Genomic DNA, 72,089 nt, shown 5'->3' on the forward strand with positions numbered 1-72,089 from the left:
ACGTTTCTAAGAATCTGTCGATTTCTTCCAGGTTATCCATTTAATTGCCATATAGTTGTGCATAATAGTCTCTTATAATCCTTTGTAGTTCTGCATTGTCTGTTGTAACCTCTTCTTTTTTCATTTCTATATTTTTTATTCTTTCTTTTTTCTTGATGAGACTAGCTAAAGGTTTGGCAATTTTGTTTATCTTCTTAAAGAACCAGCTTTTAGTTTTATTAATATTGTTAAATTTAATATTGTTTCATTCATTTCTTTTTCATTTATTTCTGCTCCGATCTTTATGATTTCTTTCTTTCTACTAATTTTGGGGTTTTTCTGTTCTTTTTCCAGTTGTTTTAGATGTAAAGTTATATTGTCTCTTCAATGTTTTCCTTGTTTCTTGAGGTAGGATTTTATTGCTATAATCTTCCCTCTTAGGACTGCTTTTGTTGCACCCCATAGGATTTGAATTGTGTTTTCATTGTTATTTGTTTCTAGAAATTTTTGATTTCCTATTTGATTTCTTCAGTAACCTATTTGTTATTTAGAAACGTTTTGTTTAATCTCCATGTATTTATGTTTCTTGCAGTTTTTTTTTCTTACAATTGATATCTAGTTTCATAGCAATGTGATCAGAGAAGATGCTTGATATGATTTCAACTTTCTTAAATTTACTGAGGTTTGATTTGTGACCCAAGATGTGATCTATCCTGGAGAATATTCCATGTGCACCTGAGAGGAAGGTGTATTCTTCTGCATTTGGGCAGAATGTCCTGAAGATATCAATGAGGTCCATCTCATCTAATGTATCATTTAAGACTTGTGGTTCCTTATTAATTTTCTGTTTTAATGATCTTTCCTTTTGTGAGTGGGGTATTAAAGTCTCCTACTATCATTGTGTTACTGTCGGTTTCTCCTTTTATGTCTGTTACTGCTTGTCTTATGTATTGAGGTGCTCCTATGTTGGGTGCATAGATGTTTACAATTGTTATGTCCTCCTCTTGTATTGATCCCTTGATAATTATGTAGTGTCCTTCCTTATCTCTTGTAATCTTCTTTATTTTAAGGTCTATTTTGTCTGATATGAGGATTGATACTCCAGCTTTCTTTCTTTCTTTTTTTAATAAATTTATTTATTTTAGTTGGGGGCTAATTACTTTACAATATTGTAATAGTTTTTGCCATACATTGACATGAATCAGCCATGGGTTTACATGTGTTCCCCTTCCTGGACCCCCCACCCACCTCCCTCCCCATCCCATCCCTCTGGGTCATCCCATTGCCCCGGCCCTGAGCCCTTGTCTCAGGCATCGAACATGGAATGGTGTTCTGTTTCACATATGATAATATACATGTTTCAATGCTATTCTCCCAGAACGTCCCACCCTCACCTTCACCCTCAGAGTCCATAAAATTGTTCTATGCATCTGTGTCTCTTATTCTGTCTCGCATATAGGGTTATCGTTACCATCTTTCAAATTCCATATATATGCATTAGTATACTGTATTGTTGTTTTTCTTTCTGGCTTACTTCACTCTGTATAATGGGCTCCAGTTTCATCCATCTCAGTAGAACCGATTCAAATGTATTTTTTTTAATGGCTGAGTAATATTCCATTGTGTATATGTACCACAGCTTCCTTATCCATTCGTCTGCTGATGGACATCTAGGTTGCTTCCATGTCCTGGCTATTGTAAACAGTGCTGCGATGAACATTGGGGTACACGCGTCTCTTTCAATTCTGGTTTCCTCGGTGTATATGCCCAGCAGTGGGATTGCTGGGTCATATGGCAGTTCTATTCCCAGTTTTTTAAGGAATCTCCACACTGTTCTCCATAGTGGCTGTACTAGTTTGCATTCCCACCAACAGTGTAAGAGGGTTCCCTTTTCTCCACACCCTCTCCAGCATTTATTGCTTGTAGACTTTTGGATAGCAGCCATGGGAGACTTTAATACTCCACTCACGCATATGGATAGATCAACTAAACAGAAAATTAACAAGGAAACACAAACTTTAAATGATACAATAGACAAATTAGATTTAATTGATATTTACAGGACATTCCACCCCAAAACAATCAATTTTATCTTTTTCTCAAGTGCACATGGAACTTTCTCCAGGATAGATCACATCCTGGGCCATAAATCTAGCCTTGGTAAATTCAAAAAAATTGAAATCATCCCAATCATCTTCTCTGACCACAATGCAGTAAGATTAGACCTCAATTACAGGAAAAAAACTATTAAAAATGCCAACATATGGAGGCTAAACAACACACTTCTGAATAACCAACAAATCACAGAAGAAATCAAAAAAGAAATAAAATTATGCATAGAAACGAATGAAAATGGAAACACAACAACCCAAAACCTATGGGACACTGTAAAAGCAATACTAAGGGGAAGGTTCATAGCAATACAGGCGTACCTCAAGAAACAAGAAAAAAATCAAATAAATCAACTAACTCTACACCTAAAGCAACTAGAGAAGGAAGAAATGAAGGACCCCAGGGTCAGTAGAAGGAAAGAAATCTTAAAAATTAGGGCAGAAATAAATGCAAAAGAAACAAAAGAGACCATAGCAAAAATCAACAAAACTAAAAGCTGGTTTTTCAAGAAGATAAACAAAATTGACAAGCCATTAGCCAGACTCATCAAGAAACAAAGGGAGAAGAATCAGATCAACAAAATTAGAAATGAAAATGGAGAGATCACAACAGACTCCACAGAAATACAAAGGATAATAAGAGACTACTACCAACAGCTATATGCCAATAAAATGGACAACTTGGAAGAAATGGACAAATTTTTAGAAAAGTATAACTTTCCAAAACTGAACCAGGAAGAAATAGAAGATCTTAACAGACCCATCACAAGCACGGAAATCGAAACTGTAATCAGAAATCTTCCAGCAAACAAAAGTCCAGCTTTCTTTTGCTTCCCATTTTCATGGAATATTTTTTTCCATTCTCTCATATGTGTCTTTAGGTCTGAAGTGGGTTTCTTGTAGACAGCATATATGTGGGTCTTGTTTTGTATCCATTCACTCAGTCTATGTCTTTTGGTTGGACTATTTAATCCATTTACATTTAAAGTAATTATTGATATGCATGTTCATGTTGCCATTTTCTTAATTGTTTGGGTTTAACTTTGTAGATCTTTTTTCTTCTCTTGTATTTCTTGACTGTTTAACAAGAAATTCTGTTAAGTCTGTTTAACGTTTAGTCTGTTTAACTTAGGCTGTTAAACAGTAATTGTGTTGTTTGTCACTGTATGTTTATTCTTTAGTTCTTCTAGGTCTTTGTTAATTGATTCTTGAATTTTCTTCATTTTGTTTTCAAGGCTTTAGATCATCTTTACTATCATTTTTCTGAATTCTTTCTCAGATAGTTTGCCTATTTCCTCTTCATTTGTTTTGACTTCTGTGTTTCTAGTTTGTTCCTTCGTTTGTGTAGTGTATCTCTGCCTTTTTTTTTTTTTTTAACTTATTGTGTTTGAGGTCTCCTTTTCCCAAGCTTCAAGGCTGAGTTCTTTCTTCCTTTTGGTTTCTGCCCTCATAAGGTTGGTCCAGTGGTTTGTGTAAGGTTCAAATAGTGTGAGATTTGTGTTGAGTTTTTGTTAGTTTGTTTGTCCTCTGATGGGCAAGGCTGAGTGAAGTGGTAATCCTGTCTGCTGATGATTGGGTTTGTATTTTTGTTTTTTTGGTTGTTTAGATGAGGCGTCCTGCACAGGGTGCTACTGGTGGTTGTGTGATGCCAGGTCTTGAATTCCAGTGGTTTCCGTTCTGTGAGTTCTCACTATTTGAAACCCCCTAGGGTTAGTTCTCTGGTAATCTAAGGTCTTGGAGTCAGTGCTCCCATTCCAAAGGTTCAGGGCTTGATCTCTGCTCAGGAATTAAGACCCACAAGTGTTTTTTTTATGGCATTAATTGAGATTAAAACAAATATCCGAAAAAGAGAAACCAAAGATGAACCCCAGACAAAGAGCAGTTATAAAATCAGGCAAATAACAATTAAAATAATGGAATATACATATATACAGACACACCCATGAGCGAAATAAAAACAGTCCAACATTACTAAAGTACATTAGTTTGACCCAGCAAACAAAGGAAATCAAAAATTATATTTACCAGTTAGGAACAAAACTAACTAAAGCACAAACTGGACAGCAAAACTAAAGCAAATTGCCAAGCGGAGAATAAAGCAGTGAAAACAAAAATAACAAATATGTTGAGAGGAAAGGAAAGAAAGAAAAGAAAGAAAGAATAGATATGCAAAGTTAAATAGAGGTAGATGAAGAAGATTTATATCCATTAAAGATTAACTGCAAGGGGAAAAGAACAGCAGGAAAGGCAAACAAAGGAATAAATGTAGAAAAATATGATAGGTTAAAAAATTAAAATTATTAAAAAGAGGGAAAAAAATGGAAGAAAGCAAAAAAGGAAAACTCCACAGAACTGCAAAGTCCCAACATAGAGGCAGAGGTTTATAACAGCTATAAAAAGTGTGACTGAATATACACATATACAGAAACACCCATAAGCAAAATCAAAACAGTCCAACAAAAGTAAAGTACAATAGCTTGACCAGCAAACAAAGCTAACCAAAAATGACGTCTACCAGAACAAAACTAACTCATGCACAAACTGGAAAACAAAACTAAAGCAAGGTGCTAATTGGGGAATAAAGCAAAGAAAATAAAACTAACAAATATGTTGAGAGAAAAGGAAAGAAAGAAAAGAAAGAAAGAATAGATATGCAAAGTTAAATAGAGGTAGATAAAGATTATTTTTTTAAATTTATTTATTTATTTTAATTGGAGGCTAATTACTTTACAATATTGTGGTGGTTTTTGTCATACATTCACATGAATCAGCCATGGGTATACATGTGTTCCCCATCCTGAACCCCCCTCCCACCTCCCTCCCCATCTCATCCCTCAGGGTCATCCCAGTGCACCAGCCCTGAGGACCCTGTCTCACGCATGGAACCTGGACTGGTGATCTATTTCACATATGATAATATACATGTTTCAGTGCTATTCTCTCAAATCATCCCACCCTTGCCTTCTCCCACAGAGTCCAAGAGTCTGTTCTTTACATCTGTGTCTCTTTTGCTGTCTCGCATATAGGGTCATTGTTACCATCTTTCTAAATTCCACATATATGCGTTAATATACTGTATTGGTGTTTTGCTTTCTGACTTACTTCGCTCTGTATAATAGGCTCCAGTTTCATCCACCTCATTAGAACTGATTCAAATGCATTATTTTTATAGTTGAATAATATTCGATTGTGTATATGTACCACAGCTTTCTCATTTATATATGTTAAAGCTTAACTGCAAGAGGAAAAGAACAGTAGGAAAAACAAACAAAGGAATAAATGTAGAAAAATAGTAATAGGTTTAAAAAATTAAAAATTGAAATTAAAAAAAATAAATAAATAAAGGAAAACTCCCCAGAACTGCAAAAGCCCAATGTAGAGGCAGAGGTTTATAACAATAAAAAATGTCACTGAGGAAAAAAAAAAAGAGAGAGAGAGAGAAAAAGCTCAAAACCTTAATTAGATTGCATAGCACCAATACAGTCAACAACTATAATAGAGGAGGAGGGGAGGGGAAAAAAAGAAAAAAATCCAAAAGTATCTACAGAACAAGTCAAAGCATAAGAATAATAAATGTTTTTCTTGAGTCACTGCTGTCAGAGTCCTTTCCCTTGCTGGGAGCCACAGTCCACCTCACCTCCTTAGGATGCCCTCTAACACTGTGCTGAGTTCTGGACCTGCTGTAGGTGTAGCTCAGATTCTAATCTGGTCCTACTCTGATGTGTTCTCACCTCCAATGTCCACAGCTATCAGAACTCATGCATTTGCTTTTGTGGGAGATCTCAATGACCTTTTATATAAAAGGTCATTCCATAGACACAAAGTCTGCCTAGTTGATCATGTGGATTTAATCTGCAACTGTTCAGCTGGTGGGAGGGTTTTGAGTCTTCCTCCTTAGTCACACTGTCCCTAGGTTTCAATTGTGGTTTTATTTCCACCTCTGCATGTGGGTCGTCCACTGGGGTTTGCTCCTGAGGCTGCCTTGGAGGACTTGTTCTTCCCCTGTGAGGGCCATGTTTGGAGGTGGTGCAGCTGCTTGGGTCACAGGGGTTCTGGCAGCACCAGGTACTTAGAGGAGTTAGCAGCTAGAGCAGCAGGAAATATAGTGCTCTAGAAGGGTATGGCAACTAGTATTGGCCAATACACTCCAGTATTCTTGCTTGGAGAACCGCCCCACCAACCCGCCCCCCACCAACAGAGAAGCCTGGCAGGCCACAGTCTACAGGGTCACAAAGAGTAGGATACTACTGAAGTGACCCTGTGTACATAGGTGCAAGACTTTTTATTTGTCTGTTGCAGGTTTGCCCCAGTGAAAGTTGAGCAAAGGTTTCGTAGCTGCTTGGCTTGCGGGGGCCCTGGAAATGCCAAGTGTGCAGGGACACGGACTCCCTCCGACTGCAGGTGTTATGGCCCTATCAGAGTCTTATTTTGAGCTTCTTGTAGTTGGCATTCAGAGGGTCTCTTTGGCCAGTCTTTCTCCGTAGCTCCACCCTTTCAGGCACTTAGAGGTCTCCCCTGCGTGAGGTTCTTCTCTGTTGTTTGGCGCATCGGACACTTAAAGGAGCACCCTGGGTGGAGTCCTACTCTTTAGTTCAGTGTGTCAGGTGTTTGATTGTCCAGCCTCTCTACTATTCAGCTGCCAATGCTGGTGTGTGGGGTGGGAGAGAGGCTATGGTGATGGCTCCACCCCCTACGCATGACTCAGCAGTATCGCCTTGCTTTCATGGCTGCCCAGCTTTCCTCCAAAGGCATTTCCCACCACAATCTCCTCCCTCATATCCCTTCGATCTCTCTCTCTGCAGTCAACAGCAGCCCTTATCTGGGGATTATTCCACAGTCCCTAAACTCCAACTCCCAGCCACTGCACTGTCTGGGGTATGTATGGCTACTGCAAGGACTGTCTGATTCTCATTCCGTCTAGGAACGCCATAGATCAGCTGTTTTGCTCTCAACCTTAAATGTTTCTCCTCTGACTCAATTGCCCCAATGTGGGGATCATCAGACCCCTGCTTCAGTTCCCCCACCTGCAGAGGGCAGGTCCAGTCCTACTCACCCTCCTGTTTTACCCCGTAGTTCTTTCATCCTACTGAGTTTTGCATGGGTTTATATATTCTTTTCCGCTGGCCAGGTACTCTTGTTTGCTCTCTGCTGGTGTTCTACATGCACTTTTGTGTCTGAAGGTGTGTTCCTGATGTATCCGTCGAAAGAAATATACTCTATGTCCACCTACTCCTCTGCCACCTTGTTCTCTGTCTTTTTATTTCTTATGGTTTCTTTTGCTGTCCAAAGCTCGTAAGTTTGGTTAGCTCCCATTTGTTTATTTTCATTTTTATTTCTACTGCTTTGGAAGAAGAGATTGATCTAAGAAAATGTTGGCACATTTTATGTCAGAATATATTTTTTCTGTGTTCTCTTCTAGGAATTTTGTGGTGTCGTTTCTTATGTTTAAGTCTTGAAGTCATTTTGAGTTTATTTTTGTATATTGTTGAGAGAATTTGTTCTAACGTCATTAGACTGATTTGCATGCAGTTGCCCAACTTTCCCAATACCACTTACTGAAGAAACTGTCTTTTTCTCAGTGTATATTCTTGCTTCTTTTGTCAAAAATTAATTGACCATTAATTGTGAGTTTCTGGTTTCTCTATTTTTTTCCATTGCTTAATGTCTCTTTTTGTGCCAAAATCATTACTGGAGCTTTGTAATGTTATCTGAAGTCTGGGATGGTTATGCCTCCTCTTTTGTTCTTTTTCCTCCACAATTGCCTTGGGAATTCTGGTCTTTTATGTTACCTTTTGAATTTTAGGATTATTTGTTGTAGTTCTGTGTAGAAGGTCATGGATAATTTGATAGGGATGGCATTAAATCTGCAGATTGCTTTGGGAAGCATGGCCATTTTAACAATACAAATTCTTCCAACCCAGGAACATGGGATATCTTTCCAGGTTTTAAAATCCTCTTTAATTTCCTTTATTAATGTTTTATACTTCTCAATTGGAGGAGGAAATGGAAACCCACTCCAGTATTCTTGCCTGGAGAGTCCCATGGACAGAAGAACCTGCTGGGTTGTAGTCCATGGGTTTGCACAGAGTTGGACACGACTAAAGCAATTTAGCACACAGACTTCTCACCACGTAAGACTTTCACCTCTTTGGTGAGGTATTTCAAGTATTTTATTTTTTGGATTGTGGCTTTAAATGGTATTTTAAAAGCTACATTCCCTTTCTGATATTTTCTGGTTGGTAGAAAGAAATACAACCAACTTCTGTATCCCACTACATTTCTGAATTTGTTTATCAGTTCTAGTAGATTTTGTGTGGATTCTTTAGGGTTTTCTATATATAGTATTACATCATGTATATATCATTACAATCTTACCTCTTCCCGTCCAATTTGGATAATTTTTACTTATATTTCTTGTCTGATTGCTATGGCTAGTACTTCTAATATTATGTTGAAGAGAAGTGATGAGAGTGGGCATCTTTTTCTTGTTTCAGATTTTGGCTGAGTTGGCTTTCAACTTTTCACCATTGAATATTATATTGGCTGTAGGTTTGTCACTAACAGCTTTCTCTATTTTGAGATATGTTCCATGCACACGCACTGTGGTAAGATTATTTTTTTTACCTTGAATGGATGTTGAACTTTGAGAAAAGCCTTTTCTGTTTCTATTGAGAGAATCGTGTAGTTTTTATCTTTTGTTTATGTGGTGTAGCACGTTGATTTATTTGCATATGTTGAACTCACCTTGTGAACTTTGAATGAATCCCACTTAGTCATTGTGTATGATCTTTTTTATGTGCTGTTGGATTCAGTGTGCTAATATTTTGTTGAGAATGTTTGCATCTATATTTCTAAAGATATTGACGTGTAATTCTCTTTTTGGTGACATCTTTGTCTGGTTTTGGCATCAGGGTAATGGTGGCTTCAACAACAGACTGGTTCCAAATTGGGAAAGGGGTATGTCAAGGCTGTATGTTGTTACCCTGCCTATTTAATTTATATGCAGAGTACATCATGTGAAATACCAGGCTGGATGTAACACAAGCAGGAATCAACATTGCCAGGAGAAATATCAACAACCACAGATATGCAGATGACACCACCCTTACGGCAGAAAGTGAAGAAGAACTTTAGAGCCTCTTGATGAAAGTGAAAGAAAAGAGTGAAAAAAAACTGGCTTAAAACCCAACATTCAAAACACTAAGATCATGGCATCTGGTCCCGTCACTTCGTGGCAAATAGATGGGGAAACAATAGAGACAGTGACCAGATTTATTTTTGGAAGGGCCCAAAATCACTGCAAATGGTGACTGCAGCCATGAAACTAAAAGACGCTTGTTCCTTGGAAGAAAAGCTATGACCAACTTAGTGTGTTAAAAAGCAGAGACATTACTTTGCCAACAAAGGTCCATCTAGTCAAAGCTATAGTTTTTCCAGTAGTCATATGGATGTGAGCCTTGGACTATAAAGAAAACTGAGCACCAAAGAATTAATGCTTTTGAACTGTGGTGTTGGAGAAGATTCTTGAAAGTCCCTTGGACTGCAAGGAGATCAAACCAGTCAATCCTAAAAGAAATCAACCCTGAATATTCATGGGAAGGATTGATGCTGAAGCTGAAGCTCCAATACTTTGGCCACCTAATGTGAAGAACTACTCATTGGAAATGACCGTGTTGCTGGGAAAGATTGAAGGCAGGAGGAGAAGGGGACGACAGAGGATAAGATGATTGGATGGCATCACTGACTCAATGGATGTGAGTTTGAGCAAGCTCCAGGAGTTGGTGATGGACAGGGAAGCCTAGTGTGCTGGAGTCTATGGAGTCGCAAAGAGTCAGACACGACTAAACGACTGAACTGAATTGAATGGTGGCCTTATACAATGTCCATGGGAGTTTTTACTCCTCTTCAATCTTTTAAGAGTTTGAGAAGAAGTTTGGGATGGACATGTAAGCATTGCTATATTTTAAATTGATAACCAACAAGGACTTACTTTATAGCACGTGGAAATCTGTTCAATGTTATGTGGCAGCCTTGAGGAAAGGGGAGTTTAGGGGAGAATGGATAAATAGATGGGGAAACAGTGGAAACAGTGTCAGACTTTATTCATTTGGGCTCCAAAATCACTGCTGATGGTGATTGCAGCCATGAAATTAAAAGACGCTTACTCCTTGGAAGGAAGGTTATGGCCAACCTAGATAGCATATTTAAAAGCAGAGACATTACTTTGCCAACAAAAGTCCATCTAGTCAAGGCTATGGTTTTTCCAGTGGTCATGTATGGATGTGAGAGTTGGACTGTGAAGAAAGCTGAGCGCTGCAGAATTGATGCTTTTGAACTGTGGTGTTGGAGAAGACTCTTGAGAGCCCCTTGGACTGCAAGGAGATCCAATCAATCCATCCTAAAGGAGATCAGTCCTGGGTGTTCATTGGAAAGACTGATGTTGAAGCTGAAACTCCTATACTTTGGCCACCTCATGCGAAGAGTTGACTCATTGGAAAGGACCCTGATGCTGGGTAGGATTGGGGTCAGGAGGAGAAGGGGACGACAGAGAATGAGATGGTTGGATGGCATCACTGACTCGATGGATATGGGTTTGGGTAGACTCCAGGAGTTGGTGATGGACAGGGAGGCCTGGTGTGCTGTGATTCATGGGGTCGCAAAGAGTTGGACACGGCTGAGCGACTGAACTGAACTGAACTGGATATATAAGTATGTATGGCTGAATCCTTTGGCTGTTCATCTGAAACTATTACAACATTGTTAATTGGCTATATCACAATATAGAGTAAAAAGTTAAGAGAATAAACAATAATTTTAAAAAGGAGTTTGAGAAGGATCTGCATACGCCCTTTGTATGTTTGGTAGACTTTGCATGTGAAGCCATCTGACTCTGGACTTTTATTTGTAGAAAGTTTTTTTTAAATTATACGTTCTTTCTCTGATCAAACGTTTCTTTTTTACTCACTTCGGTGGGCTTCATATTTCTAGAAATTTGTCAGTTTGTCCTATGTTGTTAAATTTTTTGGCATATAATTGTTCATTTATTGTTGTTGTGGTTGTTATTTAGTTGTGTCTGACTCTTTGCGACCCCATGGGCTGTAGCCCCCCAGGCTCCTCTGTCCATGAAATTTCCCAGGCAAGAATACTGGAGTGAATTTCCATTTCCTCCTCTAGGAGATCTTTCCAACCCAGGTCTCCTGCATTGGCTGTCAGATTCTTTACCACTGAGCGACTTGGGAAGCATTCCTTTTTTTTTTTAATTGCTCTTTGGTATTAGTAGTTATATCTCCTTTTTCATTTCTTATTTTGTTTGTGTTCTCTCTTTTCTTTGTGGTTAACCTGGCCAGATGTTTGTCAAGCTTGTCTATACTTTCAAGAAAGCAGCTTTTGTTTTTAAAGCTCTTGTTTCTTAAATTTCTATTGTATTTATTTCCTTTCTGATGTTTATTATTTTCTTTCATATGCTGACTTTAGGTTTTGTTTGTTCTTTTTTCTTATTCTTTTAAGTTGTAGGTTAGATTGTTTATTTGAGATTTTTCTTATTTTTTGAGGAAAGCTTGTATTACTAGGAAATTTCCTCTAATAACTGCTTTTGCTGCATTCCATAGATTTTGTATGATTCTGTTTTCATTATCATTTGTCTCAACTTAATTTTTTCTTTCCTCCTTGATTTAGTTGTTGACTTATTGTTTTTTAGTAACATGTTGTTTAGTCTCCATGTAATCACTCTTTTTCTCATATCTTTTCATGTGGCTAATTTCAAGTTTCATAATGTTCTGATCAGAAAATATGCTTGGAACAATTTCTATATTCTTAATTTTTATTTCTGCTTCCTGTGTGCCCTAGTATGTGGTCAATCCTAGAGGATCTTCCATGTGCACTTGAAAAGAATATGTATTCCACTTTTTTTTTCTTAATCTAATGCCCTGAAAATATCAAGTGTAACTGTTCTATTGCATAATTTAGTACTTCTGTTGCCTTATCGATTCCCTATCTGGAAGATACATCCATTGATGTGAATGGGGTGTTAAAGTGTTCTACTATTACTGTGTTCCTAAAAATTTCTCCCTTTATATCTGTTAGAATTTGCTTTCTGTATTTAAGCGCTCCTTCATTAGGGGCATATATTTTGATGAGTGCAAAATCCTTTTCTTGTGTTGATCCTTTTAACTATTATCTAATGTCTTTCTTTACTTTTCTTTATGGCCTTTGTTTTAAAATCTTCTATGTCCAATATGAGTCTTACAACCCCCACTGTGTCACTTTCATTTGCATTTAATCTCTTTTTCTATCCCCTCAATATGTATGTCCTTTGCCCTAAAGTGGGTCTCTTGTAAGTAGCATATCATAGGTTCTTCTTGTTTTCTCATCCACTCTTTCACTCTTTGTCTTTTGATTGGAGTATTTAATCCGTTGACATTTAAGGCAGTTATTGATGGATATGTATTTACTGAGATTTTAAACCTTGTTTTCTTATTGGTGTTATATTTCTTCTTTGTCCCTTTCCTTTTATGATTTAAGATTTTCTTCCATAACATTTTCTTTTTGTTTCTTTGTATATCCATCGTGTATTTTTCATTTGTTCCTACCTTGTTTTCCAAGTCTGCTAACACCCACCCCTATTTTACCTACTTGTTTTAGACAAGTAGTTATATATGCTCAAGCACGTTCTGGTGGGGGGGGGGGGGTCTACATTTTCTTACTCTCCTTTCCCACATTTTATGATTTTGATGTGCTCTTTTACTTCAGGTTCATCCTTTGTTGTTCATTATGATTGTTATCACTTCTGATTTTTTTTTAAAAATCTATGTACTGGCTTATTTGAGTGATTTATTTGTCAATTGTGTTTTTCCCTTTCCTATAGACTCTTATTAATTTTCTATCTACAGAATACCTTTCAATATTTACTTTAGGATAGATCTAGTTTTGTTGTATTCTTTTAGTTTTTGCTTATCTGAAAAAATTTTCTCTCTTTTTATAATCTAAAAATCTTGCTGGGCAGAGTATCCTAGGTTGCAAATTTTTCCCTTTCAGGATTCTGAATATATCTTTCCAGTCCATTCTGGCCTACAGTGTTTTTGTAGAGAAATCAGCTTATACCCTTATATAGGTTCTTTGGTAACAAACACTTGCTTTTCTCTTGCCACCTTTAGAATCTTCTCTTTAACTTTTGCCACTTTTTACAATATGATTTTTGTGCACTCTGTTTGGTTTTACCTTGTTTGGGACCCTCTGTACTTCTTATTCCTGGATATCTGTTTCCTGCCTTAGATTTGGTAAGTTTTCATAATGTCTTCAAATACATATTTGATCTCCTTTTCTCTTTGTTTCCCTTTTGAAGTCCCTATTATGTGTAGACTGGCACACTTTATATTATGCCAACTCTTTTTTTCATTTTGTTTTCTGTCTGATATCCTGATTGGGTGATTTCCATTATCTATCTTCCAGGCTATTCATTCATTCTTCTACATTATTCAATCTGCTATTAACTTTAGCTCAGCTTTCATCTCTGCAAATAATTTCTCTGATTGTTTTATTTCCTTTTATTGTATAGTTTCCTTGTATGTACTATATTGTATAGTTTCTAATTACTTTTTATAGTACTTTACATTTCTGTCAATGGTCTTTCTTACTTCTTTCCATATTTTTATTATTTCCTTTTTAATTTTATATCAGTTAAACTGAAGAAGTCTGCTTCCTGGTTTGTTCTTTTAGGGAAATGCTCTTGGTCTTTTAACTGGGAGTGATTCCTCTGCTTCATCATTTTACTTATATTTCTCTTGCTCTGTGAGTTTATGAGAAATAGTTATCTACTATGATCTTAGAGGGCTATTTGTATGTGAAGGGCATCCCTGTGCTTGTGTGGGATTAATGTATTATATATTAATTTATTTTATATTACATATATTTTATAATATTATATATATATAATTACATATGTATTTAGTATATATGTTATATATATATGATTATATATAATATAGAATTATATATGATTAGATATAATTTTATGGTATATAACATATAATTATATATATATAATTATATTATAAAAATATATTTTATATTTTATATAAAATTATATATATATAATTATATATATAATTTTATATATTTTATATAATTTTAATATAAAATTATTATATTTATGTATAATATAATTTTATACAATAACTATACACAGTATATAATTATATTATGTAATATATTAAAATTATATAATTATATAATATATAATTTTATATTATAATAAAATATTTTATATTAACACAATAATAGTATCGAGGGCTGTTTTTTGTTTGATCGCCTGCTGTCTCTTTCCTCAGCATGTACTGATTGCTGTCCCCTTGGTAGGGGGCGTGCAGATGCAGTGGTTGGTCCTTGGTCTTAAGGCTCTTCCCAGTGGGTGACTCAACCGCAATTCCAGGGCACACGATGGGAGCAGAGACAGCTCACAAGCACTCCTTAAGTTTGGACAAGTGTTGACTAAGGCCCATGACCAGTCCCAGAGTCCAAAAGTGAGTTGGTGGAGAATCATGACCACTCTTAGCGTCTGGAAAGAAGTCAGCAGCACGTGACTCTATCATTTCTGGGGCACAGGAGGCAGTATACAGGGCCTGTGACCACTTCTGGGGTCCAGGAGGGTATTGGTGAATGGCCAATGTTTTAATTGGAAATTTCCTCTGGAATATGTTGCCACCAGTTCATCCTTAAGCATTCAACACTGATGCTTATTATCTTCTGATCAGCTTTGTTCTCTATCAATTATACAACCACAGAGCTCTCCCAGTTGAAAAAACTAAGATGGTCGTTGGGTCAGCCCTCTCTTACTCATCTTCTAGGTCCAATTCATCAAGCCTTCCATTCTTCTCTTGAATAATTTCAGATTCATTACTTCATCTCCATTTCCATTGATGATATCCTTGTGGTGACCCTCATCTTCAAAACACCTACAAACTATTGTTCAAGAGTTCATAGATTCTAGTCCATCCCACTTATTTAAATGTTAACTATGTATAAAGCTTCATTCCTCACCTCAATTTCTGTTCTTACCCTTATTTTTTCCTTTTCTTCCTCTGATGCCTTAGCGTGCCTCTTTGAACTAATTTCCTCCACATCCTTAACATCTTACTCCACTCAGCCACACTGACATAATCTTAGCTCAGAATCTGTGCATTTACTCTTCCCTTCCACCCAAAATGCACTGTCCCCTAATCTTCTCATAGATCACTCTTACAACCTTCAGATTTGTCCTCCATCGCTCTCCTGACAGGCATTTACTGCCTGACTCTGATGCTTTTACTGTTTCCATATCCGCTCACTAGAATGTAAATGTTATAAAGAAGAAATTTGCTTCCTTTTGTAATCTTCCTTTACAGAATTATCTCCAAAAACTACAATAGATTAGGAACTCAATAAATATTTGTTGAATAAATTATTTATCATTTTTGTTATTTTGTTCCTTTTATATAGTAATACGATTTAATGTTCTCATGTTCTCTACTTTGCTGGGATCATCTTTTCTTTCCTCATTGTAGCATAAATGTGAGTACCTGCTGAAATTCCTTTATGAAGTTCAGATATATCAATATATGGGAAGAGGGAACAATTCCTGAACTTCCTTTCTGCTGTTTTCCTCTCTTGCACCGGTTGCTGGGTTCTCCCTCCACTACCTCTGGCTGTCAGAAAGCCATGACCTTCACTCCTTCTTGGGATTTCAATCCTGTTTTCTTAGAGAATGTGGTCTAGCCTCTCAGATTTCCTTTGAATGAGAAAAATGAACTCTAATAGAGTCCTCGGTGACGGCTCGGCGCAGAAGCGAGGCGGACGCGACGGCTCGTCGCAGAAGCGTGGCCGAGAGGAGCTAGGCCGGGCTGGGGGCCAGGGGCCGGGGGCGGCGGCCGAGAGGGGCTAGGCCGGGCCGGGGGCCGGGGGCGGCGGCCGACAGGTCATAGGCCGGGCCAGGTGCCGGGGGCCAGGGCGGCGGCAGACAGGGGCTACTCCGGGCCGGGGGCCGGGGGCCGGGGGCGGCGGCCGAGAGGGGCTAGGCCGAGCCGGGGGCCGGGGGCGGCGGCCGAGAGGGGCTAGGCCGGGCCGGGGGCCGGGGGCGGCGGCCGAGAGGGGCTAGGCCGGGCCGGGGGCCGGGGGCCGGGGGCCGGGGGCGGGGCCCGATAGGGCCTAGGTCGGGCCGGGGCCCGGGGGCCGGGGGCGGCGGCCGACAGGGACTAGGCCGGGCCGGGGGCCGGGGGCCGGGGGCGGCGGCCGAGAAGGGCTAGGCCGAGCCGGGGGCCGGAGGCGGCGGCCGAGAGGGGCTAGGCCGGGCCGGGGGCCGGGGGCGGCGGCCGAGAGGGGCTAGGCCGGGCCGGGGGCCGGGGGCGGCGGCCAAAAGAGGCTAGGCCGGGCCGGGGGCCGGGGGCGGCGGCCGAGAGGGGCTAGGCCGGGCCGGGGGCCGGGGGCGGCGGCCAAAAGAGGCTAGGCCGGGCTGGGGGCCGGGGACGGCGGCTGACAGGGCTAGGCCAGGCGGGGGGCTGGGGCCGGCGGTGGTGGTGGCGGCGAGAGGAATTACCCAAGGCCCAAGCAAGGTAAGAGAAACCCAATTAAGACGGTAAGTGTTGCTAGAGGGCATCAGAGGGCAGACACACTAAAACTAAAATTACAGGAAACTAGCTAATCTGATCACATGGACCACAGCCTTGTCTATCTCAATGAAACTAAGCCATGCCGTGTGGGGCCACCCAAGACGGATGGGTCATGGTGGAGAGGTCTGACAGGAAGTGGTCCACTGGAGAAGGGCATGGCAAACCACTTCAGTATTCTTGCCTTGAGAACCCCATGAACAGTATGAAATGGCAAAAGGATAGGACACTGAAAGATGAACTCCCCAGGTCAGTAGGTGCCCAATATGCTAATGGAGATCAGTGGAGAAATAACTCCAGAAAGAATGATGGGATGGAGCCAAAGCAAAAACGATACCCAACTGTGGATGTGACTGGTGATAGACGCAGAATCCGATGCCGTAAAGAGCAATATTGCATAGGAACCTGGAATGTTAGGTCCATGAATCAAGGCAAACTGGAAGTGGTCAAACAGGAGATGGCAAGAGTGAATGTTGACATTCTAGGAATCAGCGAACTAAGATGGACTGGAATGGGTGAATTTAACTCACATGACCATTATATCTACTACTGTGGGCAAGAATCCCTTAGAAGAAATGGAGTAGCCATCATGGTCAACAAAAGAGTCCAAAATGCAGTACTTGGATGCAATCTCAAAAACGACAGAATGATCTCTGTTCGTTTCCAAGGCAAACCATTCAATATCACGGTAATCCAAGTCTATGCCCCGACCAGTAACGCTGAAGAAGCTGAAGTTGAACGGTTCTATGAAGACCTACAAGACCTCCTAGAACTAACACCCAAAAAAGATGTCCTTTTCATTATAGGGGAGTGGAATGCAAAAGTAGGAAGTCAAGAAACACCTGGCGTAACAGGCAAGTTTGGCCTTTGAGTACAGAATGAAGCAGGGCAAAAGCTAATAGAGTTTTGCCACGAGAACGCACTGGTAATAGCAAACACCCTCTTCCAACAACACAAGACAAGACTCTACACGTGGACATCACCAGATGGTCAACACCGAAATCAGATTGATTATATTCTTTGCAGCCAAAGATGGAGAAGCTCTATACAGTCAGCAAAAACAAGACCAGGAGCAGACTGTGGCTCAGATCATGAACTGCTTATTGCCAAATTCAGACTTAAATTGAAGAAAGTAGGGAAAACCACTAGGCCATTCAGGTATGACCTAGATCAAATCCCTTATGAGTACACAGTGGAAGTGACAAATAGATTTAAGGGACTAGACCTGATAGACAGAGTGCCTGACGAACTATGGACAGAGGTTCGTGACATTGTACAGGAGACAGGGATCAAGAAAATCCCCATGGAAAAGAAATGCAAGAAAGCAAAATGGCTGTCTGAGGAGGCCTTACAGATAGCTGGGAAGAGAAGAGTAACAAAAAGCAAAGGAGAAAAGGAAAGATATTCCCATCTGAATGCAGAGTTCCAGAGAATAGCAAGGAGAGATAAGAAAGCCTTCCTCAGCGATCAGTGCAAAGAAATAGAGGAAAACAACAGATTGGGAAAGACTAGAGATCTCTTCAAGAAAATTAGAGATACCAAAGGAACATTTCATGCAAAGATGGGCTCGATAAAGACAAGAAATGGTATGGACCTAACAGAAGCAGAAGATATTAAGAAGAGATGGCAAGAATACACAGAAGAACTGTACAAAAAAGATCTTCATGACCCAGATAATCACGATGGTGTGATCACTCACCTAGAGCCAGACATCCTGGAATGTGAAGTCAAGTGGGCCTTGAAAAGCATCACTACGAACAAAGCTAGTGGAGGTGATGGAATTCCAGTTGAGCTATTTCAAATCCTCAAAGGTGATGCTGTGAAAGTGCTGCACTCGATATGCCAGCAAATTTGGAAAACTCAGCAGTGGCCACAGGACTGGAAAAGGTCAGTTTTCGTTCCAATCCCAAAGAAAGGCAATGCCAAAGAATGCTCAAACTACCGCACAATTGCACTCATCTCACATGCTAGTAAAGTAATGCTCAAAATTCTCCAAGCCAGGCTTCAGCAATACGTGAACGGTGAACTTCCAGATGTTCAAGCTGGTTTTAGAAAAGGCAGAGGAACCAGAGATCAAATTGCCAATATCCGCTGGATCATCGAAAAAGCAAAAGAGTTCCAGAAAAACATCTATTTCTGCTTTATTGACTATGCCAAAGCCTTTGACTGTGTGGATCACAATAAACTGGGGAAAATTCTGAAAGAGATGGGAATACCAGACCATCTGACCTGTCTCTTGAGAAACCTGTATGCAGGTCAAGAAGCAACAGTTAGAACTGGACATGGAACAACAGACTGGTTCCAAATAGGAAAAGGAGTACGTCAAGGCTGTATATTGTCACCCTGCTTATTTAACTTATATGCAGAGTACATCATGAGAAACGCTGGGCTGGAAGAAACACAAGCTGGAATCAAGATTGCCGGGAGAAATATCAATAACCTCAGATATGCGGATGACACCACCCTTATGGCAGAGAGTGAAGAAGAACTAAAGAGCCTCTTGATGAAGGTGAAGGAGGAGAGTGAAAAAGTTGGCTTAAAGCTCAACGTTCAGAAAACTAAGATCATGGCATCTGGTCCCATCACTCCATGGGAAATAGATGGGGAAACAGTGTCAGACTTTATTTTTTGGGGCTCCAGAATCACTGCTGATGGTGACTGCAGCCATGAAATTAAGAGACGCTTACTCCTTGGAAGGAAGGTTATGGCCAACCTAGATAGCATATTTAAAAGCAGAGACATTACTTTGCCAACAAAAGTCCGTCTAGTCAAGGCTATGGTTTTTCCAGTGGTCATGTATGGATGTGAGAGTTGGACTGTGAAGAAAGCTGAGCGCCTCAGAATTGATGCTTTTGAGCTGTGGTGTTGGAGAAGACTCTTGAGAGTCCCTTGGACTGCAAGGAGACCCAGTCAATCCATCCTAAAAGAGATCAGTCCTGGGTGTTCATTGGAAGGTCTGATGTTGAAGCTGAAACTCCAATACTTTGGCCACCTCATGCGAAGGGTTGACTCGTTAGAAAAGACCCTGATGCTGGGTAGGATTGGGAGTGGGAGGAGAAGGGGTCGACAGAGGATGAGATGGTTGCATGGCATCACCAACTCGATGAACATGGGTTTGGGTAGACTCCGGGAGTTGGTGATGGACAGAGAGGCCTGGCGTGCTGCAATTCACAGGGTCGCAAAGAGTCGGACACGACTGAGCAACTGAACTGAACTGGACTGAATAGAGTCCTCTCCACCAAATACGGTGTTGAGGCTTGCTGCCATCCTCATATATATATATAAAATTTTTTATTGTGTGATTCCATTTATATGAAATGTCTACAATAGGCAACTCCATAGGGACAGAAAGCTGGCTAGTGGAAGCCTGGGGCTGGGGAGTGCCTCCCTGTATATTGTTAACGTCTGACATTTCCTCTTCCTGCTACAATAAGTGATTAAAACCTGGTAACTCATACTAATGATTAACATGAATTACTTATTAATTTCCCAATATACACTCAGTCTTCACAACAACTCAGTGAAGCAGGTACTGTTATTAAACTTCCATTAGCAGATAAAGAAAATTAGGCTTAGAATTTTAACTAATTTGTCATATGAAATAAATATGTGCAAGAGTCAGACCTGACCACAAAGCCCACCACCCTATCCCACTTCCACCATCATACTAAATCTCTTTTGGATCAAGTTTATCAAGTAAATATTAAATCCTCTTTTGATCAAGTAGGAGAGTATATTAATGAATAAATAAATGAAAAATGCATCTATTTTTCATGTTATAAATTGTGTTTTATGATGTACTTGCAAGTTACATGTGTGAGAGTATCCTGAGGATAGCACCCATTGGGCCCAAACAGACTGGGTGACCTTTACCAAAGATTTAGCAGAAGATGCTTCTAAACTGCATAGGAGGCATAAATCCATAATTTAACCCATAATCTTTAAGGAAACTTCAAGATCAAGTGATGATTCTAAGACATTCCAATAAAGTGGAAATTTTTGAATCACAAATGACTAACTATAGTCTATATAAGTAAAAATGAACTAACTTGGTCTTTATTTTATGACGTTCTGAAAAAGAATCATTTTAGGATGAACTCAAGAGACAACAATCGAAAATATCAACATTGTGTACTCTCTTGGCTATAATTTAATTTTTCCTTTAAGTTTGCACTTTGAAGCAGTGATTTTTCTCAAGAGTCAGAGAAAATTAAAATGGTAGATAACCAGTACTTTTTGTTCCTGGAACAAACTACCCAATGCTAGAAATTCTGGCTTCAGCATGTGCCATGAAAACAGATATTAGCCAGCTGAAACAATATCTCCAAGTGCATCTAAATAAAAATTTAATCTTCATTTAAAAATCAGAAATCAAAATGGAGTTCATGATTCCCAATAAGAGTCAAGAAATTATGTCAAGAAATTGTAACTAGTGAATCTATAAACCTGCCCTTTGCCAGAGGTATCCATAGAACACTGAGAATGAAAAAGTAAATAAGATTCTAGATACCATCACCTATTCTCTGATTTCTGTACATTGAACTAAAAATAGTAAACATGCTCATTATTTATCTGGTTAATTAGTTGTGATTTTTCACATGCCAAATCTTGATTTGGAAGAATGATCATATGCCCCACTACTGGGAGGTGCTGGGGATAGGAGGGGAGTTGATGGAAGGGTTGTGTACATCATAAGAAGTGTTGGGGTGGGGGAGGGGCAAGTCTATCCACTCCCCCTAAATCTCTACCAAGGAAAATGAATAAAACTGTTAAGCAGACAGAACAACTGGCTGAGGAGCCTGGAAAACTAGGTATAAGCATTCATTCTCAGAGTCACAGAAAAAAGCATTAGGTTTAACATCATAGAAATTAGTTTCAGGAAAAATGGAATTTGAATTATAATTGAGACATAATGCCTGGATACTTCGTTTTTTCACTAGAGCTCACTGCCATCAGATGAGCCAGGATGTACAAGAGCGTGTTTCCCAAAGTGTGGCACACAAATCTCCAGCATTAGAGTTATGAGTTGTTAAAAGAATACTGGTCTCACATCAGAGTCAATGAATAAACAATCTGCATTTTGTAATAATACACCAGTGATTCTTATTTATATTACAATCTGAAAATTGGAAGGGGGATTGAATAATGTTTTAAGTAACTAATATTTTTAAGAGAAATGAAAAGTGCAGGTTTGTGATTAGTATTGAGCACAATACAAGAATGAAGAAAAAGTCAGCTTAGCTTTTAGAAAACAGAAAGCGAATCAAGGGAAAATAAATGTAATATTTAATATTTAGATGTAATATTTAGAGAGCTTAAACCAAGTTTTTCTTTTCTAATTTCCCTTTCTTTGTTCTTAGAACAAAAATGAGAGGCATTACACTAATAGATGTCCACTAGTTGGTAGACAATTAATATGTCTTTAAACGACATTTGTTTTCTTTTTTTCACTTTACTGCACCAATGCTTCTTCTACACCCAAACTGACTTTCCTTATCTATCCTGTCTTTTCATGTTGGGACATATATAAAGTTGACACTAACCTACAGCTAATCTTAGGCAAAACCATGAAATAACAAAAGTTATTCTAAATAGGTAATTGAGAAGTTGTGCTAGTCATCCATGGTTGACATAAAAAAAAAAATTGCCACAAACTGGGTGGCTTAAGACAAGAAAGTTTTATTCTCTCACTATTTTGGAAGCTAGGAGTTAAAAATCAAAGTATTGACAGGGCAGTGCCCTCTCCAGAGACTCTGGAGAATAATCCATTACATGCCTTTCTCCCAGCTTCTGATAGTTAACAGCAGTCCTTGGTATTTCTTTTTTTTTTTTTTAATAAATTTATTTATTTTAGTTGGGGGCTAATTACTTTACAATATTGTAATAGTTTTTGCCATACATTGACATGAATCAGCCATCGGTTTACATGTGTTCCCCTTCCTGGACCCCCCACCCACCTCCCTCCCCATCCCATCCCTCTGGGTCATCCCATTGCCCCGGCCCTGAGCATTTGTCTCATGCATCGAACATGGAATGGTGTTCTGTTTCACATATGATAATATACATGTTTCAATGCTATTTCTTGGCTTAGAGACGCATCACTCCAATCTCTGCCTCCATCTTCTCGAGACGTTCTCCCCTGGATATCTCTGTCTTCTCATGGCATTCCCCTCACTGAGTCTGTGTCTAAATTTTTCTTTTTATAAGAGCCTACTCCAATTCAGTATGACCTCTTCTTAACTTGATTACCTCTGAAAAGATCCTATTTCCAAATCAAGTCACATTCACAGGTTCCAGTGATTGTGACATGGACATCTCCTTTCAAGGCCACCATTTAACACACTGCAGAGGAGATGGAATTTAAAAGCAGAGTAGATTTTACTCTGTCTGAAATTATTTGGGTGTATTCTTGTCTGGAATGGAATAAAATTACTCTTCAAGGCCATTCCTAAGCATTTCTAGTCTATAATTTTATAATCATGTTAGAGTTTGTGTTTCTAAAACCATGGCTGGAAATGAGGAGACCCAAGATGGCAAGGAGTAGGTGGATGTGCAGTACATCTCTCTCCACGGATACATCAGGAATACATTGCCAGACACAGAAGATCTTGCAGAACACCAGCTGAGAGCATGCAAGATTACGTGACCACTGGAAAAGAAAATATCGGTCAGTCAGTTCAATCACACAGTCGTGTCCAGCTCTCTGTGACCCCTTGGATTGCAGCATGCCAGGCTTCACTATCCATCACCAACTCCCAGAGCTTGCCCAAGCTCGTGTCAATCGAGTCAGTGATGTCATCCTATCATCTCATCCTCTGTTGTCCCCTTTTCCTCCTGCTTAGATAGTGGGAACTCTGGCAGCACCAAGTGTGCAGGGACATCAACAGCCCCAGCTGCAGGAGCTATGGTCCTATTAGAGTCTTTTTCTAGTGTCTGGCAGTTGGTGATCAGAGGGCCTATAAAGAATGTATAGAACCATGCAAAACTCTGTAGGACAAAGGAAGGAGGACAAAAAGAGGAGACTGAGTAGGACTGGATTTGGTCCTGGGGGGTGGGGAAACTGAAGCACCGGTCAGATCCCCATAGTGGGGCAACTGTTTGGGACAGAAGTGAACATTTGAGGCTGTTGGAGAGTGAAGCAGCTGATCTGTGACAGTCTGAATGGAATGAGAATCACACAGACAATCCTTGCCACAGCTATATGTACCCCAGACAGAGACACAAGTCCCTCTAGAGAGTGCAGCAGCTGGGGACTTAAGCATAGAGATCGGAGAGCAATCAAGGGTAAGCTCTGCTGTTGAATGTGGAGATATGTCCCACAGGGACCTGAGGGAGGAGATCTCAGTGGGAAATGTGTGTGAAAGAAAGCCAGGCAAACATAGCCGTAGGGCGATACTGCTGAGTCACACACAGGGAGTGGAGGAATCACACCACTCTCTCTCCCCACATGTCAGCCAGTCAACTGAAAGACCCCGGAGAAGGTGGCCCTTTAAAGCACCTGACACACTGAACCACAGAGAAGGATCCCAGCCAGGGTGGCCCTTTCAGTGCCTGATGCACCAAACAACAGAAGGACTCCAACCCAGGGGCCCTATAAATGCCAAAATGGGCCAAGCAACAGATAAAGAACAGCCAAAGAGGCCCTCTGATTGCCAACTGCCAGAGACTAGAAAAAGACTCTAACAGGACCATAACTGCTGTGGCTAAGGCAGTTGATATCCCTGCACATGTAATTCTGCCAGAGTTCCCACTATCTAAGCAGCAGCACCACCTTCGTGCTCAATCCTCACTGGGGCAAAGCTTCCAGAAGCTAGAAGAAAACCCTAGTAGCGCCATTCTGCCTTTGGCGAGAGCCGCTGGTATCCCTGAGTATCTGGTATTGCCAGGGTCCACGTGATCCAAGCTCCTGTGCCAGCTCCATGCTCTATCCCCACCGGGACAGAGCAACCAGAGGCTAGAAAAAACCCTAAGAGCACCACACTTTCTGCTATCCTAGCCACCAGCTCCCCTGAGTACCTGATGCTGCCAGGGCCCCTGTGATCCAAGCAGCTGCACCACCTCTACACCTGGTCCTCCCTGGAGCAGACCCAAGTCCTCCAGGGCAGCCTCAGGAGCAAACACCTGTGGATGACTCACATGCTGAGGTGGAGATAAAACCACAATTGAAACCCAGGGACAGAGTGGCTAAGGAAGAGAACCCAAAACCTTCCCACCAGTGGTACAAGTTGCAGATTAAATACACACAATCAACTAGGCAGACTTTGCGTTTGTGGAACATATGAAAGGACAATGAGAGTTCCCACAAAAGAAAACACACTTGCACTTCAGATGTGGACACTGAGGCAAGAACATGCAGTAGTAGGACCAGATTAGAGTCTGAGCTGCTCCCAGAGCAGAAGGTCCAAAGACCAGCCCAGTATTTGGAGGGCATCCTAGAGAGGTGAGGTGGACTGTGACTCACAGTGAGGAAAAGGATGCTGACAGCTGAGATCCAAGCAAAACATTTATTATTCTTATATTTTAACTTGTTTGACAGTTGCTTCTGGATTTCATTTCTTTTTTCTTTTTTTCTCCTCTATTGCTACAGCTGTTGATTTTATTAGTACTGTTAAATCTATTTATGCTTTTGATATTTTTAATCACACTTTTTTTCACTGAAATACTTCTGACTCTGTTGTTTTCACAGTTTTGAGGGTTTTTTCCTTTTTAATTTTTGAATTTTATTTAAAATTTATTATTATTTTTCTACATATATTCTTTACCTTGCTTTTCTTATTCTTTCCCTGTTGCAGTTATGCTTTAATGTATATAAATCTTCTTCATCTACCTCTATTTAACTTTGCTTTTCTATTCTTTCTTTTCTTCTTTTTCTCTCTTTTACTCACCATGTTTATTAGTCTGTTTTGCTTTTTTTTTTTTTTATTTCCCAGTTGGCACATTGCTTTGATTTCATTTTCCAGTTTATGCTTTAATTAGTTTTGTTTTTAAGTGGTTGATATCATTTTTGCTTTCCTTTGCTCGCTGGGTCAATCTCTTCTACTTTCTTTTATTTTTTTGATTTTTTTGGTTTTGTTTGTGTGTGTGTATGTGTGTGCATATACTCCATTTTTTTGTTGTTAATATTTGTTGATTTCGTATTCGTCATTTGTCTGAGGTTTGCCTTTTGTTTTGTGTTTTAGTGTGTTTGTTTTAATACCCTTTAGTGCCATAACAAACCACCTGCAGAATCTCAGTTCCCTGGTCAGAGATTGGGCCCTAAGCCTTTGTAGTGGAAGCACTAAGACTCTTGACTGCCAGGAAATCCTTAACCCCAAGGAGAATTAGCTAGTGAGAACTTCCACAAAGGCCTCCATCTGTATACGAAACCCAGCCTCATCCACCTGCCAGCAACACCCAGTGCAGGATGCCTCACCCAAAAAACAAATAAGACAATAACACAAATTGAATCATCAGCAAACAGGATTATCACCTCAAACGTTCCTGCCCATCAGAGGAAAAAAACAAAAAAACCTTACCTCCTCCCACCAGAGCACATGCACAAGTCACATGCAACAGAAACCTACACAAATCAGTGGCCTGACTTTCCCCACCAAGGGCAGAATTGGAAAGAAGAAGGAATTCGACCTCAAAGACTGAGAAGAGGAGACTCCAAGCACAATTTTATTCTTTTTAATGTAAAGGCAGAGAAGTATTGTGCAAGTGAAGGAATAAACTAGAAACACATAAGATCAAATAAACGAAGAGTAAATAGGTGAAATACCTGAAAAAGAATTCAGAGTAATTATAGTAAAGATGTCCCAAAAAGTTGAAAAAAAAAAAAGGAGAAAATGCAAGAAGTTAAGAACACAATTAACAAGAACATAGAAGAAATAAAGAATAAACAAACAGAGATAAATAACACAATTGCTGAAATTAAAAACACACTAGAAGGAACCAATAGTAGATTGACTGAAGCAGAAAAACATACAAGTGAGCTGGAAAATAGAATGTTGGAAAGAACTGCTGAAAAGCAGAATAAAAGGGAAAGAATGAAAAGAATTGAGGATAACCTCAGAGACCTCTGGGGCAATATTATATGCACCACAATTGAGTTATAGGGGTCCCAGAGGAAGAAGACAAAACGAAAGGCACTGAGAAAAAATTGGAAGAGATTATAGTTGAAAACTTCCCCAGTGTGGGAAAGGAAATAATCAAGTCCAAAAAGTGCAGAGTCCCCTACCGGATGAACCCAAGGAGAAACACCTTGAGACATTCTAGCTGAGATTACTAATCAAGCTAACAGAGATTAAACACAAAGAAAGAATATTAAAAGCAGCAAGAACATATAAGGGAAAATTCATGTGATTAACAGCTGATCTTTCAGTAGAAACTCTGCAGGTCAGATGGGAATGGCAGGATATAGTTAAAGTACTGAAAGGAAAAATCTACAACCAAGATCACTCTACCTGGCAAGGATCACATTTAAAATTGATGGAGAATTCAAAAGCTTTATAGACAAGCAAGTAAAGAGATTTAACACCACCAAACCAGCTATCAGTCAGTCAGTTCAGTCACTCAGTCATGTCTGACTCTTCGAGTGCAGACATGGACTGCAGCATGCCATTGCCCCATGGACTGCAGCAAGGAGTGCAGCACACCAGGCTTTCCTGTCCATCACGAATTCCCCAAGGTCACTCAAATTCACGTCCATCAAGTCAGTGATGCCATCCAACAATCTCATCCTCTGTTGTCCCCTTAAACCAGCTTTACAACAAATCTTAAAGGAATTTATATAGGCAGTAAACACAAGAAAGGAAAGATCTACAAAACAAACCCAAACAATTAAGAAAATGCCAATACAAACATATATATCAATAATTACTTTAAATGTAAATAGATTAATTGCTCCAATCAAAAAGCACAGACTGTCTGAATGGATACAAAAATAAGACCCATATATATGTTGTCTACAAGAAACCAGCTTCAGGCCTAGAGACACAGACAGACTGAAAGTAAAGGGATAAAAATATATTTTCCATGCAAATGGAAATGAAAAGAAAGCTGGAGTGGCCATCCTGATATCAGACAAAATAGACTTTAAAATAAAGAATATCACAAGAAATAAAGAAGAATACTACATAATTATCAAGGGATCAATCCAAGAAAAAGACGTAACAACTGTAAATATTTATGCACCCAACATAGGAGCACCTCAATACATAAAGCAAATACTAACAGACATCAAAGGGGAAATTGACATCAACATAATAATAGTAAGGAACTTTAACACCACACTTATACCAATGGACAGATCATCAAAACAGAAAATTAATAAAGAAACATAAATGAAACATTAAACCAAGTGGAACTAATTGATGTCTTTAGGACTTTCTACCCAAAAGCAGAAGGATACACTTTCTTCTCAAGTGCACATGGAACATTCTCCAGGACCACATCTTGGGTCATAAATCAAACCTCTGTAAATTAAAAAAAAAAGAAATTGAAACTGTATCAAGATCTTTTCTGACCACAATGCTATGAGACTATATACCATTATAGAAAAAAAAAAAAAACTGTTAAAAACACGAACACATGGAGATTAAACAATACATTTCTAAATAATGAACGGGTTACTGAAGAAATAAAAAATCTCTAAAAATCCTAGAGAACACAACAACTAACAACCTATGGGATGCAGCTAAAGCTGTTTTAAGAGGGAAGTTTACAGCAAGTATACATTCACACCTGTGGCTGATTCATGTTGATGTATGGCAAAAAACACAACAATCTTGTAAAGTAATTAGCCTCCAATTAAATAAATAAATTAGCTTAAAAAATACATCCCTCCTCAATAAACAAGAAAAACATTGACTAGACAACCTAACTTTACATTTAAAACAACTGGAGAAAGAACAAAAAAACTCCAAAGTTAATAGAAGGAAAGAATTCACAAAGCTCAGAGCTGTATTTATGCTTTTAGTTTTATTTCCTTTATTAAATGAAAAAGAAATGAAGAAAACAATAGCAAAGACTATTAAAACTAAAAGCTGGTCCTTTGAGAGGAAAAACAAAACTGGAAAACCATTAGTCAGACTCATCAGGAAAGAAAGGGAGAAGGAGCAAATCAACAAAATTAAAAATGAAGAAGGAGATGCTACATCAGACAATAATTCCCTGATAGCTCAGTTGGTAAAGAATCCGCCTGCAATGCAGAAGACCCCAGTTTGATTCCTGGGTCGAGAAGATCCCCTGGAGAAGGAATAGGCTACCCACTCCAGTATTCTTGGGCTTCCCTTGTGGCTCAGCTGGTAAAGAATCCGCCTGCAATGGGGGAGAACTAGGTTCCATCCCTGGGTTGGGAAGATCCACTGGAGAAGGGAACAACTATCCACTACAGTATTCTGGCCTGGAAAATTCCATGGGGTCACAAAGGGTCAGACACGACTGAGTGACTTTCACAACAGACAATGCAGAAATGCAAAGGATCATAAGAGACTATTGTAAGCCACTAAATGCAAATAAAATGGACAACCTGGAAGAAATGGACAGATCCTTAGAAAAGTTCAATCTTCCAAGACTGAACCAGGAAGAAATAGAAATTATGAACAAGCCAATTACAAGCACTGATATCAAAACTACAATAAAAAGTCTCCCAGAAAGCAAAAGTCCAGGGCCAGATGGCTCACAGGTGAATTCTATTAAACATTTAGATAAGACGTAATCCCTATCCTTCTAAAACTCTTCCCAAAAAACTGCAGAGGAAGGAAAACTTTCAAACTCATTCTATGAGGCCCCATCACCCTGATACCAAAATTAGACAATGACAACACACAAAAAAGAAAATTACAGGGTCAATATAACTGATGAACATGGATGCAAAAATCCTCAACAAAATTTTAGCAAGCAGAATGCAACAACACATTAAAAAATCATATACCATAATCAAGTTGTGTTTATCCCAGGGATGTAAAGATTCTTCAATATATGCAAATCAATCAATGTGATACATCATATTAACAAACTGAAAGATTAAAAAACATATGTAATCTCAATAGATGCAAAAATAAAACCTTTTGGAAAAATTCAACACCCATTTATGATAAAAACTCTTAAAAAATGAACATAGAAGGAATTTACCTCATCATAATCAAGGTCATATATGATAAACCCACAGCAATCATTATTCTCAATGGTGAAAAACAGAAAGCATTCCCCTTAAGATCAGGAACAAGACAAGGATGTCCACTCTCACCACTTTTATTCAACATAGCCTTGGAAGTCCTAGCTATGGCAATAGGAGAAGAAAAAGAAATAAAAGGAATTCAGATTGGAAAATAAGAAGTAAGACTCTCACTTGTCGTAGATGACATGATACTGTACATAGAAAACCCTAAAGATACCATCAGAAAATTACTACAGCTAATCAGTGAATTTAGCAAACTCGCAAGATATGTAATCAATACACAGAAATCAGATTTATGCCTATACACTAACAATGAAATATCAGAAAGAGATACTAAGAAATCAATCCCATTTACCATTGCAACAAAAGAATAAAATACCTAGGAATAAACCTACCTAAGGAGACAAAAGAACTCTATACAAAATAATATAAGACACTGATAAAAAAAAAAATCAACGATGACATAAACAGATGGACAGATATTCCATGTTCCTGAGTTGAAAGAATCAATATTGTAAAAATGACTATACTACCAAGTGTAATCTACAGATTCAATGCAATCCCTTTCAAATTACCAATGATGTTTTTCACAGAACTAGAACGAAAAAATCTCACAATTCATATTGAAACACAAAAGACCCTGAATAGCCAAAGCAATCTTGAGAAAAAAGAATGGAACTGGAGAAATCAACCTTCCTGACTTCATACTATACTATAAATCTATAGTCATCAAGAAAATATGGTACAGGCACAAAAACAGAATATAGGCCAACGGAGCAAGATAAAGAGCCCAGAGATAAACTGACACGTCTATGGGTACCTTATTTTTGACAAAGGAGGCAAGAATATACAATAGGGCAAATAGTCTCTTCAATAAGTGGTGCTGGAAAAACTGGACAGCTGCATGTAAAAGAATGAAATTAGAACCCTTCCTAGCACCATACACAAAGATAAACTCAAAACAGATTAATGCACTAAATGTAAGACCAGAAACTATAAAACTCTTAGAGGAACACAAGCAGAACACTCTGTGGCATAAATCACAGCAAGATCCTCTATGACCCATCTCCTAGAGTAATGGGAATAAAAAGAAAGATAAAAATAAGTGGGACCAAATTAAACTTAAAAGAAAGAAAACTATAAACAAGGTGAAAAGACAACCCTCAGAATGGGAGACTATAATAGCAAATGAAAGAACTGACAAAGGATAAATTTCCAAAATATATTAAGCAGCTCATACAAATCAGTACCAGAAAAACAAACAACCCTCCAAAAAGTGGGAAAAAAACCTAAATAGATATTTCTTCAAAGAAGACATACAGATGGCTAACAAACACATGGAAATGTGCTCAACAGTGCTCATTGTTAGAGAAATTCAAATCAAAACTACAATGAGACATCAACTCACACTGGTCAAAATGGCCATCATCAAAAAAGCTACAAATAATAAACGCTGGAGAGGGTTTGGAGAAAAGGGAACCCTCTTGCACTGTTGGTTGGAATGTAAATTGACATAGCCACTATGGAAAACAGTGTGGAGATTCCTTAAACTAAGAATAAAACTACCATATGACACAGCAATCCCACTACTAGGCATATACCCTGAGGAAACTAAAATTGAAAAAGGCACATGTATCACAATGTTCATTGCAGTGCTATTTACAATATCTAGGACATGGAAGCAACCTAGATGTCCACCGACAGATGCATGAATAAAGAAGATGTGTACATATATACAATGGAATACTACTCAGCCATAAAAAGGAACACGTTTGAGTCAGTCCTAATGAGATGGATGAACCTAGAACCTATTATACAGAGTGAGGAAAGTCAGAAAAAGAAAAGCAAATATTATATACTAATGCATTTCTATGGAATGTAGAAATGATGAATCAATTTGCAGAGCAGCAATGCAGACACAGACATAGAGAACAGACTTATGGACTTGACTAGGGTAGGGGGTGGAAAGAGGGAGTGTGATATATGCAGAGAGTAACATGGAAACATAAACTATATATGTAAATTAGATAGCCAGTGGGTATTTGCTGTAAAATTCAGGGAACTCAAACTGGGGCTTGGTAACAACCTAGAGTGTGTGATGCGGAGGCCGGTGGAAGTCATGCTCAAGCGGGAGGGGACATAGGTAAACCTATGGCTGATTCATGCTGATGTTTACTAGAAACCAAAACAATGCTGTAAAGCAATTATCCTTCAATTGAAAATAAACAAATTTTTAAAATCATGGCTGAAAAGAAGGGAAAAAATGCTAAGCAAATCTATCACGGCTAAGATAAAAACAAGGTACTCTATTTCAAAAATGTAAATTCACAAAAATATTTTATTTGAAAGACAACAATATATCTTTGTACTTAATCTTGCACAATGATTTAATATTTAGTGTTTTATTAAAGGATATGAATATCGAAGATGAGTCAGTTTATATCTTGAATTTATATTTATTTAACAATCTTCTAAAGTCATTGTGTTATACAGGTCAGATTTAGGTAGAAAATTTTAAAAATATAATGTGCTAAACAAGGTCATAAGGTGGATATTTTGTCCTTTCTGTGCCTGTGTCAAATCTTTCTCTTACTCCTCGTCTCTAAGTTTGAAAAATCCCTATGCTTTCTGAAGGATTTCATTCTAGTGGAAATTTAAGGAAAAGAAGAAGGGAATTGTAGTGAAATTTTTCAATTCTCACTATTATTGTCTTTGAATCTTGAAGTGACTTTGGTGTTCTAGAGTTCATATTTTAAGCCCATGTAACCTGTACAGTCAAAGCTATGTTTTTTCCAGTAGTCATGTATGGATGAGAGAGTTGGACCATAAAGAAGGCTGAGCACTGAAGAACTGATGCTTTTAAACCGTGGTGTTGGAGAAGACTCTTGAGAGTCACTTCTACTGCACGGAGATCCAACCAGTCCATCCTGAAGGAAAGTAGTCCTGAATATTCATTGGAAGGACCGATGCTGAAGCTGAAACTCCAGTACTTTGGCTACCTGATGCGAAGAACTGACTCATTAAAAAAGACCCTGATGCTGGGAAAGATGGAAGGCAGGAGAAGAAGGGGACGACAGAGGATGAGGCGGTTGGGTGGCATCACCAATTCAACGGACATGAATTTGAGGAAGCTCTGGGAGATGAAGGACAGGGAAGTCTGGCATGCTGTAGTCCATGAGGTCGCAGAGAGTTGGATACGACTGAGTGACTGAACAACAACAACAAACCTGAGAGGTAAGCTCTAGTTCCTTAATGCTCTCATTGATTGAAAACTGACTGAAAGACTCATCAGTGAAGAGATTTAAATGAGGAACACAATTGAAGAAGAGAAGAGGAATCCAAAGTGCAAGAAACTGAGATTGTTAATTCAAGGCATTTCCAAGTTCATCTTTGGAACTTGCTCTCTACCTTTTGGGTCATTTGGAAATATGTCTGCTGGTGAGGTTCTCAAAGGATCACCTCAAAAAATTATTGAATTTTAAGGTTAAAATTAGGAAAAACTAAAAGGAGAAAAAGCACAGGCATGTATATGCCCACACACTGTTATATCCTGTATGACAGATACTGACAAGGTTTTGAAGGTCAACTCCATGAAGTAACCATATGGACGAGAAATCAAGTCATCTCATGAAAATCTATAATTCATCCAACAAAAGAAAATGTACTGTGTGGCCAATTTAACAGGATTTCAAATAGAATAAAATGTATAATGTAGGTTTCTCTTATTTCCTAGTTGTTCAAATCAGTGGTCTTTAAAGCAGGGTATGCAAGAGTATCTATTAGGGTGAAAAAAAGAATATCTATCTATGCTTATTTTAATCTTAAAAGAAGAAAAAAATCAAGCTTTATTTATATTTAAAATAGAGTAGTATCTCTATCATAAATTAAAAGTATATATTGAGATACATATGCATAATACTTTTATTTAAATAAATACATGATCAGAATAATTTGGAAGTTTTGATTTAATGAAAGAATTTAATTGCTTTTTTAAAAATTATTTATTTTTAATTGGAGCATAATTGCTTTACAGTACTGTATTGGTTTCTGATATACATCAGCATGAATCAGCCATAGGTGTACACAGGTGTCCCCTGCTTCTTGAACTGCCCCCTCACCTCCCACCCATCCCACCCCTCTAGGTTGCCACAGAGTACCAGATTTTAGTTTCCTGCATCCTGTAGCAAATTCACACTGGCTATTTTAATATGGTAATATTAAACTGACTGAAATGTTTCAATGCTACTCTTAATTTGGCCCACCCCTTCTCCAACTGTGTCCACAATTCTGTTCTTTATGTCTGTAACTCCATTGCCGCCCTGTACATAGGTAAAAATATTTGGAAGAATAATTTTATAATTGATTAGAATAATTTGTAAGCTTTCATCTAATAAATAATTTAATTGCTTTTTCTTTCTTGTGAAAGTATAGATCTTTAAGTTTACAGTTTCCAGATAGCTGAATTTTATATGGATGTAAATTTTATCATATATATCATATTCATTTAAATATGAGTATACATTATATAAAAGATCTTGGGATACTTCTTTTGGGTCATTACAGACTAATTCTGTTTCACATGCTCAGAAGCATTTAATTCAAGGTTATGATATTTTGTAAAAAACTTCCACTAAATTACATCTCTAATGCAATATCTTCCAACAAAATTATACTCCAAATGTCTAGTAGTTTAGAAAGTATAGAGAAAGAAAAAGATCAAATTTAGTGATTTCTTCAGTCTTCATTAAAAGTTTGTATTTACTATATCACATATAGAACACCCTGCAATTGAGATATTGCAGTTCAAAACACAAGTTTTTAGATTCTACATGTGACCTGAATTCTTCCCCTCCTTGACATTTCTAACTCACTAGAGAAGAAAGTGAATAACTTAGAGACTAGTTCTAAGAATTGACCAAGACTTTTGTGGGCAGGAACTGTCTTTCACTAGTTTTATAGCTCACTCAAATAGCTATCCTCAGTCGCGTTATCAAGACAAATTGATGTGTTATGGTCACAACACTAGGAGTACTACAAACATTTTATTTTGGACAATAGTTCAAAGTAGAGAAGTTGGAAAAAAAAATCTGTGCTTTCTGTTTGCCACCACAACGTTCCATTTGGGATTAGTGTTCCACCAGTTACAACAGAAAAAGGTCCTATCAATTATCACAGGGATGATATACTAGAACATTTTCATCTGATTACTGCAATAATGCTAGTCTCTCACATATATATAAAACTTCCAAATAGCCTGAAATCAATCACATGACTGTGGCAATGCTCATTGAGTGTGTCATATATGTGATTATCATATATTACATGTCTCAATTCACACATACACATACACACACACACACACACACAGAGGTCTCATAGTATTGTCCTAATGTAACTTAACAGAGTACTACATAGAGTTGTTTATCCAATAGGCATAGCTGACTGACCAACACAACATAATGCTAAGATTTCCTCGAGTCATACCTATCCAGGGGATAACCTGTTTTCTCCTCCTTTGACATTGTTTTATTTTCTTCCCTTCTAATTTTTTACTGTCCACAGTAGCTTCTCCTAGGCCACATAATGTTGAAAACCAATTAATCCAAATATTCACAGTATTTTTTGACTTGACATGCTTTTACATGCTAAAGCTCACAGAATAGAAATTATCATTGATCCAAAACAATCAAATATTTGTTCAAGCCTTTAGTCAATTTGAAATAGTTTGCTAAGTCAACTAAAAAAGCACTTTTCTTTGAAGAAAGTCAGCAAACATTTTCACCTTTACTTAGATTATCTGTTATTGGCATTTTTAAAAGAATAGGGCTTAGAGGGAGCTTTCCATTAAAAGAGAAATAGATGAAGTAAAATCTCTTTCAGATCTTTCTCTAGTAAAAGCTAATTCTTCTCTTGACCTCTGCTATGATGTATAATTAAAAATGGAAAGATATTGTTGATAGCATGTATTATATCAATAGCATTGTAGGGTACCATTTATTTTACTTTAAGGAGAATTTATTTCATCTTGGGCCAACTTGGAAAGCCTTTCAGAGGCCATCAGCTTTCTTCATATTAGATAAAAGCAAGGACACTGCATATACACATTGATCTGGAATTAATCAAATACTGGATTGGGTAAGAGAGAATTTCCTTCCTTGTTACAAAGTAACTTTCACAACATATTAATACAAAGCCCTTTACAAATTGAGAATGTCAGTGGAAATTTTTCACACTTTTTTGAGGTATAAACCAGAAATGTAAAGAAAATTTTTATCAGAACACAAAAGGAATAAAATTAAAATGAAAGTTAATGTCAACTTTAAATGTCAGTGTATTCTTAAGTGTAAATAGTGAAAATTGAATTTAAACCATAACAGCTCCTTGAGTATCTTTACTTAATTAGTTGTAACTCATAAGTAGTAGGTTAACATATGCTGTTATACTTTATTTGTAATTCATAAGTATAGGTTAATATATACTGTTTACTTATAGACTGCTTAATGTATGACTTCCAAGGAATACATTCATGGCATTTTTTAAAATTTAAATGGCCAGGTAAATATTTTGCACTCTGTGGAATACCCAGTCTCTTCTGAACTCTGCCAGGTAATGTGAGACCATCCATAGATGACACAAAATTGTGTATATCCCAATAAATTTTTATTTGAGCCATCAGGTGATGGGCCAGATTTGGCCCACAGGGTGTTGTTTGCCAACTCTTAATCTTTGCCAAACGAAATTGTCTTGTAAGTTTCTAAGAGAGAGATGGTTTGTATAGTCAATAAATAGAAATTTTCCTTAAAATCGGATGAATTCTTTCTCTGAATTTACCAACAACATGTCTTAATATATTATTTCCAAAATATGTCCCTCTAAGGCCTAGATTCCTTACATGGAGAAGGAGAGATAATATTTCTGGAGAAGAAAATGAGCATGAATGGTTATGCTGTGACTTAAAACAACCTAATTCTGATTTTTTTTCTACTTTATATACTTTCACTATGTAAAAACTTATTTAAAAAATAGTCTACACTGAAATATTGGAAAACCACTGCTCTAAATTACTTGCCTAAGAAACATCTAACACTGGAGATTATATGTATGTCTTAAGTTCAGAGACACAGAGGCCTCAAGTGTAAAATGAAGAAGACCTTTGTCTAATGTCTTAGTAGAGAATTCTAGAGAGTCAAGAAATGACACTGCTATGAGACAGATACTAGCCGTGTCAAGACAAAAACTGGTTTTTGAGAAGTAGTCTATCTTAAAGTTTCCAAAGCTGCTCCCCATTCCCCTATCAGATTTTAACAGGCATCATGGAGCAAAGACTTCAGCTTTTCAGCAGTGCTCAAATCACATATGAAAGCCAAAACTGAGTAGCCAAAGGGAGTGTTGAGAATAGGGTAATGGGCCACACCGATAGAGGGAGAACTAAACAGGTTTTTAGAGATGATTCTCACTGAGAGTTATGTGAAACTTATAGGTATAAATCAAGTTTCAAAAATCCTTCTGATTCAGTGACTGAAGCTGCTATTATAATTTTTTGCAGATCTACCATAACATAGGCTATAAAGAACTAACATTTATGATACAAATTTTCTCTGTAAAGGAAATTTATATATCAAAGGAATTGATATATTTGGGACAAACAAGATACTTTAATTAGTTTACAACATGTGAAATTGTCCACTCAGTCACAAGCCAGTAGGACTTGGGAATATCGGAAAAGAATTACCAAACTGATACCCTGAGCAAACACAATCTTATGACACCAATTTATTGCTTTCAGACTCTGTTCACCCAAAGATGAGTATTAGTATTTCAGTCACTAACCTAACACTCATCTATAACCTAAAAGAAGTCAAAACATGAGATCTTGAAGTAGAGCAGTCTCTAAATGTAAAGTCCTGAAAATGGAAAAAATTTTACTCAACTGAATAAATTTAAGCTTCTTTCAATCCCAAGAACTAAATGAGAAAATCAAAGGACTGCAGATATGATCTCACTTCAGAGCCATGTTAGTTGCAAAGGTTCTTTAATTTCCTCTCAAAGCAGTAGATGGGTAGTTTGGTTAAGTGCACTAAGTGAATAATAATGCTTAGTTTAACTTCTTACAATCTATATATTAACAGAATGACTTTCTATAAATAAGGCTTCCTGATGGCTCAGATGGTAAAGAGTCTGCCTGCAGCATGGGAGACACAGGTTCAATCCCTGGTTCAGGAAGAACCCCTGGAGAAGGAAATGGCAACCCATTCCAGTATTCTTGCCTGGAAAATCCCATGGGTGGAGGAGTCTGGTGGGCTACAGTCCACGGGGTTGCAAAGAGTCAGACATAACTGAGCCACTTCATTTTTTCTATAAACATGATTTATGGATTCAAGGAGAATATAATCTAATATCCCAAGTTATTACTAATGTTCTATAAAATATGTATGAGAATAAATATAAAAATATTAACTATTATTAACATATCTATATTATATTTGTGTGTATATGTATATATTCATGCATACTTATACATACAGAGAAAGAATGAGAGCAAAGTTCCCAAACTTTCTCTGTTTATGATATCCTTAGTGTTTCAGTAACTTTTTTGTGGCACTCCCTAGATCAAAGTAAATGCCTAATAATTACATTTTTAACAAGGTAGGAGACACTGAAACTGCAGTTTCATAAGACATGATATCAACGAAAGGAAAGTAGCATGATCCAATGTTGAAACTGTGAACTATATTAAGCCTCATGTGCTGATCAAGTGGTATGGAGTATTCCTGTGTTTCCCTTGAAAATTTAAAATATCCCACAGTATTCCTAGGAATTTTTTTCAGTACCTGGGATGCCTCAGCACATAGTTCAGAAGCCATGGTTTTGGAGCAAATCTAGGAACTATCTAATATCTACTCTCCCATCCCAATTTAGTCACATAACATTGTAAATTTGCATTTTAAATGTGTCTATTTCTGCTCAATCTTGAAATGACCATTGCTTCAAGTTTAAGAAAAAATAAACTTGAAATTGGCTTTGATTTGAGACAAGGAGAAAAGAACCCCCTGTTTTCTTAGATATTATCTGTTTCACCCTCTTTCTTCTTCAGTGGGAGAGCCTCAATTAACTATACACAACTTATATTTTTTAAAAAGCTGTATTCATCCTTTCAAGTTCACAATCAATAGTCCTCAATTTTCCCCAGAAGAAAAGCTGAAGAAACAGGTGCAGAATATTTTCTCCATTCTGAATACATTCCTTCACTGAAAAAACTTTAATAACTATCCTTAATCAATCAAGGAATTTCTAAATTGGGGAGCAATCCCAAGATGGTGGAGGAATAGGATGGGGAGACCACTTTCTCCCCTACAAATTCATCAAAAAATCATTTGAATGCTGAGAAACTTTCACAAAATGACTTCTGAATGCTGGCAAAGGATACCAGGTGCCCAGAAAGGCAGTCCAATCTCTTCAAAAGGGGGTAGCGCAAAATATAAAAGACAGAAACTGAGACAAAACATTTAGAGATGGAGACCCAACCTGGGGAGGGAGTTGGGAAGGAGTCGGGAAGGAGGAGAAATCTCCACACAGTAGGAAACCCTCTCACAAGTGTGTCTGTGGGGAGTTTTGGAATCTCAGGGGACAAAGATAACCAGGATAAAAAAAAGAAAAAAAACCCCACAGAACACATGCCTAACTGCAACAGCCTGCCGAGAAGTGGCCCAGACACTTGTGTCCACCACCAGTGAGTGGGGGCTGGGCAGAGAGGCCTGGTCTGCATCATCTGTCCTCAGGGTAAAGACTGGGCCTGAATGCGCTGAGGACAATCTGAGGGAGCTAATGTGAGATGGCAACCCAAACCACAGGATCACCAGAGAGACCAAAACCAAAAAAAGACCTTTCCCATGAAAGACTCTATTGCCACACGGTGACCACTGTTGCACTCACAGAACAAAGGATTGAGTGAATACCAAAGGTGATCAAGCAAGCTGCTGTATAGGGCCCTCCCTCCCCAGAGGCAAAGAGGTAGGCAAGAGACAGCCAGAGCCTGAAGGCAAGGGGTTACTGCAATCTCAACCCCAGAGACCACATCTTCCACCAAACTGTGAGAAGGCTCCCAGTTGCTAACCTGTCTTCCTGGGATCCTGGACGGTTGACATCTGCCAGGATTGTCACAGCCAGAGATCAGCATCCCAGAGGAGACACGCAGCACACCTGGGACTGTGTTGTCGTGGTGAACCTGGGAAACTGAATGGCGGGTACTGGGCAGATGAATAAGATGCACTGTCCACATGGGACAGTGTGCTCGCCAAGCAGTGGTCACCTGAGCTGTTTGGACCTGGGAAGGGCACAAAATGCACAGCCAACCCAGGTCTGTGCCCTTGCAGAGCACCTGAGAACCTGAGTGGCTTAGATCTTGGAAGTGCATGAAATGCAAGGCCCTCTTGGGACAGTGACATTGCAGAGGACCCTGGACACTGAGCAGTGTACACCCGGGACATGTACGCCGCCTTGGATTGTGGTAAACCCAGTGTGGTCCATCCACCACGAGCACTCCCCACACATGCCAGGGTTATTTGTTTGCAGTGTCCCACCCTCCCCACAACACAACTGAACAAGTGAGCCTAAATAAGTGGCCAAGTTTGCCCCCTTGTGTCAGGGTGTAAATTAGACACTGAAGAGACCTGCAAACAGAGGAAGCCAAAATAAAGAAGGGGGAACTGCTCTGGAAATAATAGGTGTAACAGATCAAAACCCTGCATTTAATACTGGGAACATTCGAGGGGCACCTATAGACTTTGAGAACAAGTACACGCTGGAACAAGGGACTATCTGACACTGAACTGACTCCACATTGCCCACAACAGCTCCAGAGAAATCCCTAGATATATTTTTACTATTATCACTTTCTAAATTTTTTTAAAAAATTAGTTCTTTATTACTTCTTTAACTTTCATTTTTATAGCTTATTATTATCTTTCCAAAAAAACCTATTAAAATTGCCATATTTTTTTTAATTATTGTGATTATGTTTTGTATTTTCTTACATTGTATTTTTGACAGTCTAACTTCTATTTTGGATTTTAAATATTTGAGTTTTGATATTTGTTATCAGTTTTGTACCTCTAAGAATCTAAAGTTCAGTATCCATTTTCAGTTAGGGATTTGATTATTGGCTTGATTGCTCTCTCCCCTTTTGACTCTACATTTTCTCTTCCAGGTCACCTCTATCTTCTTGCTCCCTCTTCTTTTCTCTATATAACTCTGTGAATCTCTCTGGGTGTTCTAAGCTATGGAGAGCAATTAGGGATTAGATTACTGGCTAGAATGCACTCTCCCCTTCTGACTCCCCTTCTGACTCCCCTTTTTTTTCCACCTGGTCACCTCTGTCACCCTCCTCTGTCTTCTCTTCTCTATATAACTTTGTGAATCTCCCTAGTTGTTCCTGGCTGTGTAGAATTGTTTCACCAATAAACCTAGGGGTTTTATATTCTATGCTGTACGGATGGAGAAGACTTGAGGCTACTGTAAGAGAAGGATTGAAAGCCAGAGGCAGAAGGCTTAATTCCAAAACTTTAGAACATCAGATAACTCCTGACTCCAGGGGACATTAATAGACAAAAGCTCACCCAAGAGCCTCCACACCTAAACTGAAACCAAGCTCCACCCAAGATCCAAAAATTTCTAGTGCAAGACACACAATGATAATTCTCCAGCAAAGCAGAACAAAACCCTGAACATTAACAGACAGGCTACCCAAAGTGATGTTAAACCCACAGACACCCCAAAATTCCCTGCTGGACACTTCATTACACTCCAGAGAGAAGAGATCCAGTTCCACCCACCAGAATACAGACACAAGCGCCCCCATCCAGGAAAACGTGACAACCCATTAGTCGAACCCCACTCACAGGGAGCAGACTCCACAATTAAGAGAAAGCATGAACTTCCAGCCTGCGAAAAGGGCACCCCAAACACAATAATCTTAACAAAATGAAAAGGCAGAGAAATAGTCAGCAGGTGAAGGAACGTGATAAAAAACCCACCAAATCAACAAAGGAGGAAGAGATAGGAAGTCTATCTGAAAAATGCTATATAATGATAAAATAATAATGAAAAATGATAGTAAAGATGTTCCAAAATCTTGAGGACAAAATGGAGCTACAGATAAATAGACTGGAGACAAGGATTCAGAATATGCAAGAAATGTTTGACAGACCTAGAAGGAATAAAGAAGAATCAATCAATAATGAATAATGCAATAACAGAGATAAAAAATCACTCTGGGGGGAAACAACAGTATTATAACTGAGGCAAAAGACAGAATAGGATCTCCTCTAGACAGGAAACACAGTAAAGGTTTATAAAAAAGAACCCAAAACAACAAAGTTAATGGTAATGGGATCATACTTATCAATAATTACCTTAAATGTAAATGGGTTAAATGCTCTAACCAAAAGGAAAAGACTGGCCAAATAGATACAAAAACAGGATCTAACTATCTATCTATCTATCTATCTATCTATCTATCTATCTATATGCTGTCTACAAGAGACCCACCTCAAACCTAGGGACACATACAGATTGAAACTGAAGGGCTGGGAAAAGATATTTCATGCAAATGGGGACCAAAAGAAAGCAGGAGTAGCAATACTCATATTAGATAAAATAGACGTTGAAATAAAGACTGTGGTAAGAGACAAAGAAGGACATTACATAATCATCAAAAGATCCATCCAAAAAGAATATAAAACAATTACAAATATGTATGCACCCAGCATAAGAGCACCTCAATATATAAGGCAAATGCTAACAAATATGAAAGGGGAAATTAACAGTAACACAATAATAGTGGGGAAATTTTATACCCCACTCACACCTATGGATAGATCAACCAAACAGAAAATCAGCAAGGAAACACAAGCTCCAAATGATGCAATGGAGCAGTTAGAACCAGTTGATATCTATATGGCATTTTACCCCAAAACAATAGAACTCACCTTTTTCTCAAGTGCACATGGAACATTATCCAGGATAGATCACATCCTGGGTGATAAATCTAGTCTTTGTAAATTCAAAAAAATTGAAAACATTTCAAGCATCTTTTCTAATCATGATGCACTAAGTTTCGATGTCAACTACAGGGGGAAAAATATCAAAAATACAAACATATGTAGGCTAAACAGCATGCTTCTGAATAACCAACAGATCACAGAAGAAATCGAAAGGGAAATCAAAATATGCATAGAAACAGATGAAAATGAAAATACAACAACCCAAAACCTATGGGACACAGTAAAAGCAGTGTTAAGAGAGAGAGTCATAGTAATACAAGCCTACCTCAAGACATAAGAGAAACATCAAGTAAACAACCTAATTTTACATCTAAAGTAACTAGAAAAAGAAGAAAAGGAGAACCCCAAAGTAAGCAGAGGAAAGAATTCATAAAAATCAGAGAAAAAATACATGAAAAAGAAAAGAAGGAGCCTATAGCAAAGATCAACCAATCTTAAAGCTGGTTCTTTCAGAAGATAAATAAAATAGACAAACCATTAGCCAGACTCGTCAAGAAAAGGGGGAGAAGAATCAAATCAATGAATTTAGAAATGAAAATGGAGAAATCACAACAGACAACACAGAAATATGAAAGATCTATAAGAGACTACTATGAGCAATTATATGCCAATAATGGACAACTTGGAGGAAATGGACAAACGCTTAGAAAAGTATTACCTTCCAAAACTGAACCAAGAAGAAATAGAAAATCTGAACAAACCCATCACAAGCATGGAAATCGAAGCTGTAATAAAAAAATCTTCCAAAAAACAAAAGCTCAGGACCAGATGGCTTCACAGGTGAATTCTACCAAAAATTTAGAGAAGAGTTAACACATATCCTACTCTTCCAGAAAACTGCAGAGGAAGGCAAAATCCCAGGCTCATTCTATGAAGCCACCATCACCCTCATACCAAAACCGAAGATGCCACAAAAAAAGAAAACTACAGGCCAAAATAACTGATGAACATAGATGCAAAAATCCTCAACAAACTTCTAGCAAACAGAATCCAAAAACATATTAAAAAGATCATACACATGAGCAAGTGGGCTTTATCCCAAGGATGCAAGGATTCTTCAATACTTGCCAATCAATCAATTTGATGCACCATATTAACAAATTGAAAGATAAAAACCATATGATTATCTCAATAGATGCAGAGAAATCATTTGACAAAACGTAACACCCATTTATGATAAAACTGTCCAGAAGGCAGGCATAGAAGGAACATACCTCAACATAATAAAAGCCATATACAACAAACCCACAGCAAACTTTGTCTTCAAGGGCAAAAAGTTGAAAGCCTTTCCTCTAAAATCAGGAATAATACAAGGATGCCCACTCTCACCACTACTGTTCAACATAGTTTTGTAAGTCCTAGGCACAGCAAGCAGAAAAGAAAAAGAAATATGAGGAATCCAGATTGGAAAAGAAGCAGTAAAACTCTCACTGTTTGCAGATGACATGATCCTCTACATGGAAAACCCTGAAGACATCACCAGAAAATTACTAGAGCCAACCAATGAATATAGTAAATTTGCAGGATATAAAGTTAATACACAGAAATCCCTTGCTTTCCTTAAAAAAAAAAAAAAAGAAAAAGGGAGAAATTAAGGAAACATCCTATTCACCATTGTGGTGAAAAGATTAAAATACTTAGGAATAAATTTACCTAAAAAACAAAAGACCTATATATGGAAAACTATAAAACACTGTTGAAAGAAATCAAAGGTGACACAAATAAATGGAGAAATATACCATGTTCTGGATTGGAAGAATCAATATAGTGAAAATGAGTATTCTACCCAAACCAATCTGTAGAGTCAATGCAATCCCTGTCAAGCTACCAATGGTATTTTTCACAGAACTAGAACAAATAATTTCACAATTACCATGGAAACACAAAAAAACCTCATATAGCCAAAGCAATCTTGTGAAAGAAGAATGGAACTGGAGGAATCAACCTACCTGACTTCAGGCTATATTACAAAGCTACAGTCATCAAGACATGGTACTGGCACAAAGACAGAAATATAGATCAGTGGAACAAAATAGAAAGCCCAGAGATAAATGCACCCACCTATGCACACCTCATCTTTTACAAAGGAAGCAAAAATATACAATGGAGAAAAGACAATCTCTTTAACAAGTGGTGCTGGGAAAACTGGTGAATCATGTGTGAAAGAATGAATCAAGAACACTTTCTAACACCATACACAAAAATAAACTCAAAATGGATTAAAGATCTAAATGTAAGACCAGAAACTATAAAACTCTTAGAGGAAAACATAGGCAGAACACTTCTGACATGAATCACAGCAAGATCCTCTACAATCCAACTCCCAGAGCAATGAAAATAAAAACAAAAATAAACAAATGGGACCTAATTATACTTAAAAGCTTTTTCACAACGAAGGCAACTATAAGCAAAGTGAAATGGCAGCCTTCAGAATAGGAGGAAATAATAATAAATGAAGCAACTGACAAAGAATTAATCTCCAAAATATACAAGCAGCTCTTGCAGCTCAATACCAGAAAAATAAACTACCCAATCAAAAAATGGGCCAAAGAACTAAATAGACATTTCTCCAAAGAAGACATACAGGAGGCTAATAAATACATCAAAAGATCTCAATATCACTCACTGTCAGTTCAGTTCAGTCACTCAGTCGTGTCCAACTCTTTGTGACCCCACGAATCGCAGCAGGCCAGGCCTCCCTGTCCATCACCAACTGCCCATCGAGTCGGTGATACCATCCAGCCATCTCATCCTCTGTCGTCCCCTTCTCCTCCTGCCCCCAAACTTTCCCAGCATTAGGGTCTTTTACAAGGAGTCAACACTTCACACAAGGTGGCCAAAGTATTGGAGCTTCAGCTTCAACATCCGTACTTCCAATGAACACCCAGGACTGATCTCCTTTAGAATGCACTGGTTGGATCTTCTTGCAGTCCAAGGGACTCTCAAGAGTCTTCTCCAACACTACAGTTCAAAATCATCAATTCTGCGGCACTCAGCTTTCTTCACCTTCCAACTCTTACACCCATACATGACTACTGGAAAAACCATAGTCTTGACTAGACGGACCTTTGTTGGCAAAGTAATGTCTCTACTTTTAAATATGCTATCTAGATTGATCATAACTTTCCTTCTGAGGAGCAAGCATCCTTTAATTTCATGGCTGCAGTCACCATCAGCAGTGATTCTGGAGCCCCAAAAAATGAAGTCTGACACTGTTTCCACTGTTTCCCCATATATTTCCCATGAAGTGATGGGACCAAATGCCATGATTTTAGTTTTCTGAATGTTGAGCTTTAAGTCAACTTTTCCCCCCACCTCTTTCACTTTCATCAAGAGGCTCTTTAGTTCTTCTTCGCTTTTTGTCATCAGGGTGGTGTCATCCGCATATCTGAGGTTATTGATATTTCTCCTGGCAATCTTGATTCCAGCTTGTGCTTCTTCCAGCCCAGCGTTTCTCATGATGTACTCTGCATATAAGTTAAATAAGTAGGGTGACAATATACAGCCTTGACATACTCCTTTTCCTATTCTGAACCAGTCTGTTGTTCCATGTCCAGTTCTAACTGTTGCTTCTTGACCTGCATACAGGTTTCTCAAGAGACAGGTCAGATGGTCTGGTATTCCCATCTCTTTCAGAATTTTCCACAGTTTATTGTGCAACCCACACAGTCAAAGGCTTTGACATAGTCAATAAAGCAGAAATAGATGTTTTTCTGGAACTCTCTTGCTTTTTCAATGATCCATCAGATGTTGGCAATTTGATCTCTGGTTCCTCTGCCTTTTCTAAAACCAGCTTGATCATCTGGAAGTTCTTGGTTCACGTATTGTTGAAGCCTGGCTTGGGGAATTTTGAGCATTACTGTCCTAGCGTGTGAGATGAGTGCAATTGTGTGGTAGTTTGAGCATTCTTTGGCATTGCCTTTCTTTGGGATTGGAATGAAAGCTGACCTTTTCCAGTCCTGTGGCCACTGAGTTTTCCAAATTTGCTGGCATATCGAGTGCAGCACTTTCACAGCATCATCTTTCAGGATTTGAAATAGCTCAACTGGAATTCCATCACCTCCTCTAGCTTTGTTGGTCGTGGTGCTTTCTAAGGCCCACTGGACTTCACATTCCAGGATATCTGGCTCTACGTGAGTGATCACATCATCTTGATTATCTGGGTCATGAAAATCTTTTTTGTACAGTTCTTCTGTGTATTCTTTTTTTTTTTTTTTTGCCTTAAAAAGATCACACTTCGGTTTACATTTATTTTAATTCCACACAGTAAGGTACATTAAAGTTTTATATATGTTTTAACTTTTTGCTGGATAAGTTTATCAATATGAAACATAGTCCGTTTTTCTCATTTAAAGATTTTTGCTTGATATTCTATTCATTCTATTAATATTGCCATTCTTGTTTTCTTATCACCATCTCCCTAGATATCGTTGTCTCTGCCTTTATTTCCAACATTTCTGTGTCGTTTTATTTTAGTTTTAATTCTTTTTTTAAAATAAATTTATTTATTTTAGTTGGGGGCTGATTACTTTACAATATTGTAATAGCTTTTGCCATACATTGACATGAATCAGCCATGGGTTTACATGTGTTCCCCTTCCTGGACCCCCCACCCACCTCCCTCCCCATCCCATGTATATTATCATATGTGAAACAGAACACCATTCCATCTTCTGTGTATTCTTGCCACCTCTTCTTAATATCTTCTGCTTCTGTTAGGTCCATACCATTTCTGTCCTTTATCGAGCCCATCTTTGCATGAAATGCTCCCTTGGTATCTCTAATTTTCTTGAAGAGGTCTCTAGTCTTTCCCATTCTGTTGTTTTCCTCTATTTCTTTGCATTGATTGCTGAGGAAGGCTTTCTTATCTCTCCTTGATATTCTTTGGAACTCTGCATTCAAATGGGAATATCTTTCCTTTTCTCCTTTGCTTTTTGAAAATCCAAAGAATGACGTACCATCTCAATTGCCAGCCCAGGTTTGATGCATGATACAGGGTGCTCAGGGATGGTGCACAGGGTGACCCAGAGGGATGGGATGGAGAGGGAAGTGGGAGAGGACTTCTGGAGGGGGAACACATGTACATCCATGGCGGATTCACGTCAATGTATGGCAAAACCAATACAATATTGTAAAGTAAACTACAACCAAAGAAGACCTACAAACAATAAATCCTAGAGAGGGTGTGGAGAAAAGGGAACCCTTTTACACTGTTGGTTGGAATACAAACTAGTACAGCCACTATGGAGAACAGTGTGGAGATTCCTTTAAAAACTGGAAATAGAACTGCCATACAACCCAGCAATCCCACTGCTGGGCATACACACCAAGGAAACCAGAATTGAAAGAGACACATGTTCCCCAATGTTGCACTGTTTACAATAGCTAGATCATGGAAGCTACCTAGATGTCCATTGGCAGACAAATGAATAAGAAAGCTGTGGTACATATACACAATGGAATGTTACTCAGCTATAGAAAAGAATGCAGTGGAGTCAGTTCTAATGAGGTAGATGAAACCAGAACCTATTATACAGAGTGAAGTAAGCCAGTAAGAGAAACACCAATGCAGTATTTTAATGCATATAAATGGAATTTAGAAAGACAGTAATGATGACCCTATATGCAAGACAGCAAAAGAGACACAGAAGTTAAAAAACAGAATTTTGGACCATGTGGGAGAAGGAGAGCATGGGACGATATGAAAGAATAGCACTGAAACATGTATAGATAAAATCCATGTCCAGTTCAAGTTCGATGCATGAAGCAGGGCACTCAAAGCTGGTGCTCTGTGACAACCCAGAGGGATGGGGTGGGGAGGGAAGTGGGAGGGGTTTCAGGATTGTGGGACACATGTACACCCATGTGCATGTGTTATTCATATCAATGTATGGTAGAAACCACTACAATATTGTCAAGTAATTAGCCTCCAATTAAAATAAATTAATTAATTAAAAAATAAAACAATAAACTTCTAAATTAATAATCCCTCACTACACAAGCAGCTTGTCATTCACATGTGGTTTCTTCATATTTTTAAACACACATTGTGAGAGTTTAACAACCCTAATTGACATAGAACGATAATGGCTTCTTTAGCCTCATGTTCTTCCCCAAGTTAAACAGAAAATTTAAATAAATATATTTTTAAAGGATAAGATAATTTTCTCTGCAAAATATAAGGAAAAGTATCAAATAACAGCACTTAATAAAAAGAAGAGTCCTGCATCCTTATAAAAAAATAAAAGCTAAACTTGTGCGGATGTGTGTGTACCTGTGTACATGCACACACAGGAGACAGAATTGAGGGAGAGAAGGGACAGAGATTCCTGTTCCTTACACGTATGTGAATGTGAACCTATTATGACAATATGAAGATGTCAAAATGACTGTAGGCAGACAGGGAGGAAGGTGGCATCTACACTCAAAGTGTGGGCCACAATGGCAGAAGGTCAGAAAATTTTCTCAAATCATTGGCAGTTTTTAGATGGATCTAAAATAATTAAATCTGTTGACCTGAATCAAATACACTTCAGCAAAGATTGATTTATTTGGGATCAGCAGAGATTTGCAATTTGGAGTCTGCAAGCGTGGTGAACTATATGCAAATCCCTACATGGTAAGAGACCAAGAACACTTTTGTAGAGAGGAAAAGGAAGTCAGAAGGGATGCAGTGAGCAGAGTGCATGGATTTTCATTGGCTGGGTCATTGTCAGGAAAGAAGAGGAGTCATTCTTCTTCCTGTGGGCTCACCTATCATCACAAGGTGCAAGAGATCCCCCTTCTGGTCTCCCATCTCTATTTAACTGAGGTCTCTGCTTCTCAATTTTTTCACAAATCAAAGCATGTTAAATACCAACAACAGCCAAGGGAAAATTACAACTTTCCAAAGCAATCTGAATTAAACTACGTTATCCTCCACACATTCTTGGGAAACTTAACACAGTAAAAACCATGTGAATTATAGATAGCATCACCCTTCAACTTGGCAGTTGGCTTCTTCCCATGCAGCAGTGTGATTTGAGACTACTCTCTGCAGCAATTGGTAAGATGTTCTGCATTAACCTTTATATGGACATCCTCTGAAGGCAAAGGAAAGGTCCTACTGCATTTACAATTAGCAAAAGTGCCAAAGGCAGCAACTTTGACAAGGATCAGCCTATGTTGGTTTTGATAGTTTCTCTTCAAAACAATATGGGTGCAATGCTGTTATCTATGAAATATATCAGTATACAAAGATCAACAAATCATGTAAAAGTCACAAGAGTGTATGGGAAATTAATCACTGAGTTATGTTTATTTAAACACAAACTTTAAACTCTGAAAGAAACTTGGTAAAGCTATTAAATATGGTATTCATTACACTCAGAAAGATATTTGAAATGGATCTAAAAACATGACTAGATTATAATTTAAACAAATTTCAATAAACACCTACATTTAAAAGCTCATAATAGCTACTGGATACATAGCAAAGATAAAGCAAGATGTCAGTGAAATGATTCCAGTGTGAGCTGTCTATTCTATGACTATATTATGGAGCTCCACATGGAAGAGACCCATCATACTTTGGCAGTAGGAATCACCCAAAAGAAACAGATTTCTAAATTTTTATTTTAACCCATTTGCAACTTCCTAGAAACAGCAGTATGGTAATAAAGCCTGAAGTTTTAACATGTACTTACATGGTAAACCCCCCTTTTCCTCTGATGAATCTCAAAGATGTCATGAAGACTGATGACAGTTTAAAAAAATTTTCCAGAAACTTCCAAGATGGCAGAGGAGTAAGATGGGGAGATAACCCTCTTCCCCACAGTTACGTCAAAAAATACATCTGCATGTGGAACAACTCCTGCAGAACACATTCTGAGTGCTAGAGAAAGACCCTAGAGTTTCAAAAAGGCAAGTATTCTCCACATAATGAAGTAGTGCAAAGATATAGGAAATTAAAGAGACAAAGGACTTGCAACAGGGACCTAAGCCTCAGGGAGGGAGCTGTGAAGGAGGAGAAATTTCCACACACTCAGAAACCCCATCTTAGGCAGGGATTGAGGGTGGGGGTAGCTCTGGAACCTCAGAGATGAATAAAGCAACAGATGCTTGGAAGGCAAAACAGAGAGAATTCACCACAAAGATCATTGCTGACTAACACTGCTCAGCTGAGACGCTGTTTTCATACTTGCTGTGGAGAATGGGGACTGGGTGCTGAGCTCACGCTTCAGGGGTCGAACCCCAGTGAGAACACTGAGGTTGACTGCCGTGAAGATATTCTGAGGGGGCTAGTAGTAGGACAGCTGAGGGAGTCCAGGAAAAGCCTGAGCCCAAGCTGGATAAGCCACAGCTGTGGACTGTGACCCCAGAGGTATATATGCCAAAGCTGCTGCAAGTGTCAGAGGCAGGACTACCCATGACTGCAGCTTGTGAACCAGAGTGGGGAATATGGGCCACCACTGGGTGCCATGGGTGAAGGAGAGGGGGTCACTGTGATCTCTACCTCAGGGGGTCACAGCTGCGACCAAGCTGTGAATGGGTGTGAGTCACTGCTCACACCTTCCTGGGAGCCTGTGCAGCTTGGCTCTGCCAAGGGACCCACAACCTGAGGCCAACTCCTCTGGGGAAGTATACGACCTGTCTTAGACTCTGGCGACATCCTTCAGGTCTTCGCTACAGGGGGCACTCCCCACACAGTCCAACTGTGTCTGCTGTATACATCCCCCCTCTCCAGCTCAACTGAGAAAGTGAGCCCTAAAAAGCTTTTACTTTTACCCCCTTATGTCTGGGCAGAGAACAAACACTAGAGTGTGGCCTAAAAGCAAAAATAGGGACAAAACAAAAGCTGGGAACTAGGGACAGTGTGACCAAAGAAGAGGAGAGAAATTCACTCCTACAGATTAAATCCCAGCAAATAGCTTGAGACTGTGGACTTTGGGGGCAATTATTGACTTTGGAAGCAAGTACAAATTTGAGTAAGGGCAGATTTGAGTCTGAGCTGACCCCATAATGCCCACAACAGGTCCAGAGTCTTTCCTAGAAATATTGGAGGACTTCCTGAACAGGCAGATTTGCTGATGTTCACCATATGGATGAAGAAAATGGAGCACTCAGGAGAACATTCTTCTTACTATCCTTCTTTGTCTGTGTGTATATATATATTTTGCATATCGTTTTAATATTCTGCTTTATTATTCCTTTTAAGTTTTACTTTTACAACTTACGTTTTCCTTTTTTAAAAGATTTTAATTTCAAATGATTTATTTATTCTATTTTCCCCTATTTTTACACTATTCTTTAGTTATATTGCATTTTTCCATATTCTCAAGGTTTTATATTTGCTAGTCTAATTTTTAGTATTCATTTTCACATGTGTTTTTTTTTTTAATTGGCTTGATTGGTTTTTTCTTTCTTTGTTTCAGTTTTTATACTTATTTTTCTCTTTTTCCTCTCTTCTTTTCTCTTTGTGTGTGAGTTTCTTTGGGTGTTCTTGTCTTTTGTATTGCTTTCACCATTTGTCTTGGGGCTTTTTCTGTCCATTCTTTTTTTGTTTGTAAGTTTGGTTGATTTCCTTTTTTTTTTTTTTCCATTTTCCCTCTATCTCTTTCTCTTCTGTGCTATATGGCTTGTGGAGTATTGGGGCAAGAGTAAGGGTCTGGGCCTGAACCTCTGAGGTAGGAGACCTGAGCCCAGGACATCGGGTCATCAGTGAACTCCCAGCCTCATGGAGCACTTATCAGCAAGAGCTCTTCTACAGGCCTAGATCTCAACACAAAAACAAGGCCCCACCCAAAAGTCAGCAAGCTCTAATACCGGATGCCTCATACCAGACTATCAGGGAAACAGGAATGCAACCTTGCACATTAGCAGACAGGCTTCCCAAAGCCATGCAAATCTAAAGGCACCCAAAACACACCACTGGATGTGGCACTGCCCTTCAAAGAGAAAACATTCATCTCCACCCAGCAGAATCCAAGCACAAGTCTTCCTAACCAGGAAATTGTCACAAGGCATTGGTCCAACCCCACCCATAGCGAGGTAGACTCCACAATTAAGAACTATGACTTTGCAGCCTGCAGAAATGAGACCACAAACACAGTCAATTAAACAAAAGCAAAAGACAGAAACATGCAGTAAGAACATGGTAAAAATCCACAAGGCCAAACAAAATAAGAGGAAAGAGGCAATCTACCTGAAAAAAATTCAGAGTAATGACAGTAAAAATGATCTAAAATTATGGAAATAAAATGGAGGCACAGATAAATAGACTGGAAGCACTGATCAAGAAGATAAAAGAAATGTTAAACAAGGACCTAGAAAAAATAAAAAGCAGACAATCAGCAATAAACAACATAATAACTGAGATAAAAAAAATAGGGAACCAATAGTGGAATAACTGAGGCAGAAAAACAGATAAGTGAGCTGGAATATAGAATGGTAGAAATAACTAGAGCAGAGCAGAACAAAGAAAAAATAAATAAAAACAAATGAGGACAGCCACAGAGACCTCTGGTGCAACATTAAGTGCATCAAATTTCAAATTATACAGGTCCCAGAAGAAGAAGAGAAAAAGAAAGGGTATAAGAAAACATTTGAGGAACTTATAGATGAAAACTTCCCTAATACGGGAAAAGAAATAGCCACCAAGGTCCAGGGAGCCCAGAGACTCCCATACAAGATGAACCCAAAGAGAAACATGCCAAGACACATATTAATCAAACTAATGAAATATAAACACAATGAAAACAGTTAAAAGCAACAAGGGAAAAGCAAGAAATAATATATAAGGGGATCCCCATAAGGCTAACAGCTGATCTTTCAACAGAAACTCTGCAGGTCAGAAGGGAATGTAAGATATATTTAAAGTAATGAAAGGGAAAAAATTACAACCAAGATTACTCTACTCAGCAAAGTTATCATTCAGGTTTGATGGAGAAATCAAAAGCTTTGCAGAGAAGCAAAAGTTAAGAGAATTCAACACCACCAAACCAGCTTTACAATAAGTAAGTGTTAGTCGCTCAGCCGTGCCTGACTCTTTGCGACCCCATGGACTGCAGCCCACCAGGCTCCTCTGTCTACGAAATTTTCCAGGCAAGGATACTGGAGTGGGTTGCCATTTCCTTCTCCAGGGGATCTTCCCAACCCAGGGATCGAACCCAGATTTCCTGCACTGCAGGGAGATTCTTTACCAACTGAACTACAAGCTTTACAATAAATACTAAAGGAATTTCTCTAAACAGGAAACATAAGAGGAAGAAAAGACCACAAAAACAAACCCAAAGCAATAAAGTAAATGGTAATGGGATTATACATATCAATAATTACACCTTAAATGTAAATGAAGTAAATTTTCCAACAAAAAGACACAGAATGGCTGAATTGATACAAAACCAAGATCCCTATATATCCTGTATACAAGAGACCCACTTCAGACCTAGAAACACAAGGTGAAAGTGACGGGATTGAAAAAGGTATTTCATACAAATGGAAATTTAAAAAAAGCAGGAGTAGCAATATTCATATAAAAAAATGGACTTTAAATAAAGACCTTTAAAAGAGACAAGGAAGCATATATAATAATTAATGCATTAATCCAAGAAGAAGATATAACAATTATAAATATATATGCATCCAACATAGGAACACCTCCATACATAAGGCAAATGCTAGCAACTATGAAAGGGGAAATTGACAGTAACACAATAATAGCGGGGATTTAACACCCCACTCACAGCAATAGACAGATCTTCCAGAAACAAAACTCAAGGAAGCACAAGGTTTAAATGAAACATTGGACAAGATGTGCCTAATTGATATCCATAGGACATACCTAAAAACAACAAATTTCACTTTTTTTCAAGTTCATGGGACATAATCCAGGATAGATCACATTTTTGGTCACAAATCAAGTCTTTGTAATGTTTTTAAATACTGGAATTGTATCAAGTATCTTTTTCTAACCACAATGCTGTAAGATTAGATATCACATAGAGGGGAAAGAAAAAAAAAACTGCAAAACACACAAACATATAAATGCTAGACAACAGTTCTGAAAAAGCAAGAGGTCACTAAAGGAAATTAAAAAAAAAAAACACCTAGAAACAAGTGACAATTAAGACATGGAAACTCAAAACCTATAGGATGCAACAAAAGCAGTGCTAAAAAGGTAGTTTATAGCAATACAAACCTATCTCAAGAAACAAGAAAAACATCAGATAAACAATCTAATCTTACACCTAAATTAGCTAGAAAAAACACAAAATAACCCCAAAGTTAGTAGAATGAAAGAAATCACAAAGATCTAAACAGAAATAAATTAAAAAGAAATGATGGAGACAATAGCAAACATTAATAAGATTAAAAGCTAGTTCTTTCAGAAGATAAATAAAGTTGATAAACCATTAGCCAGACTCATCAAGAAATAAAAGGAGAGGACTCAAATCAATAAAATTAGAAATGAAAATAGGAGAAGTTATTACAGACAGCACAGAAATACAAATAATCATAAGGGAGTACTATGAGCAACTATATGCCAATAAAATAGAAAAGTTTGAAGAAATGGGCAAATTGTTAGAAAGGTACAACCTTTCAAGTCTGAACCAGGAAAAAATAGAAAATATGAACAGACCAATCACAAGTACTGAAACTGAAACTATGATAAAAATTTTCCAACAAAACAAAAGCCAAAGACAAGACGGCTTCACAGATGAATTCTTCCAAATGTATCTGAAAAGCTAACACCTATCTTGCTCAAACTTTTCCAATATCACTAATGAACATAGATGCAAAACTCCACAACAAATTCTAGCAAATAGAATCCAATAATACATTAAAAATATTACACAACATGATCAAGTCAGTTTTATCCCAGGGATGCAAGTATTTTTTAATATATACAAATCAATTAATGTGATACACCATATTAACAAATTAAAAACCATGTGATAAACTCAGTAGATGCAGAGTAAGCATTAACAAAATTCAAAATTATTTATTTATAATAAAACTCTCCAGAAAGTAGGCATAGAAGGAACCTACCACAACAAAGCCCTTTATTTGGGGGGCTCCAATATCACTGCATATGGTGACTGCAGCCATGAAATTAAAAGACGCTTGCTCCTTGGAAGAAAAGCTATGACAAACATAGACAACACATTAAAAAGCAGAGGCAACACTTTGCCAAGGAAGGTCCTACTAGTCAAAGCTCTGTTATTTCCAGTAGTCATGTCTGGATGTGAGAGTTGGACTATAAAGAAAGCTGAGTGCGAAAGAACTGATGTTTTTGAACTGTGGTGTTGGAGAAGACTCTTGAGAGTCCCTTGGCCTGAAAGGAGATTCAACTAAAGAAAATCAACCCTGAACATTCATTGGAAGGACTGATGCTGAAGCTGAAACTCCAATATTTTGGCCACCTGATGCGAAGCACAGACTTATTTGAAAAGATCCTGATGCTGGGAAAGATTGAAGATGAGAGGAGAAGGGGACGACAGAAGAAGAGATGGTTGGATGGCATCACCACCTTAATGGACATGGGTTTGAGCAAGCTCCAGGAGTTGGTGATGGACAGGGAAGCCTGGCATGCTGCAGTCCATGGAGTCCCAGAGTCAGACATGACTGAGCAACTGAACCGAACTGGCCTCAACAAAATAAAAGCCATATAAAAAAACCCACTGCAAACGTTATTCTCAGTGGTGAAAAAATGAAAGCATTTCCTCTAAGGAAGAAGAAAAGGATGTGCACTCTTGTCACTGTAGTTTGTCCTTATGACATATAACACAGAAATACACAGAAAAGAAGTAAAACTCTCACTGTTGGCAGATAACATGATAGTATACATAGAAAAACCTAAAACTCCCCTTCACGGATCACAGCCTTGTCATGGTGAAGGGGCTTGTGTAACTCAATGATGCTATGGCCCATGCTACGCAGGGCCGTCCCAGATGGAAGGGTCATAGTGGACAGTTTCGACACGATGTGGTCTACTGGAGGAGGAAATACCAATCCACTTGAGTATTCCAGCCTCAAGAATCCCATAAAGAAGGCTGAGCACCAAAGAACTGATGCTTTTGACTCTTGCGATTTCCTTGGACAGGAAGGAGATCAAACCAGTTAACTGATGCTGAAGCTGAAGCTCCAATACTTTGTCCACCTGACTCAAAGATCCAACTCATAGAAAAAAACACATGCTGTGAAAGATTGAAGGCAAAAGGATTGAAGGCAGAGAATGAGATGAGTAGATACCATCAACAACTCAATGGACATGAGTTTGAGCAAATTCTGGGAGATAGTGGAGAACAGAGGAGCCTGGTGTGCTGCAGTCCATGGGGTCACAAAGAATCAGACATGATTTAGCAACTGAACAAAAAAATAAATAAATAAATATAGAAAGTCACAGGATATAAAATTAATACTCAGAAATCCTTTACATTCCTATTTGCTAACAATTAAAAATCAGAAAGAGAAATTAAGGAATCAATCCCTTTCATCATTGCAACTAAAATGGTAAAATGCCTAAGAATAATTCTACCTCAAGGGACAAAAGACTTGTATTAAGAAAACTACAAGCCAGTGATGAAAGAAATAAAAACTGACACCAACAAAGGGAGAGATATCCCATGTTTGGATTAGAAGATTCGATATTTTGAAAATAACTGTACTACCCCAAACAATTTACAGATTCAATGCAATCCCTATCAAATTACCAATGGCATTTTTCACAGAACTACAATAAAAAATTTCACAATTACTATGGAAACACTAAAGTCTCCAAATAGCCAAAGCAATCTGGAGAAAGAAAATCAGAGCTGGAGGACTCAATCTTCCTGACTTCAGGCTATAACACAAAGCTACCAGTCACCCAAACAGTATACAGTACAGTTCTGGCAAAAAAAAAAAAAAAAAAAAGAGAGAGAGAAAGATGGACTAATGGAAGAAGATAGAAAGCCTAGAGACAAACCCATACACCTATGGGCATCTTATCTTTGACAAAAGAAGCAAAGACAGTCTCTTCAATAAGTGATGCTATGAAACCTGGACAGCTACATGTATAAAACTTGAATGAAACTACAGGGCATCTTAACACCATCAGTTCAGTTCAGTTCAGTCACTCAGTCATGTCTGACTCTTTGTGACCCCATGGACTGCAGCATCCAGGCCTCCCTGTCTATCACCAACACATGGAGCTTGCTCAAACACATGTCCATTGACTTGGTAATGCCATCTAACCATCTCATCTTCTGTCATCTCCTTCTACTCCTGCCTTCAATCTTTTTCAGCATCAGGGTCTTTTCAAATGAGTCAGTTCTTCCCATCAGATGGCCAAAATATTGGAGCTTCAGCTTCAGCATCAGTCCTTCCAATGAACACTCAGGACTGATCTCCTTTAAGATGGACTGGTTGGATCTCCCTGCAGTCCAAGGGACTCTCACGAGTCTTCACCAACACCACAGTTCAAAAGCATCAATTCAGGGCACTCACCTTTCTTTATAGTCCAACTCTCACATCCATACATGACTACTGGAAAAACCATAGCCTTTACTAGACGGACCTTTGTTGGCAAAGTAATGTCTCTGCTTTTTAATATGCTGTCTAGGTTGGTCATAACTTTTCTTCAAAGGAGCAAGCGTCTTTTAATTTCATGGCTGCAGTCACCATCTGCAGTGATTTTGGAGCCCCCCAAAATAAAAATCTCTCACTGTTTCCATTGTTTCCCCATCTATTTGCCATGACATGATGGGGCCAGATGCCCTGATCTTAGTTTTCTGAATGTTGAGTTTTAAACCAACTTTTTCACTCCTCTCTTTCACTTTCGTCAAGAGGCTCTTTAGTTCTTTTTCGCTTTCTGCCATAAGTGTGGTGTCATCTGCATATCTGAGATTATTGATATTTCTCCCAGCAAGCTTGATTCCAGCTTGTGCTTCATCCAGCCCAGTGTTTCTCAGGATGTACTCTGCATATAAGTTAAATAAGCAGCATGACAATATATAGCCTTGATTTATTCCTTTCCCGATTTGGAACCAGTCTGTCGTTCCATGTCCAGTTCTAACTTGCTTCGTGACCTGCACACAGATTTCTCAGGAGGCAGGTCAGGAGGTCTGGTATTCCCATCTCTTTAAGAATTTTCTACAGTTTTTTGTGGTCCACATAATGTAGGGCCACCCAAGCGGGACAGGTCATGGTGGAGAATTCTGACCAGTCAGAATACCCATCATCAAAAAATCTACAAACAACAAATGCTGGAGAAGATGTGGAGAAAAAGAAACTCTCTTATGCTATTAATGAGAATGCAAACTGATACAGCCATTATGGAGAATAGTATGGAGATACCTTAAAAAACTAGAAATAAATCTACCATACTACCTAGGAATCCCACTACTGGGCATGTACCCTGAGGAAGCCATAATTGAAAAAGACACATGTACCTCCAAGGTTCATCACAGTACTATTTACAATAGCTAGGACATGAAAGCATCCTACATGTTCATCAACAGATAAAGAAGATGTGGTACATATATAGAATGAAATATTGCTCAGCCACAGAAAATAATTTGAGTCAGTTCTAGTGAGGTGGATGAACCTGGAGCCTGTTATACAGAATGAAGTAAGTCAGAAAAAGAAAACAGATATTGTGTATTAACGCACACTTATGGAATCTAGAAAATGGTACTGATGAACCTATTTTCAAGAAAGGAATGGAGATGCAGATATAGAGAACAGACTTGTGGACACAGGGTGGGAAGGAGAGGGTGGGACAAATGGAAAAAGTAGCATCAATGTATATACACTATCATGTGTAAGTTAGATAGCTGGTGAGAAGTTCCTGTGTGGCACAGGGAGCCAAGACTGGCACTCTGTGATGATCTAGAAGGGCAGGATGTGGGGAGGGGAGGGAGGCTCATGAGGAAGGGAATATATGTATAATTATGGCTGATTTGTTTTCTTGTATGCAGAAACCAACACAACATTGTAAAGCCATTTTCCTCCAATTAAAAACAATAAAGGAAGAGATATTTAATTTTTTTCATCGAATTTTCTAACCAGAAAATTGCAGACTTTAATCTAGCCCTCACTGTTAAATATTTCATTATTTACCTGTTTCAGTATCTTTCTCTACAAAAGGAGATTATCATAGTGCCAACTTTATAAGGTGGTTGTGAAAACTAAATGTGTTAGCACATAACTGCTAATTCTCATAGAGAGTTGTGTGTCAGAATTTAGACCTTTGATTTTTCTTTTAAGGAGACAACATAGTACATATGACTTGTGTCATATAACACTGCAACCAAGTGCAATATTTCTGCAAAGCCTATAGTATTTACCTTAAATGGGAAGAGTTAAGATTATAAATTAAACACTGTCCTTTGAGGATGGTTTTTGCCACTAAATGAGTTCAGATCTCATCTTGCTGCTAATTGAGCTTAAAACAAACTTTTTCAATGTTAGAATCATAGACCAGAAATTACAGTCCTGTGTATATATATGTATACATATATATTGAATACTTAGACACTTAGTACAGTATCTGGCATATGGTCATATTCAGCGTGTATTTTTCAATTGTAATTATTATTACTATTATCACCTAATTTGGAACTCAAGGCTGTATATTGTCACCCTGCTAATTTAACATATATGCAGAGTACATCATGAGAAACGCTGGGCTGGAAGAAACACAAGCTGGAATCAAGATTGCCGGGAGAAATATCAATAACCTCAGATATGCGGATGACACCACCCTTATGGCAGAAAGTGAAGAAGAACTGAACAGCCTCTTGATGAAGGTGAAAGAGGAGAGTGAAAAAGTTGGCTTAAAGCTCAACGTTCGGAAAACTAAGATCCTGGCATCTGGTCCCATCACTTCATGGGAAATAGATGGGGAAACAGTGGAAACAGTGTCAGACTTTATTTTTGGTGATGGTGATTTCAGCCATGAAATTAAAAGACGCTTACTCCTTGGAAGGAAGGTTATGGCCAACCTAGATAGCATATTTAAAAGCAGAGACATTACTTTGCCAACAAAAGTCCGTCTAGTCAAGGCTATGGTTTTTCCAGTGGTCATGTATGGATGTGAGAGTTGGACGGTGAAGAAAGCTGAGCGCCGAAGAATTGATGCTTTTGAACTGTGGTGTTGGAGAAGATTCTTGAGAGTCCCTTGGACTGCAAGGAGATCCAGTCAATCCATCCTAAAAGAGATCAATCCTGGGTGTTCATTGGAAGATCTGATGTTGAAGCTGAAACTCCCAATACTTTGGCCACCTCATGTGAAGGGTTGACTCACTGGAAAAGACCCTAATGCTGGGTAGGATTTGGGGTGGAAGGAGAAGGGGACGACAGAGGATGAGATGGTTGGATGGCATAACCGACTCGATGGACATGGGTTTGGATGGACTCCAGGAGTTGGTGATGGACAGGGAGGCCTGGCGTGCTGCAATTCATGGGGTCGCAGAGAGTCGGACACGACTGAGCGACTGAACTGAATTTGGAACTCAAGAAGGTAATATCTTCATCTTTTCCTTACACCCTTCCTTCTCTCTCTTTAGACAAGTAAAGAATCAGGGCACTTTACTTATAAAGCAAATTCTACATGATGAGGTAATTTGCCGTGGTGCTTACATAAAATACAATTCTTTTTCCAGAACCAAGGACCAGTAATATTTCTAAAAACATTACTGTTATTGCTGCATAATTTTTTTGTTATCAAAAACAAAAATGATAGTCCTCTATAGCCATACTCAGCCGTTATCACCCATACATTTAAAAAGTCAATAGGTGAATTAAATTAGTAAGTAAATAGCAGTCATTATAACTGTGTTGTTGTAACTGTTGCTATAATTTTGATTATCAAGTTTTTCACTCATCACCATTTATAAAAGGAAAAATATAGAGCCATGAAAGATTCTTCATACTTAAACAGTTCTAAAAATGAATAATGAACAACTAAGATCAAGGCATCTGATACCATCACTTCATGGCAGATAGATGGGGAAACAATGGAAACAGTGTCAGACTTTATTTTCTTAGGCTCCAAAATCACTGCAGATGGTGACTGCAGCCATGAAATTAAAAGACGCTTACTCCTTGGAAGAAAAGTTATGACCAACCTAGATAGCACATTGAAAAACAGAGACATCACTTGACCAACAAATGTCCGTATAGTCAAGGCTATGGTTTTTCCAGTAGTCATGTATGGATGTGAGAGTTGGACTATAAAGAAAGCTGAGCACCAAAGAATTGATGCTTTTGAACTGTGGTGTTGGAGAAGACTCTTGAGAGTCCCTTGGACTGCAAGGAGATCCAACCAGTCCATCCTAAAGGAACTCAGTCCTGAATATTCATTGGAAGGACTGATGCTGAAGCTCTAATACTTTGGCCACCTGATGCGAAGAACTACTCATTGCAAAAGAGCCTGATGCTGGGAAAGACTGAAGGCAGGAGGAGAAGGGGACAGAGGATGAGATGGTTAGAGGAAATCACTGACTCAATGGACATGAGTTTGAGCAAGCTCCAGGAGTTGGTGATGGACAGGGAAGCCTAGCATGCTGCATTCCATGGGATTGCAAAGAGTTGTACATGACTGAGTAACTGAACTTAACTAAACTGAATGAATAACTAAAAATGTATATTTAAGCTCACTTTGACATTTTCCAAAGAGTCATCCCTCCCTGCCAAAAAATGAGATTTTTAAACCTAATTTCTAAATCTATAACAGGGCTGGTTGCGGGGGGGGGGGAATGAAACAGAGCTAAGTAACACTCTATACTTAACCAAACCATTGATCAAAACTAAATCTTTATTAAATGACATTTTTTAAAGTTAAAAAGTACATAGTTCCAGCTATAAAATAAGTAACTCATAGAGATATATAGCATTTTGTTGTTGTTTAGTCACTCAGTCATGTGTGACTCTTTTGTGACCCTGTGGACTGTAGCCCACCAGGCTCTTTTGTCTGTGGAATTTCTTAGGAAAGAATATTGGAATGGGTTTCTATTTCCTTCTCCAGGGGATATTCTCAATCCAGGGACTGAACTCACATTTCCTCCTTGACAGGAAGATTCTTTACCACTGAGCCACCTGGGGAGCCCCATAATTAATAATACTGCATTGTATATTTGAAAGTTGCTGGGATAATAGACCTTAAGAATTTTCATCATGGGGAAAAACTTGTAACTCTATATGATGACCAGATGTTAACTAGACTTAATCTGATCAGCTTGCAATATATACAAATATAAAACCATTATGTTGTACACCTGAAACTATTAGAACATTATATGTCAATTATATCTAAATTTTTAAACTTCTTATTAAATGACATTTTACACTCAAGACATGAAAATCTTCAATTCCATAAGAAAGTTTCTTATGTTTGGTCCAAATCTATAAGAAAAAAACTCTTGGGACCAAATGCTAAGTATTCTTTTTAGCAGATTAATAATCAATTATATCCCAGGCTCTTTCTAAATCCAGTTCTAACTTATAAACAGGACTGACCCTTCTATTGAAAATGTTTTATTTTTGCCATTTTTCCCCAATTGCTCAACTGCTGACCTAAAATTGTTGAGATTTATTTGAAAAACTAACCTGGGATTTTTTGTGCATGCAGCTAAGTCGCTTTAGTCATGTCCAACTGTATGTGACCTCATGGACTATAGTCTGCCAGGCCCCTCTGTCTATGGGATTCTCCAGGCAAGAATACTGGAGTGGATTGCCATGCCCTCCTTTGGACTTTTTTGTACTTAATATCTAATTTTGCCTATGTTGAATAAAATATTGTAAAAGATGGGGGATAATAATCATTACCACTTAGAGCACTATGTGGGTCCAGTTCAATTCCAAAAAAAATTTAATTTCAACTACTACTTGCTCAATAAAGACATGTAAAGGTTTATGTGGCCTGTAAACACAATAAAATGGTAACATTATTTACTCTAAATTTATTGCAAATAAACTGAGGGAAAATTGGTGTAGAGAATCATATTTATACATTTCAATATGGAGAAGGAAATGGCAACACACTCCAGTATCCTTGCTTGGAAAAGCCCATGGACAGAGGAGCCTAGTGGGCTATAGTCCAGGGGGTCACAAGAGTCAGACACGACTTAGTGACTAAAACCACTAGGCAGTGAACTGTGTCAGACTCAAAATTCTTTAACAAAAAATCCATGAGTCATTTATTAATCATTTCCTAAATAGCTATACACAAGCTAATTTGCATGCATTTTTAGTAACTTAGCATCCCTTAAGGAGAAAGTTCTTAAAGAATTATAAATATCATCAGAGTTACTAATAAATGAAATCATCATTAGAGAGGTCCTAGGCCCAGATATCAGGACACTGTGTGACTCCCCTATGCTGTTTCTGGTTGGAGCAATATGACACTGTACAGAAGAACAGACCCCAGACTCACTAAGGTCCCAAGGTATCTCTAGAGCAATCAACAGCTCTGAGTCCATCCCTGGAATTGAATCTGTTGAAGTATTTCATGATTTTACTTTTTTAAAAAAGGAATGGATGTGCATGATAGGGGAAAAGAAAAAGGAAGAAGACATGCTACTGGGCATTTTCTCTTGGAAACTGGCAATTTATTATACAACTCTAAGTTTCTACTTCTATTTTCATCAACAAACCATTGCCAGATTTTTCTGCAGACTAAAACTGCAATTATATTGTATACTCTCATTTAATCATTCCAAAAAATGTTGTGATATAGTTATTATCATCCCCATTTTGCAGGGAAGAAAATTCAAATGCTAAGTAATTTGCTCAAGGCCATACAGCTGTGGCAGAACTGAGCTTCAGATTCATAGAGGTATAGAACCCATTTTCTGTTGGCTGCACTATATTGGGAAACCATGCAAATCAGACAGAGGAGGAAGGAAGCAACTCAACCAGGTAGATTAGAATGGAAATGACCAGATATTGCCAGAGCAGAGTCAGAGTCCAGCTTAGGTGAAGAAGTGCTTTTAAAACATGAGATCTGAGCTATGCTTTAAGTAAGAGCTCATTACTGACTTAGAGGTATAAAATGGAATACAGGTGGTGGATGTTAGAAAGGGAATATGGACTCATCAGAAAGAAGGTTCATATCCTCAGAATAAGAATGGAGAGTGAGATTTATACAAAAAAAGAAAACAGACAGAAGAGAGAATGGGCTTAATGGAAACTTAAAGAGATCCAAATCAGAAAAGAAACTAGATAGAAAATGATTTAAAAACAAGGAAAACTGAGGAATGAAGCATTAGCTTCTGAAATTTGAATAAAGCCAAATTCTTTAAGCCAGAAAAGAGAGAACTGAATCATCTGATTTCAAAGGTAGGAAAATTGGAACAAATGATTAAATTGAGAAAAAATGGGGAGCAGAATTGTGGTTTGTTTATTTTTAGAGGTTAAATGAAAGACTCTTTTCAAACATGTATTAAAAGCATCTGATTCCACTAAGAAACTTTAAAAAGTAGAACAGGGAAAATAATTCTACTTCTGTGTTTCCCTGAGTCTTTTGTAGCTACTTAGATGGGTGTGTTTGGGTGGAAACAAAAATATTTTTAATACCCTCTAATTATCCACCACCCCAATCTGAAATTCTAAAATTCTGCTTATGATTGCACAATTATTTTTACAGTAGCTAAAGAGCTATCAGCAAAAGAGGATTATTACTTAAGTTGAGAAAAAAAAAGGAACTAAAAACTCTTAAACAACAAAGAACAGGTTCCTATGCCAATATCCAAAGTGACAAAGCCAAAGCAATGCAAATAAGGAAAATGTTATGTGCTGGGAAGCCCAACTGACCTTGTAGTGATTTGGTCTCCAAATGTCATAGTAACATTTCTACAGTTTCACCAAATAGAGTCAGACTTGGATGTATTTTACTGACTCTTCAGGCACAAATTTATCAGTGGATATCCAAACTCAAATAGAAGGTTTATATCCTGCTCACCAGGGAAGCCCAAAATTATTTATTTATTCGATTGCATTGGATCTTAGTTGCAGGATGCAGGATATTCCAGGAGGCACACAGACTCTCTACTTGTAGCCCGGAGGCTCCAGAGTGTATGGGTTCAGTAGCCCCAGGATCTTAGTTCCTCGATCAGGGATCAAATCCATGTCGCCTGTATTGCAAGGCAGATTCTTAACCATTGCACCATGAGCGAAGTCCCACCACCTACACATGATATATAGAATTCAAACTGAGTCATTCAGGTGCTGAGTCATAAGAATTATGAATTCCTCATGAAGGTTAAACATGGTCCAGACTCCATCAAAGAAACTAAGTTAAACTATTTGTTCAGTGAATATTGTTAGGAGTTCTAGGAAAAGCTGTAATGTATTACTATTTTAGGAAAACTATCAGACCACCTACCAAGTGATAGCAGAAAAGCTACCATATAGTTTTCTGCAGTGAGTCCCTTTCCTTCTCTTTGCTAATACAATTTCAGAGTGCTTCACTCTTCTCTTTTGTCCATTGTTGCTACCAATAGGAAGGAGTCTTAGTAAAGTTTATAATGAGTTTTAGAAAGCCATAGCTTAAGAAAAAGTAATCTCAGCAGATATACTAGCTCATGTCAAATAAAAAAATAATTGGTAAAGAAATGATTTATCTATCTTAACTATGTATTCTAAATAAAAGAAAGCTACATGAAAAGATGCTCAACATCACTCATTATTAGAGAAATGCAAATCAAAACCACAATGAGGTATCATTTCACACCAGTCAGAATGGCTGCTATCCAAAAGTCTACAAGCAATAAATGCTGGAGAGGGTGTGGAGAAAAGGGAACCCTCTTACACTGTTGGTGGGAATGCAAACTAGTACAGCCACTATGGAGAACAGTGTGGAGATTCCTTAAAAAACTGGGAATAGAACTGCCATATGACCCAGCAATCCCACTGCTGGGCATATACACCGAGGAAACCAGAATTGGAAGAGACGCGTGTACCCCAATGTTCATCGCAGCACTGTTTACAATAGCCAGGACATGGAAGCAACCTAGACGTCCATCAGCAGACGAATGGATAAGGAAGCTGTGGTACATATACACAATGGAATATTACTCAGCCATTTAAAAAAATACATTTGAATTGGTTCTACTGAGATGGATGAAACTGGAGCCCATTATACAGAGTGAAGTAAGCCAGAAAGAAAAACAACAATACAGTATACTAATGCATATATATGGAATTTGAAAGATGGTAACGATAACCCTTTATGCGAGACAGAATAAGAGACACAGATGCATAGAACAATTTTATGGACTCTGAGGGAGAAGGTGAGGGTGGGACGTTCTGGGAGAATAGCATTGAAACATGTATATTATCATATGTGAAACAGAACACCATTCCATGTTCGATGCATGAGACAAGGGCCCAGGGCCGGGGCAATGGGATGACCCAGAGGGATGGGATGGGGAGGGAGGTGGGTGGGGGGTCCAGTCCAGGAAGGGGAACTCATGTAAACCCATGGCTGATTCATGTCAATGTATGGCAAAAACTATTACAATATTGTAAAGTAATTAGCCCCCAACTAAAAAAAAATAATAATAATAAAAAAAAATAGAAAGCTACAAATTGCCTACTTTACATTTTTTCATCATGAAAACATATCTTGGACCCTGTGTATTAATCTGCCAGACAGCAAGCAATAAATTGATATGAGACAGATTTACATAATGAAAGCAGTTTACTTATAGTAGTAATAACTATGCTACTGGAGAATTAAAGTCTCCAAGAAAATTTTTCAAGAGTTTGTATGCCATCACTTATATAACTTTAAGCATATAATTTAGGATTTTTCTGATCATGAATATATGCAACTATAATAATGTGAACCATAAAATGTGGGAATTACCCATTCCTCAAATTCTGGCAATTTAAGGAACTGGATTAATTCAGTTGAGCCAGCAACATTCATTTCACAACAGAGAACCGGCTTGGTCATCTTAAAGGATTAAGAGGCTTCAATTGGATGGTTTCTTCAAAAGTTAGCTGCAGATAGGGGTAATGTGATTTTAAGGATGTGAAATTGAAGTTCAAAGATCTAGAAATTTTTACCAGGCAGGTGGCCTTGGTTAAATCAATCAGCACTCAGTTTCCTCATCAGCAAACCAGGGACAACTCCAACTATGATCCTCTCATAGAACTATGAGAGTCAAATTGAAGTCTATTCAAACTTGTCTATGTGCATATGTATTTACTCCGTCTTGAAAGAATGTATGTGTATATATGTGAGGGAAATAAATATGGAAATTGGGACAAAATAAAAGTACAAAAGTCAGAAAAGTCCAGATGATCAATATGTGAAAATGCATGCCAAAAGATTAAGCAAAATGATGGCTAGAAGAGGGGCTGTACATTTGGTGGAAAGATAGTAAGATTCCAAGACATTAAAGTGAAAAGAGAGAGAAATGGGATAAACTGCAGAACTCGCGGTATGTAAAATGACAAATGGTTTACTGAGGTGAGACCAAATTTTTTATGATACTGAACTGTCAGAGAAATTTCTCTAGTGGACCTCAAAAAAGTGTACACTTTGAATAAATAAAAATCATCAAAATCTTTCTAACTACTTGTTTGAATCCATAAAATGATTAATTTCATAGGACTGTTTATTGTCATAAATCTTAGTACAGGCCAAGATAGGATTATGATGTTGAATCACAGTTTAATAGAACCAACTTTTTGGTATGTCAAAAAAGGTGGGGTGCAAGTACACAGCTCTTTACTGGCTGGTGTGAGCACACTGTAAATGCACTTAACTCAAGCAGGAGTTCTCAAACATTGTGGTCTCAAGATGAATTTGTTGTACAGAACTACCAGATACATGCCAAGTAAATGTTGAAGGATATCTCTTACAAATTATAATTCTGATTTTGGAACAGTTGAATTTAATCCACTTTAACAGATATTAAATTTTCTTTGAGCCACTCTTAAGTTCAAGTGATACAATGATATCCTTAATGAATTGAAGAATACCTAAATTTTGTCATCAAGTTGGAAGTATATATCTAGCTTATTCAGAAATAATGTTGTATCTTTATAAGTCTAAAACAGTTCTGAGTCAGAACATTTTCAAATAACACTATGGATAAGGATTCTAGGGTTCAGGGGGAAAAAAGTACCAAGAGATTTCACAGCTGAACAGTAAAATGCTTCCATATCTCAACTGGAATCTGGGTTCCCTTACTCTCATCATCCAAATTCATGCTACAGGACATCCTCATGATCAATAATGTTCAATTTGGGTCTTCCTACTCAAAATTATTGTACCTGCTTGGGTTTCTTAAAAAAATAATGAGAATTTTATAATATGATTGAATTTTAAACAACATCTTCCAAATTTCAATTACCAATGATTCTCAAAGCCAGCAGTCGTCATAACATCAGTTAGGAGGAGAAAGAGCTCCGCATTTGCCAAATCCAAAAGATTAGATAGTGTTCATTTTAATCTAAGAGCCAATCATTGGCAAAAAATGAAAGGGAGACTACTTGTTCTAATCACTAGAGACAAAGTTTTAAGTAACCCTCATATTGCTCAACATTGGGGTCCAGCTTACATTTCTAAGGCTCTCTTATTCTTTTTTTCAGCTTTATTGAAATAAAATTAACATATAACATTGTATAAGTTTAAGGTATATAGCATGACTCGATATAAATGTTGTAGAATAATGGCATAATAAGGTTAGTTAACTCATCCATACCTTCACATTATGTGTATGTGTGTGAGTTGAGAAATTTTATGGTTCACTCTCTTAGCAATTTTCAAATTGTACAATGCAGTATTGTTAACTGTAGGCTTCCCTGGTTGTTCAGTGGTAAAGAATCCACCTGCAGTGCAGGAGATGTAGGTTCAATCTCTGGGTTGGGAAGATTCTCTGGAGAAGGAAATGGCAACCCACTCCAGTGTTCTTGCCTGGGAAACCCCATGGACAGAGGAAACTGGCAGGCTACAGTCTATGAGATCACAGAAGAGTTGGACACAATTTAGTGACTAAACACACACACACATTATTAATTGTGATTGCCATTCTTTACAGTACTCCCCAGAATTTATTCATCTTATAAGAGGAGTTTGTACTTTGTGACCACCTTGAATCATTTTCCCTAACCTTTACCTCTGTTGACCACAAATCTATTGTCTGTTTTGTGACTTTAGCTTTTTTGCATTCCACATATAATATCTCATTGTGATTTTAATTTGTATTTCTCCGATAATTAGTGAAGGTGGACACCCTTTCATGTAACTGGCCCCTTTGTATGTCTTCTTTGGAAAAACTTCCCTTCAGGTCCTCTGCCCAATTTAAATTATTTTTGTGCTACTGAGTTGGGTGAGTTCCTTATATATTTTGAATATTAATCCCTTAGAGGATATATGGTTTGTAAATCATTTCTTCCACTTCATGATGAGTTTTCACTTATTAATTTTTCTTTTGCTGCACAGAAGCTTTTTAGTTTGATATAATCCCACTTTATTTTTGCTTTTGTTGCTTGTGTCATATCCAAAAGATAATTGCCAAGATCAATGTCAAGGAACTTTCTTCCAGGAATTACACAGTTTCAGGTCTTAGTGGTTTAAGATAGAGGTCTAGTTTTATTCTTTTGCAGAAGCATTTTCAGTTTCCCTAACACCACTTACCAAGCAAACTGTCCTTTCCCTTTTGAATATTGTGAATAATTGTCAAACATTTGTTGACCATATATATATATATGAATTTATTCCTGGGCTCTGTTCTATTTCATTGGTCTATGTGTCTGTTGTAATTTTTTTGTTTGTCTTTTATTTGCTTGCAGTACCATACTGTTTGATTATTATAAAGTTTGAAATCAAGAAGTGTGATGCCTCCAGTTTTTTTCTTCTTTCTCAAGATTGACTATTTGGGACCTTTTTGATTTCATACAAGTTTTAGCATGTTTTGCTATTTCTGTAAAAAATGCCATTGGAATTTTGATAGGTATTACATTGAATCTGGGCTTCCCAGGTGGTTCAAACAGTAAAGACTCTGCCTGCAATGAAAGAGACCCGGGTTCAATCCCTGGGTTGGGAATATCCCCTGGAGAAGGGCATGGCAACCCACTCCAGTATTCTTGCCTGGAGAATTCTATAGATGATCCTGGTGGGCTAGAGTTCATGGGATCGCACAGAGTTGAACATGACTGTGCAACTAACACTTTCACTTTTCACATTGAATCTAGATTGCTTTAGGTCATTTAGAACATTTTAGCAATATTAATTATTCCAATATATGAACAATTTCCATTTATTTGTGCCGTCTTCAATTTCTGCAATCATCTCTTGTTTTGCAGGCTGTGCAGGGCACATCCTTGCAGGGCAATATCCCTGGTAGCTGGGCTCTGCAATCATTCCTGGTTTGGTGCAGCCTCAATCTGTGTTCCCCAACTAGATCGTGCTTTTGGCTGCACTCTATGTTCAGATGGATGGAGCTTCTGGTTGTACTCTGGTATCAGGCAAAACACCAGCTATACCCCAAAGTTGAGCCGGGCTGCAGTCTGGTCTTCAAGATCAAGTAGGCTGTAAGATGTGCTCTATGAGTACTGGACATCTGTGACCATATTTTTCAAAGGTTGGGACTGGATATTTTATTCAGCAGTTGGGTATAGCTTTAAATTTGCTTCTCTGCCCAGGCAGGGACTTAGAATGGACTCCATAGCTGATATGGCCAATGGTTGGGAACTAAATCAGACAGTGCTTCCAGCTGAGCTCTCTGGCCAGACAAGGTCACCAGTTTGGCTCTGCAGATGGCATGAGCTGCTGCCTGGGATCTCTACTCAGACAGCACTGTAAGTAAGAACTTGGTCTGTCAGGATGTCAGTACTAGTTCATGTGAGCCCTGGCCCACTTCTCCATTTCTCTTTGGTCCCCAGTGGTCAAGCCATACAGATCCCCCCCAGTAATCCCCACAAGTAATCCCTAAAGGAGGGCCCAAGAGCATCCTTCAGCTAAATATCCACCTCATGTTCACTTTCTACCAGAGAAACTATAGACCCAGGGCCACCCTGTTGGTGAAATACTGTGCCAGTCATGAGGAGGGACAATATGGTCACAGTGAAATTGCTTCATTTACCCTTCTAATGAGTTCTTCATCAGTCTCAGTGCTCCAGGAGGGTGACTCAGCCTTACTCCCAGGTTCTGGTATTTTCA

The sequence above is a fragment of the Giraffa tippelskirchi genome, chromosome 11 (genome assembly GCF_054371585.1).
Source record: "Giraffa tippelskirchi isolate mGirTip1 chromosome 11, T2T-mGirTip1v1.2.pri, whole genome shotgun sequence".
NCBI classification, from domain to species: Eukaryota; Metazoa; Chordata; class Mammalia; order Artiodactyla; family Giraffidae; genus Giraffa; species Giraffa tippelskirchi.